This window comes from Lepus europaeus, chromosome 8 (genome assembly GCF_033115175.1).
Source record: "Lepus europaeus isolate LE1 chromosome 8, mLepTim1.pri, whole genome shotgun sequence".
In the NCBI taxonomy this organism is placed as follows: Eukaryota; Metazoa; Chordata; class Mammalia; order Lagomorpha; family Leporidae; genus Lepus; species Lepus europaeus.
In genome coordinates, this window is record NC_084834.1 from 16,712,556 (window position 1) to 16,783,485 (window position 70,930).

At 49.6% G+C, this 70,930-nt stretch overlaps 1 protein-coding gene across 1 annotated transcript; it reads left to right on the forward strand.

Annotated features, from left to right (window-relative positions):
* The first annotated feature begins 3,653 nt into the window (after positions 1-3,653).
* Positions 3,654-26,588, forward strand: SLC18A1 (solute carrier family 18 member A1). Its single transcript, XM_062199044.1, has 15 exons — positions 3,654-3,777; positions 4,922-5,267; positions 6,241-6,299; positions 9,650-9,733; positions 10,958-11,050; positions 12,434-12,523; positions 12,820-12,863; positions 17,759-17,819; positions 17,909-18,004; positions 23,311-23,389; positions 24,284-24,335; positions 25,046-25,109; positions 25,327-25,446; positions 25,614-25,747; positions 26,475-26,588. Exons 1-15 carry the CDS (start codon positions 3,654-3,656, stop codon positions 26,586-26,588), a joined length of 1,560 nt encoding a protein of 519 aa, XP_062055028.1.
* The last annotated feature ends 44,342 nt before the right edge of the window (positions 26,589-70,930 follow it).

Genomic DNA, 70,930 nt, shown 5'->3' on the forward strand with positions numbered 1-70,930 from the left:
GTTACGGAAGTAGCTCATTACAGAGTATCTGGAAGTTATAGAAAAGGAAAAGGAAGGTATTTTAAGTCATTGGGCACACATCTTTCTGGTCTTCTACAAATGTACACAACTATTTATTTTTTATGCCATTGAGGCCAAGCTATGCATTGTAATGTCCTTTCCAGCTAACGTTATGTTAAAAATATTTTCTAAACTGCTAAAATGACTTCAAACACTTTTTTTTACATGTTCCTTTTTTGCTTATAAAATAATTCAACAACTGATGATGTTGAATGAATATAAGTCTTTGGCTGAATTTTCAATCATTTCTTTAGCATAGGCTGTTTGAAGTGGAGTTGCCAAATCAGAGAGTATGCAGTTTGGGGGGCCTGATGTGTTTCATGTTGGTAATCCATATAAATATGACAATGAGTATTGTTGGTACTGCAGCAGAAGCCACATAAAAGAAAATTAAATTCTTCCCAGAAGCTGTTATTCCCTGAAGTTCGACTTCATGCTGACTGATGAGATGGAATCCTACACAGAGAACTGACTGTGAAAGTTAGCATTTTACCGATGCAGAATAACTTGCCTTTCAGAGTAGGGCTCTTTTGCTTAAATAAGAGCAGGAGTTCTCCCAGCACCAGAGAGCCAGGGAAAGTGATGGCCACACGTTAAACTCTTGGGCTTTCATCCCAATTCACCACTGACTGTAGGATCTAAGACAAGTGTCCCAAGCTCCCGAATCTGTGATTTCCAGTCTGTGAGTGGGGAGCTTTGATTTAGGCAAATGTTTTTCTGTGGGTAGCACAAATGCCACCTGAGATTTTTTTGGGTTGTATGTAGACATAGACCATATTGGCATGGCACCTTTTTAAAGGTTTCTTTTTAACCAATTTCAGTAGTTAAGAAGATTGGGTTTAGGGGAGAAGATGAAGTAAACAAACATACAGGCAGTCCCTAGATACAACATAAAGCATCAAGGTGGTGGGCAAGTGTCTGACGATCAAGAAACATCCCTAGGTGGGCAATCTGCAGAGTCCGTTTAGTGTTCCTGGTGTAATTCCAGATGTAGACAGCTGGGCAGCAGTGCTTACCTGGAAGGCATTCTGGGAAGCAGGTAGAGTTACTGGGACGTACCACTGCACTACATGATAGGCATGGAAAATGGAATTAAAAGGCAAGCTTATCTGGGTGCAAAGCATTTTTGAAAATCATGCATATCAGGGGTCTTCAAAAAGTTTGCAGGTGGGACAAGCATTTGGCCTAATGGTTAAGGTGCCTGTAATCCCACATTGGAGTACGTGGGTTCTATCCCTGGCTTCATCTCCTGACTCTAGCTTCCTGCTAATGCAGATTCTGGGAGGCAGTGCTGATGGCTCAAGTACTTGTGTTCCTGCCACTCACATGGGGGACCTGGAATGAGTTTCCAGCACCTAGCTTCAGCCCCTCCCCATATCCACCCATTGCAGGCATTTGGAGAGTGAACCAGTGGATGGGAACTCTCTGTTTCTGAAATAAACAAATAAATATTTTTTAAAAAAGTTAAAGAGTGTGTGTGTATGTGTGTGTGTGTGTGTGTGTGTATATATATATATATATAGAGAGAGAGAGAGAGTCTTCCATCCACTCGTTTACTCCTCAAATGGTTGCAACAGCTAGGTCTGGTCCAGGCCAAAGCCAGAAGTCAGGGCACTCCATCAGGGTCTCCCACATGGGTGCAGTGGCCCAAGGACTTGAGCCATCTTCCTCTGCTTTCCTTGATGCATTAGTAAGGAGCTGGATTGGAAGTGGAACAGCCAGGACTGGAACTGGTGAAACTGGCTCCCATATGGGATGTTGGCATTGCAAGCTGTGGTTTAATCTGCTGAAATTTCATGGAAAATACATATTATATAAAAACAATGGGACATTTCAAAAATTTTTACATTGAAATAAAAATTTTTTGGTCTTTAAAATTTTTATTTTAAAATATTTCAAATCACAGAGAAAAGTAGAACGAATTCAGTGAGCTCACATAGATTTAATAATTTTTAACAATTGCCATATTATCTTCCTAAGTAAATACTATATATACTTACACTATTTTTCTTTTAGCAGGGATATTAATATTATATAATGTGGGATTCATGACAAGGATTATAAAGTGAGCAAAGGAGGATATATTATCATGTAACATGTATAATTTAATGAAGACAATATTGATAAATATCTATATAACAAATAAAATGGTATACACACATATATAAGCATTTTTTGGCCTGTAAAATTATTTTATATATATATATATATATATATATATATATATACATACACATATATACCCTTCCACATATGAGAGAAAACATGTGGAATTTGTCCTTCTTTGTTTGATTTAACTCTCTTAGCATAATGACCTCAGTTCCATCCATTTTGTTGTAAATGTCGGGATTTCATGTGTTTTTTTTTTTTTTGAGTAATATTCCACCATGTATGTTTACCATATTTTCTTCATTCAATCATCAGCTAAGTTGATTCCATATTTTTGCGAATGTGAATTGGGCTGCTATAAACAGCTCAGTACAGGTATCTCATTCACATGCTGACTTCATTTCTTTTGGGTAAATGCCCAGAAGTGGGGTAGCTGGGTCACATGGTAGGTCTATTTTTAGGTTTTTGAGGAATCTCCATACTGCCCTCCTGAATGGTTGTACCAATGTATGTCCACCAGTAGTGCAGTAGGGTTACTTTTTCTCCACATCCTCATCAGTATTTGTCATTTTTTGAATTTTGGATGATAGCTACTCTAATTGGGGTGAAGTGATAATTTGTGGTAGTTTTTATTTTTATTTGCATTTCCCTGATGGCTAGTGATCCTGACTGTGTTTTCATGCGTCTGTTGTCCATTTGTATTTCTTCTCTTGAAAAATGCCTGTTCATGACCTTTGCCCATTTCTTGACTGGATTATGTTTTGTTGTTGAATTTCTTGAGCTCCTTAAATATTCTGGATATCAGTCCCTTATTGGGTAATAGTTTGCATGGTTTGCCACTATTTTATCACATTCTGTGAGTTGTTACTTTGCCTTGTTTACTTTGCTGTGTGGAAGCTTCTTGGTTTGAAATAATTCTGTTTGTTTATGTTTTGCTTTTATTGCCTTTGCATTTGGGGTCTTAGCAGAAAAGTCACTGCCTGTGCCAATGTCTTGGAGTGTTTATCCTATGTTTTCCTTCAGTTTCAGGTCTTACATTTAGATCCTTATTCCATTTTGAGTTGATTTTCATATAGAGTGCTAGGTAGGGGTCTTGTTTCAGACGTCTGCCTATGGAAATCCAATTTTCCCAGTACCATCTATCGAAGAGACTGTCTTTTCTCCAGGGAATGATTTTAGCACATTTGTCAAAAGTCAGTGTGTGGTAGACATATGGGTTTTATTATAGGAAAACTTATCTATAAATTCTATTTTTGTGGGGGAGGGGAGCCCTCGTATAAGAAGCAAACAGATATAGGCAGGGGAATAGTTTCCTAACCCTCCCCACCAACTTGCCACCCTTTGTGCTTTTTATTTTACTAGGGAGTTTCACCCATCTGGGCAGACCTCCTGCTGCTTCGGTACAGCTGCAGAACATCTGTGCCCATCACAGTACCCTCCCTAAGAGCCTGGTGCGGAAGACATACCCCAGCCCAGCCCTCACCATGCTCCGTGCAGTCCTGGGCACACCCCAGAGGTTGCTCAGGGACGGGGTAGCGTCCAGGCGCCTGGTGCTGGTGGTGGTGTTCGTGGCCCTACTCCTGGACAACATGCTGCTTACTGTGGTGGGTACGTGCGGGGGTCTTTCTGCTGAGGGCTCATTAGCTTGGGTTCCCAGCGGGCAGTACATACCCTGCTCCATTTCAGCAGTGAGCACTGGGGAATTTCTCCTTCATGTTCAGAAACACACAGAAGTTGCTGGGGATTGGAGGAACCTGAGGGAAATGGAGTTTGCAACCAACCTGATGGCTAAATGACTCCAGGAGTTGAAAGAGAAGGCTGTCAGAGAGCATTTGGCCAGACAGGAAGGATGCCTTGGATCTGGAACTGGTGTCTCCCAACTCTGTCTTCTCAGGGTGCCAGTGACTCCAAGCGGCCTCTGTTGCCATATTCTCCCTGCCACTCTCCTTCCCAGCCACAGTTGGCTCCTTAAGCCCCGCCTCTGGGGTTCCTTCCCACAGAGTCCTCTTCCTGGTTGATGCTTTCTTCATCCGGATGCTAAGTTCTGCCAGTGCACAGACAAGTGCGTTCCCCCTCCTGGTTAAGTGCATGCTTTAACGGAAGGAACTTCCTGAGATACATTGTTAATCCAGCACAGTTTCCATCATTTATGCTTCTTTGCTTGTAGTCTGTGCTCTCTAAGAGTCACCACCAACAAACAATGAATTAGCAAGTCCTGAATTCATGCTAGAAGAAAGCCACATACCTATACCTGCACGTAGATCTCATCTGAAATCCCAAAATCAACCCATCTCAGGATGTCCCACTTACGACTTGCCCAAGGCCGCCTGCTAACAGGTGCACACAGCAGGAGCTCCTGACTCCACACCTGGCTCTATGGTCCCCAGCCTCTGGTCATCCTTGTGTGAGGGCTGAAGCAAGAAGGCAGAGCTGGGAGAGGCATCCGCTGAGACAGGCAGATTTTTTTTTTTTTCCTGCTATGTGCAAGTCTACAAAACATGTCAGCTCCCAGGGCGTTAAATCAAGGGTTAGAAAGCTGGCAAGCAGAACAGGTAACCTTACAGAATCCAGGAAGAAGAGTGACTGCTCCCTAGTTGGAGCCTAGGCCCTTTCGGTGATGGGATCTCTGGAGCAGGTGCAATCTCACAGGGGGCTTTACATTGTCTTTTAGACATTCTTGGGCATGGTGAGCCTAGCAGTGGGTAAGCACAGCTGCGCCCAGCCCTTGTCCCTTGTTCTCCTTGCCTTTCAGTGCCCATCGTGCCCACCTTCCTGTACGCCACGGAGTTCCAAGGGGTCAACACCTCCCTGCCCGCTGGCCGGGCTCTCACCTCGCCTGCCTTTTCTGCCATCTTCTCTTTCTTCGACAATGCCACCGTGGCTGTTGGAGACAGTGGGCCCAAGGCCACGGCGTGGACAAACAGCACATCTGTCACCACCCCCACTCCAGTTACTGCACCCTTCTCCGCCCGCAATGGCAACTGTTGGCAAGACGCAGAGTTCCTGGGGGAAGAGAACCTCCGAGTCGGGGTTCTCTTTGCTTCGAAGGCTCTGATGCAACTTCTGGTTAACCCCTTCGTGGGTCCACTCACTAACAGGCATGTCAGGGGTTCGGGGCCCCGCGGAGGCCTCAGCGCTCAGGAATAAGAGGCCAGGCTGCAGTATCAGGAGGGCATTGGTGGGGGCTGTCGTGGGGAGGGAACACACCCTTGTCTGGGCCCTAGGAAAGCTGGTTATCCCCAAGGGTAACATGGTACCGAGGAAATATTTTTTGATTTTCGTAGTATACAATCAATATGGAGGAGCAAGGAGAGAGTTGTAAAAAACAGCAGTGTACCTTTTTTATGTAAAGATTTATTTATTTGAAAGCCAGAGTGACACAGAGTGAGGGAAACACACACACATATACACACACAAAATCTTCCAACTGCTAGCTCATTCTCTAAATGGCTGCAACAGCCAAGTCTGGTCCAGACTGAAGCCAGGATCCCGCAACTCTGCCTGGGTCTCCCACGTGGGTGGCAGGGGCCCAAAAGTACTTGGACCCTCCTCTGCTGCCTTCCCAGGCACGTTAACAGGGAGCTGGATAGGAACCAGAGCAGCCAGGACTTGAACTGGCGCTGTGATATGGGGTGCTGGCGTCACGGGTGGTGGCTTAGCCTGCTGTGCTGTGTCGCCGGCCCTCGAGAAGTGTGCCTTTCATGTCGCATCAGTGCCCTGGAACATGGCAGGAGGGGATGAGGGTGTGAATGGGGTGGTCCTATTGCAAGCTAGCTCTCCAGCCCCCTTTGGCTACATTTGGGATTACCCTGCTGTTTTAAAGGGAGTAGGGTATCTTTTCTGGAAATGGGGATTTGGGCGTGGTCTATGGGTGAATTTGCATGTTTGTCAATGTACTAGTGCTCATTCACATGTACTCTTCCGTCTCCACCTTGCACTCTAAACAATGCTTTACCATGAACTCAAATTCACTGCTTTTTTAAAATTGCCACTTACATTGCAAAATGTAGCCCAACTATATGAGTGCCATTGTATGAGATCGTATCTTTCTGTTTTGCAATTGTCTTTTAGGATTGGATATCACATTCCCATGTTTGCTGGCTTCGTTATCATGTTTCTCTCCACAGTTAGTAAGTAATTGGCTTCCTCTTTTTCTTGTCTTGCTGTCTGCCTTTGGTTTTTTTCATGGGAGTACGTTGTAGAGAGCAGGGGAGTTTAGCCCAGAGATAATTTCTGACTCCTTGGGCTGGGATGTTGATTGGAATGTTGTACAGTCTTTGTGGGGGGCCTGCAACAGCAGAAGCAACTAAACCCATTTGGAATTCGTCTATTCTACTTTAGGAGAATGGATACAACTGAAAAGTGGCAAAGGTTGTGTATGTGTGTGTGCACCTGTGTGGGTCCATCCGTTATCCCTGAAGCAAGTTGAACACCAGCCTCACATCTTTGGGAGACGATCATATTATTTTGATCCACAAAGGTCAAGGGTATAGGTAACAAAAGAAATGAAAATTGAGGAATAGCACCTGGAAAATTCCAAAAAGTCTACTGCTTTCCACTTAAGGATCTTAAAGTTTTGGAAAGTAACATTTGCTAAGGCACTATGAAACAGGCTACCAAGTATTAGCTAAAATGCTCCTAATAAAATGGAAAGAACAGAAAGTGAGAAAAAAAAGTCTCGGAACTGACCTTGAGAAATAAAATGAAAGGGAAAAATGGGTTGGGGGGAGGGGCGTTGGCATCTGGGGGCTACAGCAGGGAAGGCTGCCTTGTGGGCCCCCAGGGGCCCCTGCCGCCTCTACTGATTCTCTGCACCAACGGTAGTTCTCCTTTTCTGTTGTGGTCTTCTTCCGGCCTTTCTGTCACTTATCTGCTCTCTCTGTTCCTCCCCTGCACTTTTTTATCTGTCCAAGCACAGGGCTGGACTCAGATCAACCCTGTATGCAATAAGAATTTGTTGCCTTCCGGGGCTGGAAGAGCCTGAGGTGTGGAATTCTATGTTTCTATGTGAGAAGTGCAGCTGCCCTGTGACAGATTGCCCCTGAATCCAAGAAAACGAGGAGATTCAAGCTAGCGATGTTTATTGAACATTCTAGAAGCTCAGCCCATGCTGGATAGTAGATTGCAAGATAAAAAGATGCCCTGTTTCCTCAAATGAGACCTAAAATCCTTCCATAAAACTGACAGGTGCGCATGTGTGGGTACCGTGCTCAGGGGACACGGTCACGGATTTAAGGTCCCAGGTCTCCAGGCATGTGCAGTGGTTAGACAGTCATTGCAATCCAAGACCAGGCAGTGTGCGCGTGGTTACCAAACGCCTTCACATAGGCCTTTGCCTGAGTCTCTGCCCAGAACTCACAGCTGAAAGCTTTCTCTTATCTATCACACTGTAGGTATTGAATAACACTTACTGTGTTCTTGATGTAACCTGTGTTGCTGTTAACAAGTTGGCTTAATTCAAGCCTAAAGAAAATACATTTAGTGTTCGGGATATCCTATATAACATCATTTAGGGTTCCCCTCCCCTCCTCTTTTCCTCCCTTCCCTCCTCCTCCCCTCCCTCCTCCTCCCCTCCTCTCTCTTTCCTCTCCTCTCCCCCCGCCTCCTCCCCTCATTTTCCCTCCCTTCCCTGTCCTCCCCTCCCCTCCCCTCTTCTCTCCCTTCCCTCCTACCTCCCTCCCCTCCCCTCCTCTCTTCCTTCCTTTCCCCCTTCCCTCCCCTCTCCTTCCTTCCCTCCCCCTCTCCCTCCCCTCCCCTCCCCCTTCCCTTCCCTTTTCCTTTTTTTCAATACAGAGAGGTTATTGACGTCTATTACAATCCTTAAAGGACCCATGCCTAATGTAATCAGGACCTAAGTGGCGACACACAGAGGAAGTTGCGTTGGTCTTTTTTTTTTTTTTTTTTTTTGGACAGGCAGAGTGGATAGTGAGAGAGAGAGACAGAGAGAAAGGTCTTCCTTTTCACTGTTGGTTCACCCTTCAAAGGCCGCTGTGGCCGGTGCATCGCACTGATCCGAAGCCAGGAGCCAGGTGCTTCTCCTGGTCTCCCATGCGGGGGCGCTGGCCTTGCTTTGGTCTTCTTAAGAGAGAAGGTGGGCTGGCACCACGGCTCAACAGGCTAATCCTCCACCTTGCGGTGCCGGCACACCGGGTTCTAGTCCCGGTTGGGGTTCCGGATTCTGTCCCGGTTGCCCCTCTTCCAGGCCAGCTCTCTGCTGTGGCCAGGGAGTGCAGTGGAGGATGGCCCAAGTGCTTGGGCCCTGCACCCCATGGGAGACCAGGAGAAGCACCTGGCTCCTGGCTTCAGATCAGCACGGTGCGCTGGCTGCAGCACGCCGGCTGCAGCGGCCATTGGAGGGTGAACCAAGGGCAAAGGAAGACCTTTCTCTCTGTCTCTCTCTCTCTCACTGTCCACTCTGCCTGTCAAAAAACAAAAATAAATAAATAAATAAAAAAGAGAGAGAAGGTGACCGGCCGGCCTGGTTTGCCTGGGATCAAGGGCTTCCAGGATGTGAGCCTTTCCGTTTTACAACAACGAAGTCCTGGGCAAATGGAGGTGAGGGGACCACGACATTCCGAAAGGACATTGAAACAGTGGAGTTTGACCCGACTGGCAGCTGAAAGCCTGAGAGAGGGCACAGACGGCAGGAAGGGGGAGACCACGGCTCTGCTTGTTTGGCTTCAGGAGCGACCTTGTGGAGAGGAGGTGCAGGAGGGGATTAGTACAGCCAGAGACACCTGGGATCATGGGTAACAGGATTCAGACACCCTGGGGGAGGTGCCTCCCTCTCTGGGAGACAGGGTTCTGGAGTCGGAGGTAAGACGTGTCTGGACCTCCCGCCCTTCCCACCACAGCCTGCAATTTAGTTTTTGATGGCGTAGCCCTGTTTGGTTCTCAGGGGCACGCGTGTTCATCTCCAGGAGATGGAACGTCTTCTAGGACGTAGACTGGATGTTGCCTTTACCTCGCACCTGCCACAGAGTCTGGCAGAGCGGGGCATTCGCTATTACTTAATAAACACAGCCTCGATTTGGTTAAAAGGGCTGAAACACGCAAGGGGAAGGAGCTGATTGGAGCAGAGGCGTGATTCTTCACCAAGGTCTTTGGCGTACACCCCGCTTTCTGCCACCCTATTCCAGACAACCCAGCAGGACTCAGCAATGGCCAAGGCCAGCTCTGGGTGTTGCACGTGGAAGATGCTAGAGCACGGTCAAAGGACCATGTCCAGCCCTGGGCTCTGGGCTTCAGGCGTCGCTCAGTTTTGCTCCTGGGGATTCTCAGTCTCCTTGCGGGTTACAAAACAGTCATGAGCAAGAGTGGGAGATGAGAAAAACAACTCCCCAAGCAAGGAGTAGTCACCAGGCCTCGTGAAAACATTTACCTAGTGACTCAGCTCTGCCTGGTCGTGGGCATGTGTTCTGGGGGCTGGGGCACCAGGGTCACGTCTCACTGGGACTTCCTTATGCTTCCCTTTGCCTAGTGTTTGCATTTTCTGGCACCTACGCCTTGCTGTTCGTGGCTCGGACTCTTCAAGGCATTGGATCTTCGTTTTCATCTGTTGCAGGTGACTCTGACATCCTCAACACACACACACACACACACACACCTCTCACCACTCTAGACACGATACGACTTACACGAAGAAATTAAGGAGAACAGTACCCTATAGGGTAGAGCTCAGGATTCAGAGGCAACATAATTATAGAGTTGCTGGTGGGGCCTGTGGATCCCTAGCCCTGACATCATTCCTCTGATACTACTCAGATGCAAATAGCTGAGGTCAGGACAAGCCCAGACTAAAAACCCTGAAGTTGGCCAAGCTTTTATTTAGTGTCACTCCGTGGCCCTTTCTCTGTACCTCTTAACATTTTATAGGAACAGTTATATTACCTTTATTTTTAAATAAGATTTATTTATTTATCTGAAAAGCAGAGAGGGAGAGAGAGAGAGAGAGAGAGAGAGAGAGAGAGAGATCTTCTATCTCCTGGGTCACTTCCCAAAAAATCCTGCAACATCCAGGGCTGGGCCAGGCCAGTGTCAGGAGCCAGGAACTCCATCCTGGTCGCCCACGTAGGTTGGAGGTTCCCAAGCACTTGGGCCATCTTCCACTGCTTTCCCAGGTGCACTAGCAGGGAGCTGGATTGGAAGTGGAGCAGCCAGGACTTGAACCAGCGCCCCTACAGGATACCGGCACTGCAGGTGGCAGCTTGACCTGCTGCACCACAATGCTGGCCCCAGCAGTTATGTTAATACTGCCAGCAATGCCCTCACAGCTCACGGCACCTTGCCAAATACAATATCTCATGCCATCCTATGAAGTGGGTATCTGATGCCATCTTACCAGCTACAGATAAAAACCACTGAGTACAGGTGCCGTGTGTTGCCAGACCACGCCCTCCCAGGTGCTCGTTTTTTTCATGCTGTTCCCTGGGCACCCCATTGAACAGAACATTCTCTGTGTTCATGGTGTTCCTCCGTGGTGCCCTCCCTCGGGCAAATGTGCTGGGAAGTGATAAAACACTGGGAAACGCGGCACAATTGGACACTGATGTTCTGTGTCGCCCTTCCCAGAAGCTGTTTGCCCTCCCGCTGCTGTTCTGAACAGCAGTGAGCAGAGTAAGGGTTTGAGGGAATTCACAGAGGCAGAGTTTGCATTATACCGTGGTCTGAGTCTTGCAAACCCTTCCTCCCCAAACTCCAGCTCTAGCCAAGATTGTCACTGAGGCTGTACCAGGGCAGGGACCATGCTCTTCTCCATGTGTAGACTCCATTCTTCCCCCTTGGTCAGGTCTGGGGATGCTGGCCAGTGTCTACACTGATGACCATGAGAGAGGCCGAGCCATGGGGATCGCCCTGGGTGGCCTGGCTTTGGGAGTTCTGGGTAAGTGGCACCTGGCTGGAGATGGGGGCAAGAAGGCAGGAGACTGCAGACCCTCTGAAGGTGGCTCCGGGAGGCAGGGCATCCCAAGGTCATGGGAGATGGGCATTTTCCCCCCTTTCCTGGTGCGATCGCACACCTTCAGAGCCACCAGGGAGGAAAGGTGACACCACTTTCTTGTTAAGACATGGAGCGGCCCACAAGGGAACCCCGCCTGCTCCCAAGTTCACAGTCACTGCCTGCCGCACCTCTGCTTGCACACACAGCCCATGCTCTTCATACCAAGGCATTTTCTTTGCTCCACTCTGCTACATCCCTTACTGGAGCTATCCTCCCTGCCTCCCCCCCATCCCCCCCTCCCCCGGAGCAGGAATGAGTGCCCCATTATAGACAAGGTGATGAGAAGGTTAGGTGGCCACCCCCGGTCACCCGGCCAGGAGATGCAAGGGGTGGAGGTGCACACTCAGATTTTCTGTACTCAGTTCTGCTTTGCTCGAGGCACATCCTCGATGTGGCTTCGCCGAATGGTCCTACAGGCCAGCGGCTTCTGCTGAGTGCTTCCTGCAGGCAGAGCACAGTGCTAGCACACAGAGGTCGGTGAGAAGCTGCAGCCAGCCAGCCCTCCGCGAGCGCTCACGAAGGGGCCACCAATCCAAAGGCTGCTCTGGCTTAGACTCCACCCACCAAAATACCCAACCTCAGTGATGTGTCCTACATCACCAAAAGAATCAGCCAGGTATACCCTCTCCCTCTCAGGCCGCTACTACAAAGTAGCTCCTTATGTCTCTGGCTGGACAATGGTGAGCCCTGGTGCTTGTCCCCCTTCCTCCACTGGAGGGAGTTCTGGAGCCGGGATCTGGTGGGGGGTTTCTCCCCTGTTATAAAGGGTGAGGCCAAGTGGACTTCTCATCTACCTCCCCCACCTGCAGCCCTGCCCTCCCAAACACTCAGCGTGTGGGGGCTCCGCCTTGCTCCCCTGACCACACTCACTGCGCTGACATCTCTGTGTGCCCACGTGCTTCATCTGCACCCGGTTAACAGGCACTTGGCAAAGCTCTTGTGGCTACCCAGACTTTCTGACTCAAGCCACGGTGCTGACACTGCACCTTGCGTTTGTGATGTTTACTGTCGAACTTTCCACTGCCTGCTAATTAACTCGGTCCCCCTGCCCTCCCCGCCCCACGTACGCATTTCCTACCTGGGGACAGGTGGGCTCCTTGGGGGACGGCCAGCAAGGGCTTCTCCACCTCTGAATCCCCAGCCCCCTATGTGGAGTTCAGCCCCTAACAGGCTCTCAGTGACTGTTCACTGGGGGACCGTGGCTGAAGCCCCACCAGGCTGCGATCGGCCGTCCCCTCTGGGGTACGGGCTGCTTTGTTCTTCCAGTGGGAGCTCCCTTTGGAAGTGTGATGTACGAGTTTGTCGGAAAGTCTGCCCCCTTCCTCATCTTGGCCTTGCTGGCGCTTCTGGATGGAGGTAAGTCACCAGCAGAATCCCCAGGCAGATGGCGGTGCAGGTGAGCTTGGGGACGCACCACGCTGTGGCATCATGTTGGCTAATGCTGGGTGGGGTGGCTGTGTCTGCGTGGATCAGTGACTTCCTTGTCCTAGAAAAGAAGGAAGCCACTCGGGGAAGCAGATTTCCTCGTGTTATGGTGGTGGCAACGTGGCTGGTATTGGAGCTTCCAGATCATCAGTGGACAAACCGAATGATCTCTCTCTCTCTCTCTCTCTCTCTCTCTCTCTCTCTCTCTCTCTCTCTCTCATCCTTAGCACTCCAGCTGTGCATCTTACATCCTTCCAAAGTCTCTCCTGAGGTGAGTAGGCTTCAAGGTCACTGCTACAAGAAGTGCAGGTGCAGAGTGGCTGTGTGTGGGGACCCAGCGTGCAGGAATCCAAGTCAGGGGAAATGAGAATGCTGCCTGGACCCCAGAGAGGCTACAGTTAGGGTGCTGTGGGGGACGGTGAGAGCACTTGGCTTGATGTTGGGGAAAAGCGGAGCAAAGGCCCTCTGAGCACTCGAAGGAGTCTTATGGAACACACCCACAGGGTACTTCACAGAGGTGGCTGCAAAAGGAATTTAAAGAAGTATATTTTGGAGCAAAACCATTTTGAAATCCATCTTCAGATTTGCACTGTGATACATTTATCTTTTTTTTTTTTTGGGGGGGGGAGGTAGAGTTACAGAGAGAGAGAGAGAGAGAGAGAGAGAGAGAGATCTTTCATCCACTGGTTCACTCCCCAGATGGCTGCAATGGTTGGAGATGTGCCAATCCGAAGCCAGGAGCCAGGAGCTTCCTCCAGGTCTTCCCACACTGGTGCAGGGGCCCAAGGACTTGGGCCATCTTCCACTGCTTTCCCAGGTCATAGCAGAGAGCTGGATCAGAAGTAGAGCAGCTGTGACTTGAACCGGCGCCCATATGGGATGCTGACACTGCAGGCGGCAGCTTTACCCACTGCACCACAGCACCAAATATGCCTTTTTTTCTTTTAAAAAAAGCACCTTTGTATTTCTCCAATCCCTCACGTCATCAGGCATTTTGCTGTAAGAAATAGCCTTTTCTCTTTCCTTGTCTACTTATACATCACACACACACACACACACACACACTAAGAGGATACTTCCAAAAGTTTGTGAAAAACAGAATTTAAAGTTTATTTTGGCACAAAAAATTTTGAAATCCATGCATGGTTTTTTATAAAATGAATTTTTGTAAACTTTCTGCATGGATTAAAAAACATCTTGCACCAAATCAACTTATCTTTCAGGTCCATTTCTCATGAACTTTTGGAAGTACTATTGTATTTTATTTATTTATTTATTTTTTTGACAGGCAGAGTTAGACAGTGAGAGGGAGAGACAGAGAGAAAGGTCTTCCTTCTGTTGGTTCACCCCCTAAATGGCTGCTACGGCCGGCGCACCGCGTTGATCCGAAGCCAGAAGCGAGGTGCTTCCTCCTGGTCTCCCATGCGGGTGCAGGGCCCAAGGACCTGGGCCATCCTCCACTGCCTTCCTGGGCCACAGCAGAGAGCTGGCTTGGAAGAGGAGCGACCGGGACAGAAACCAGTGCCCCGACCGGGACTAGAACCCAGGGTGCTGGCGCTGCAGGTGGAGGATTAGCCTAGTGAACCGCGGCACCGGCCTTTATTTATTTCTTATATATTTCTTTATTTATCATTTGCATTTTCCATGTACTTTTGAAGGGACCTTTTATTTATCCGTTTACTATCAGCTTGGTTCAGTGACAGAGTGAATATGCACATTCTCTCCCTCCCTCTCTCATGCATTCATGCCAACTCTTCCACTTTTAGCTCAGCTCTACAGAACTCCTCCTAGCTTTCCCCAGTCCATATCAGTCCATGTGTGTTCCCCGTTCCTTTTCTAGTGAAAGTCCTAACTCCCCCCGATATCAAGACCTTGATTTACTTGTGCTACCCTACGGCACTTATCACTTAGGTAGCTACAGTGCCACAAAAAACAACCTGCTAAGACGCGCTCAAGGTGTTTGCTGTTCTTTTTTCCTGAGACTTAGGGAACCCAGCCCAAGTGCTACATTCAGCAGTTATCAGCAAGGGCTCATTTTTCCACTTTTTTTTTTTTTTGACAGGCAGAGTTAGACAGTGAGAGAGAGAGACAGAGAGAAAGGTCTTCCTTTGCCGTTGGTTCACCCCCTGAAATGGCCGCCACGGCCGGTGCTGCGCTGATCTGAAGCCAGGAACCAGGTGCTTCTCCTGGTCTCCCATGCAGGTGCAGGGTCCAAGCACCTGGGCCATCCTCCACTGCACTCCCGGGCCATAGCAGAGAGCTGGCCTGGAAGAGGGGCAACCGGGACAGAATCCAGCGCCTCAACCGGGACTAGAACCCGGTGTGCCGGTGCCGCAGGTGGAGGATTAGCCTAGTGAGCCATGGCGCCGGCCTCGTTTCTCCACCTTTAGGGTCATTGCAACACATGTGATGCACTTAAAATTTGTTTGTGTCCTTTGTATTTCTTGGCCTGTCATTCACAATTTTTTCTTCTGGACTTGCTAATTCTATTAGGCTGCTGTGACAGGTGCCACGGACTGGGTGGCTTACACAACAAACACCTGGTTTTTCATAGTCTGGAGGCACTGTGAGCGGTGGCTTCTGGTGCGGGCTCTCTTTACTGGTTGCAGATGGCCGCCTTCCTAGCAGCCTTCACGGGAGCTTTCCTGTGTGTGTGCACAGAGAGCGGGCTCTGCAGTCCTACCCGGTGACGGCTCCATCTTGCTGTATGCCCTCATGTAGTCGTCATCGCCTCTTTTTTTTTTTACTTTTATTTAATGAATATAAATTTCCAATGTACAGCTTATGGATTACAATGGCTTCCCCCTCCCATAACTTCCCTCCCACCCGCAACCCTCCCCTCTCCTGCTCCCTCTCCCCTTCCATTCACATCAAGATTCATTTTCAATTCTCTTTATATACAGAAGATTGATTTAGTATATATTAAGTCAAGATTTCAACAGTTTGCACCCACATAGAAACACAAGGTGAAACATACTGTTTGAGTACTAGTTATAGCATTATATCACAATGGACAGCACATTAAGGACAGAGATCCCACATGAGGAGCAAGTGCACAGTGACTCCTGTTGTTGACCCAACAAATTGACACTCTAGTTTATGGTGCCAGTAACCACCCTAGGCTCTCGTCATGAGTTGCCAAGGCTATGGAAGCCTTCCAAGTTCGCCAACTCATCATATTTAGACAAGGTCATAAAAGACAGGGTGAGGATAGTAACCAATGATCCTAAGAGTGGCATTAACCAGGTCTGAACAATTATACAGCATTAAGTGGGGAAGAGGACCATCAGTACACCCAGGTTGGGAGTAGAGCCATTGGAGGTAGAGTAGAGGTTATGATTATGAAGGAATGAGGCCCAAGTGTCTTCATTGCCTCTTAAACACCCCATCTGCAAATACCATCCTACTAGGGGTTCGGGCTTCAGAGTGTGAATCTGGGGGCAGGGACACAGTTCCATAGCTCTGTAACAATGCTATTTTTCCAATGTGGAGACCATTATCCATTAGAACGATCCAGAAGGTCCTAGCCAGAGAATGTCCCTCCCTACACAATGCTTCTACCCTCATCTTCCTGACTCCACCACTTGCAGGCAGCCAATGTCATTGTTTTATGGTTTAACTTTCCTATGCATTTGTGTTTTCTCCCAGGATGGTTTGTGCCTGTTTTCTGATTTCCTTTTTTTTTTCTTTTATCTGTCTCCTTTGCATTCTTCTCCTTTTCTTTTTCTAAAAGATTTATTATTTATTTGACAGGCAGAATTACAGAGAGAGGTAGAGCCAGAGAGAGAGAGGTCTTCCATCCACTGGTTCACTCCCCAAATGACTGCAGTGGCTGGAGCTGAGCTGGTCCGAAGCCAGGAGCCAGGAACTTCATCCGGGTCTTCCACGTGGGTGCAGGGGCCCAAGCACTTGGGCCATCCTCTACTGCTTTCCCAGGCCATAGCAGAGAGCTGGATTGGAAAAGGAGCAGCCAGGACTCGAACCGGCACCCATATGGGATGCCGGCACTGCAGGCCAGGCCTTTAACCCTCTGTGCCACAGCACCGGCCCCTCTTGTTTTTCTCTTGGTTAATTAAACACCCTTTAGGTTACTCTCTATGACTTCCTGGAGTTCTTCCTTATGGCTTTCCCAGCACCATTGTGCGCGGGCCATATTTAACTCCATCTCCCATGTCTGGGATTTTGGGTGACTTTTAGGATTTTGCCATTACAAATAGTGCTTCAATTAACCCTCTTACATGTATGCATCTTTGCAATGTTGGCGATAATCCTTAAAGTACTACCAATGGGATTGTTGGGTCACAAGGTTTATTGGAATTCTCTATGTATGCTTTATAATTTGCATCAGTTTCTTTACTTTGAATCATATATGGGGAGAGGGTTTAGTTTCAGGATCTCTGAAAAACCAAATCCACTCCTGTGTGTGTGCAGGAAGGGTTCTTCCAAGATAGAGGGTTGTGAATTCTGTAGAGGAGCAGGCTGTGGTGCTGAGAAGTTTGAAAACAAGAACAATTCCAGCAGTCAAGTCAGGGAGTGCTTTGGACAAGAAGGCATCATTGAACTTGACCTTGAAGAACGCATAGGGCATGGAGCTGTGGAGTTGAGAAAGAAGGGATGGCTGGGGGACTGTGGGATGCGTGGAAGGGAGGGGGTGGCCGGGTTCAGCTGGATGAAGGTGTGGCCTAGGGTAGAGGCAATGAGAACTGGACGACCAGGCTGGAGTTTCAGCCCAGGGGTTCATTCCTTCGGCTGCTCTGGTGGTGTGTGCTCAGAGCTGAGAATTCAGAAGTGGGAGGGGTTTCCTGAGCTGGCACCTCCACGCTCACTTTTAGAACCTGGTGCTCCTCTTCAGGTTCTTCCAGAACAAATATCAGTGCCAGAGAGGCAGACAAGTGGGGCAGGTCCACCTGCTGTCCAATCCTAGCCTTGCTCCCAACTCTGTCCGCCCTGGTCAGCAGTCACGGAGAGGCAGGGCTCCCACCTGGGCTCTGCTCCAGCTCGCGCTGTGATGCCCAGCACGTCAGTCTCCCTGGACTTGGATTTCTGGCTGTCTCCGGGACAGGAATCCGGAGCTGTGGTCTCCAGGGTCCTGCCACACACCCTCCGACTCCGTGAGAATGGAAGGGACGTGTATTCTGGACCAACATAAAGTTTTTGTGTTCGCAGAGCACCCAGGGGACTCCGCTCTTCATGCTTCTCAGAGACCCTTACATCCTGGTGGCTGCAGGTGGGTTGGCCACAGCCTCACTCTGAGCCGGGAGAGGCGGGGCTTCAGGCAACCGCGACGCCCACACAGGCGCCTCTCCTCCTCCCCAGGCTCCATCTGCTTTGCCAACATGGGCGTGGCCATGCTGGAACCTACGCTGCCCATTTGGATGATACAGACCATGTGCTCCCCTGAGTGGCAGCTGGGTAAGTAGCCGGCCCCCCACCTGGGCTGGGGCGAGAGCTGGGAGCCATGGGCCTCCTCTCGGGTAATCGAGAAGCATCCAGTCCACGTCATCCATGGCACAAGGCGACAATGCGCTTCTTTCGTAGAGTAACTTTCCAGGTCCACACCTGTGCATCCAGACCAGGGGGAGTGGGCAGCCCCTCGGAGAGTTAGCCTGAGATGGAGCAGGTAGGTCGGTGTGCAGGGAGCTACTGAGAGGTCATGTACCCAGCCATGTGGTAGAATGATGAGAAATTTCCCATCCAAAGACTTAGGTCTGTGCTTTAGCCCTGTGGATTGGCTGTGCAAACCTGTGCAAGCCACTCAAAGTTTCTGAGTGTTGCTTTTCTCATCTCTCAAGCAGAGACCAACATGCTACCTAGTTCTGGGGTGGGCATTTGGTCTAGCAGTTGAGATACCGGTTCCATATCGAAGTGCCTGGGTCCAGTGGCTGGCTCCAGACTCCAGCTTTTTTGCTAATGTGGCCCCTAAGAAGGCAGCAGGGATCACTCAAGTACTTGGATTCCCACCACCCAGCTAGGAGACCTGGATTAAGCTTCAGCCTCCCAGCTTTGGACATTGCTGGCATCTGAGGAGTGAATCAGTGGGCGGAAAATCTGTCTGTCTGCCTTTCTCTGGCTCTCTGCCTTTCAAATAAAGAATCCAGCAGAAAAAAATTCATACTATTGAGTTCAAAGGGAAGGAACACACGACAGAAAGTATAGAAATGCTTTGTATGACCTACAAGGGACTTCAAAAAGTTTGTGGAAAAATGGAATTAAAAGACAAGGTGCAAAACCTTTTGAAACCTATGCACAGTTTTTCTTGATATGCTTTCCCATGCATCTTTTGGAGACTCCCGGTACCATAGTGATACGCACCACCATGACCACCCATGCTCTCTTCACCTGCCCAGACCCTAGAATACTCTCCTTGTCTCTTCACCTCTGGACAGAAACTTCCAGAGCATGTGTGTGGCTGTCGCCCAGGGCAGGTGCCGGGTTCTGCCCCCAGTGGAGAGCTCTGGACACCAGCTTCTTCTCCTCTTGACCCATCTGAGCTCAGAGAGGCAACTGCAGCCCTCCCCAGGGAGGCTGGGGCAAGAGGGCAGGAAGGGCTACGTGCAAACTGCTCGGTGCAGCAGGAGAGAGACACTGATAAGAACCCAAGGCAGCTCAGCAGGCAATCAGAAGTGCGAAATCTAATTTTTTTTAAGAGGATAATGCAAGCAAGCCTGGCAGCTGCACTCTTAGTTCCAAATTGAATTTTTTTCTGGCTGCACCTGCCACTGATCATGATGACTGATTGAGGTCATCCGCATTCAGGGCAATATGGCACAGCCGCTGCCCTGAGGTTCTGGCCACTTGGGCTTTGGTGTCTGAGTGCACCTGCCGTGGAGCGGTCCTTCCCCAATAGCCAGTCCCCGAGTTCCTCCATTGCCAGTCCCCCATCATCCTGGACAGCCTCCCTCAGGGCTCTCTCTCTGCAGCTGGAGACTGCAGCTGGAACTCAGAGGTTCACCGAGGTGAGCTCAGAATCACCTGGAGAGCTTTGCTAAGGCTCGGATGGCCGCAGTAAAAGCAAGCGCACAGTCACAGTAGGGTTCCGGGGCGGGGGGTGGATGTGCACCTTGAGCTGTTGCTCCCACACCAGGAACAGCTCCCCGGGGTTGTTGGGAGCTGCAGGGGAGACTGAAGTGTCTGAGACTGCTTGAGATCTGTGATGGAGCCCGGAGTCCCAGAGCTGCTGTGGGCTTGGAAGAGTTAGCCGAATGGAGCAAACAGCCTCTGGGCTGCGAAACAGGTCCGCCCAGGCTGGGTCCTGACCCCGGCCACTCCCTGGTCGCCACTTCTTTGGGTAGTGGAGAGTCCTTTCACGGTGGTTTGGATCTATGTGTTCTAAAGGGATTGACGGAGCGCCTGGAAAACGGGGCCTGCTTGGTCCTGCAGAATTGTGACCATGAACGGTTTTTGTAAGCATTTCGGCTGAAATCATCTCCACAGTCCTTTTTTTGTGACTTCCCTCCCCACCCCAGCCCTGCTCTGCCCGGATATGCTATAGACCACGTCTGGAGCAACACGCGCGATAACCAGATCTTCAGGAAAAATGGCACACATGTTGAGGAGACGTACGTGCAGGACATTCCACTCCATTTACAGTGATGGCAAGGAGATGTATCAGGGCCAGTGAGCGTGCTGGCGGTGCCCATTTCTGCAGCGTAGATGAACAGCTGAGTTCATCATAGCTTCCACACTTTTAAAGCGATTAAATATAAACAAATGAGTACGGTTTGAACCAGATTGCCGCCCTGGACAGGCAGATTAGACAAATATAATCAGGCACGGTTTGCTTGCATCCCATAGACGAGAATATGAAAAGCAAACACACCGTAAGCCAGTAGCTGGTGAATGATTGACTTGTGGTTTAATTGGAATCGTGACGTTTTTCTATTATCTGCATGGTTTGTTCTAGGTTGCAGAGATGGGTAGCTAGGGCTCGTGGGACCCGGACTCACTGCCGGCAGCTCTTCCTGTGCTGCCCCAAGGCTGGGGTGGGGTAGCAAGGACACCTGGCATTAGAGTGACCCGTCACTCATTGGCTATGGCTCTGATAAGTAAGGCCCATGTTCATAAGACATTTTACTCTGCACCAGGTGCTGGGTAAAGCCATTGGCACGCATGCTCCCGTTTGAACCTCAGACTATCAGTCTGCTAGGAGTTATCAGCGTCTCCTTGTTTGAGGGACTGCTGGGTTTGACCTGATTTTGCATGGCCCTTCCAAATCCACAAGCGACACCAGCCCCTCACCCTCTTCTGAGCCACGTCCTGGGTCTTCCTGCCCTGCCAAGGCTGGATGTCTCCCAGGGACCCCACCCGTGTCCACCCATGTCCCTCCAGGCGTGCTCACCTCTGCTGCAGTGGGGCTGTCTCTTCTCGGTTCTCCCTCTAAGACCCCAGGTGGTGACATATGACACCCCAGTGTCCTTAGATTCTGCCACCCCAGCCCTCTTCCTGGCTGTCATCTCCTGAGCTGTCGGCAGCTCAGTCATGTTCTTTTCACCTGCCCTCCTGTGACCATTACTGGTGACTTCAGCATCCTGTGGATCAACACTGCCGACATCTGGGTCCTATCCTTAACCTACTCTTTTGCAATTCTTATTGTGATTGTTGTTGCTGTTATTATGATTATTTTACAATCCTATCAATATTTGTTTCATATGCGCTTTTAAAAAATGATTGTATTCACTTATTTGAAAGGCAGAGTTAGAGAGAGAGAGGGAGAGAGAGGGAGGGAGAGAGAGGGAGGGAGAGGGAGGGAGGGAGAGAGAGGGAGGGAGAGAGATCTAACATCTGTTGGTTCATTCCTCAAATGGCTGCAACACCCAAGGCTGCGCCAGGCTGAAGCCAGTCAGGAGCTTTTTCCACTAGATTCCCAACTGGGTGCAGGGGCCCAGGCACTTGGGCCACTTTCTGCTGCCTTCCCAGGTGCATTAGCAGGGAGCTGGATGGGAAGTGGAGCAGCTGAGACTTAAACAGGCGCTCATATCGGATGCTGGCACTGTAGGCAGCAGCTTAACCCACTGCACTGCAACACTGGCTCCCTAAGTTCACCCTTGACCTTGGCATCACCAGTAATTTTATCTCCTCTGAAATCTCAACTCCGAGGCAGCCGGTCAGCACTGGCCATGTCCCTTGCTCAGGTGTCCTGGGTCCCCAGGTCACTTTCGGCCACACTGAAGCTGCGGCCCATTGGCCTCAAGTCTTCCTATTTCTATCACTGCTCATGTCCTCACGTCTTTCTTTGCTCAGCTTGAATTCCACCATCCATCATCAATGTCGCTCCTTGGAAACCCCTCTCTCCCTGAGTCTGAACCGTGGTTGAACCTGTTGGGTTGCCTGCTCCTCGTCTGTATCTGAACAGAGGAATGGGGCTGTGGAATGACCCACAGCCAGGATGCTGCCCTCACCTTGTGTTTATGGCCACAAGTCCAAAGTGGGCTCCTAGTCCACCTAACAGCCTTTCTGAAGGTCCCCTGTCACGGTCTCCTTTCCACGGCCCCAAATGACGATTGCACATTTCCCCATCCAAACCTTCCCCGTGCCCCCTCCTTTCATGTCATCACCCTCAGCTCTTGCCTTTCCCTCCTCACCAATCATTGAAAGCCAGAAGCCAGGAGGAGGGAGCTCGCCTGCCCCCATCGGCCAGTGTGTCTACTTGCTGCACTTGCACGCATTGCCTTCTCTCTATTTATGGGGAAAGCCCCCAGCTGCTCTGAATCCCAGCCCTGTCACCCACTTCCTGGGCTTCTCCTCACGGCCTGTGCTGGCGTTCCAAGGCTGGAGGTCCCCGGGGCTCAGACACTGGGTCTCTGCCCTTCCCTCTCCTATCTCTCCCCATGGATCCCACCCGTGCCCATGGCTTGAAGGGCTACATATAAACTAATGATCTCCAATTTATAACTGTGATGATGACTGCCCCTTGGAGCTCCAGATTTGTACATGCAACAGCCTGGAGCCTCCGCTTGATCTAGTAAGCATTTCGATTCTTGGATTATGCTACTCCTTGCAAAACGATACATGGTGCACGGTAAAAGTTCATGAAAAGTAATGAATGAACGACTCAGAGAGAGTGAGGGCATTACTCCATGTCACGGCCTTAAGAAGTGGCCACTCCGTGATTGGAACCCAGTTTCATATGGCTCCCAAGCTCATGTTTCCAGAACACTTAGCTCTCTTGTCACATTAAAAAGTCATGTGGCCAGGACTTTAATGCACTAACTACTTTTACACGCATGTACTTTTACATGCATGATCTAATTTGCTCCTCCCTGGAACCTAACCTAATACATGGTGCTTTTGCTTTCTCCAGATGTAGAAATCGAGGCTCAGAAAAGTTAGGTGATTTGTCCAAGGTCCCTAGCAAAGCAGTAGCAAGGCAGGAATTTTACTTTCCAGTGAATATTCATGTCTTTCTCTGTAGCTCCCGTTCTCATCCTGATCATCCCATGTATCACGTTCACGGCAGTGACTCATTAGGGCTGTCGGCCAGGAAGTCTCAGTGTGGGGTCAGAAGCCCATGAAATGTTTGGAGGTTAAACACGGCCCTGCTCCCCAGGAAGACAGAGAGCTGTGTGTAGGGGTGGGACAATCCCATGACATTGGCCCTGGGTTTGCACAAGGATTCCTAAACCACGCCACAAATTGATCTGGGGTCCTGGAAGGCAACAGGGGAGGGGACTTGGCATGCCCTGATGTGGAAGGGAGGGGTGGTCTGTATCTTTCCACAGGTCTGGCTTTCCTGCCTGCCAGTGTGTCCTACCTCATTGGCACCAACCTCTTTGGCATGTTGGCCAACAAGATGGGTCGGTACGTAGCTCCGGGGGTCTGGGAAGAGGGACAGCAGTGTCAGACGGGAGGGCCCTTTGAGGTGTGTGTGGGGGAGACCGAACGTTGAGAGGACAGTGCACACCGATCAGAACTGCTCACTGGGAGGAGGGGGGCGGCTGGGTCGTGAGCACAGTGCTTCCTGGGGGGTTGCTGTGGGGGTTGCTGTTGGAAGTGGCAGTGGGTACTTGACGGACAGCTCTGCCCTTCCAGCCACCTGCAATCCAGTGGGAGGTTTCAAGGAACCCTGCTGGAGAACAGCTATGCAGAAGGTGACGCTGGGAGGCAGGGGTTGTCAAACTAGGTGCCATGGAACACTGGGGAGTTCCCTGGGGGTACCTTGAAGACTCCCAAGGGGAAAAGGCTGGGGGTCAAGAGCTAGGAGTCCACTTTTCCTTCCTTCACTACCATGGGAACAACTTCTATTTTACCCCTGGACATCAATCTCAAGATGTAAACACTAAACTCTGCCATAGGAACCCAGAGAAGGGAAGCTGTTGGGCAGGATTTTGAGCTGGACCTCAGAGACCTGGTGGAATACAAATAGGTAGCAGGTGGTCTGAACTTAAAAAAGAGCGTGAATTGAGTTGGAGGAGGGCTACACACAAGGGTTAAGAACCTTCTGGGCCAGCGATTCCTATTCTAAAGGAAGCAAGAGCAGGTCCACTGCACCTGCCCTGGTTCTGCTGTGGGAAGAGAGATGGGGCCAGGACAGGGACCTCTTGGCTGGGTGCAAAGCCGCTGTACAGGGCTCCCATCTTCTCAGGTCCTAAGGAGTTGATGGAATTGGGGTGGACTCTGGCCTGTGTGGTGGGGAGAAGCGGCAGGTGGGGGGCGTCTCCCCCCTGAGCACTGATGGGGGTGCTTTTCTTGCAGGTGGTTGTGTTCCCTGATTGGGATGGTGGTAGTAGGAGTCAGCTTGCTCTGCGTAAGTACAATCAGGAGAGAGAGAGAGAGAGAGAGAGAGAGAGAGAGAGAGCGCAAAGTATACATCTAAAGGCCGCTTTCCTGAAAAATGAGAAGAGGGTTGACTTGGTGAGGACGGTTGTGAAGTCTGCTCCTGAATAGGGAGCAGCTGAGTGCTGGGGGAGATGCGCCAGGGGCGGTGAATCCCACTGCGGGGAGGAGAGAGGACCATAGGTCGGCTGCAGCCAGAGACCTGAGACTCCACACATGGGCGCTTGAAGCAGATGGGGCCGTTTGAGGACTCCATGATCCCTGCCACCCTGACAGGTCTCCCTAAGTTACCAGGGGACCCATGATCTGTGCCTCAGCTTGTGGCACCAGAATGTTAGGTAGAAGAAAGAGAGGGGCCCCTTCTACTTTGAGAGAGGTCCTCCCCATGGGGAGCAGAAGTGCACCTGCCCCTAGGTGTGGGAGAGACAAGGACAGGACTGGGAGCATGAGCTCCGGTCGCTTGCTGTCGGTGCGACTTTGAGCTGGGTCCTGCACCCCTCATCCCTGCAGAGAGGACTCCGACAGCCTCCAAGCCACAGCTCGGTGACAGGTGCACAGGGAGCCCCAGAGCTGTGGATAACAGCACTCAGTTCGCTCATGTGTTTCCATGGGAACCCTTGAGCCCCACCCTGCCCGCCAGCTGGGCGGGTCCTGATGACCTCTTCCTCTTTCCGCTGGCAGGTTCCTCTGGCTCCCAATATTTTCGGCCTCATTGGTCCCAACGCAGGACTTGGCTTTGCCATAGGTAGGAGGCGCTCTCCCAGGAAGCGGGAAGCCGTGATGGCTGAGTTTGGGTTCAGATCCTTCTCCCGTCTTTTCTCGCGGGGGTGAGGGATGGGGCAGGGGTGTGGAGGGGTGGTGGGCTCATGATTCTCGCTGGAGCGGGTGTGTGTGCCGAGGAGGGGTGGGGGGATGCCCCCTTGGGCAGCGCTGGCTGGCAGTGTCGTTTGCTGTACCCACAGGCATGGTGGACTCCTCCCTGATGCCCATCATGGGCCACCTGGTGGACCTGCGCCACACCTCGGTGTATGGGAGCGTGTATGCCATCGCAGACGTGGCCTTTTGCTTGGGCTTTGCAGTAGGTACGTGGTGGGGGGTGGGGCCCCTCCACCCCATCCACCACCAGGCAGCTGCAGGTGCAGCCCAAAGGCGCCAGCCTCCAGGGATAGCTGGCCTCATGACATCTTCTGAGTCACCTGCCAGGATCCAGGCTCAGTATCACCTTGTGAACCAGGTTTGTTTCTCCCAGGCCCATCCACTGGGGGTGCCATCGTGCGAGCCATCGGTTTCCCCTGGCTCATGGTCATCATCGGGGTCATCAACATTGCCTACGCGCCCCTCTGCTACTGCCTGCGGAGTCCGCCAGCCAAGGAGGAGAAGCTCGTAAGGGCCCTGGGTGCCTGTTCCTGTCCTGATCCCGTGTTCCCTTCCCCCAGCCTCTCCGCGTCACCACATGTTCAGATTCCCTTCCCATCCTTGTTTTTCCTTCGTGTCCTCCCCTAACTCCCCTTCTCCAAGTAGCCTCGTCCCCTCTGACCTGGGCTAGGCAGACGAGGGAGGGAAGGAGACAGGAGGTTCACGGAGCAGGGTTCAGGAGCTGCAGCTGCATCGTGGTTGCTGTGGTTACCAGCAAGGCGTGGCTTACTGGCTCATCCCCTTCAAGAGTGGGGGCCCAGCGCCACTGATCTCATTCATTCATTCACTTGCTCATTCATTCACTCATCCAGTCTCCCATCAGCCTACTGGGTCATCTTTCCAAGGGCGAAATCCCCAACATGTGGTTTTAGGTCACGAGGAGCTTTCTTCCTATGACAGCGTGGGCACGTGGGGTCTGGGTGGGCTAGGGGAGGACGTAGAACAGAGGATGAGACAGTCTGATGGCAGTGGTGCTAATTCCAGCCAGCCCCTGCTGCCACTGACCCTTAGCTGCATGACAGATGTCCGCCCTGGCTAGGGCTGAGACACCTGGGAACCTCGGGGGGCCTTGCCTGTGCACGAAGCTCCCGTGCCTGTGTGTCTGGAGCCTTCCCTGAGCCACGCTGGACTTGGGCGTGCGGCCAGCGTGGGGTCCGAGATGGGCAGTGACTTCTCTCTTGTGGTTTCGCCGCAGGCTATCCTGAACCAGGGATGCCCCATGGACGTTCGTGCATTTGCAACCCAGAGGACCCCCAAAGCGTTTCCCCTGGGCGAGGACAGCGATGAGGGGCCCAACGGCGAGGAGTAGATGCATAAGATGGACCCTGAGCCCTGGACGTCAGAAACCCCCTCCTCCCCTGCACCTCCCCTCCCTGCCTGTGTCACCCCTAGCTCCCCCTGCACACTTTGACACGACCCCCATAGGTGGGGGCGGGACCGAGTGGCACTTCCTCCCCAGCTGCTGTGAGTTTGATTAAACTGGAGTCCTGGCGGCTTCTACAGGGGCGGCTCATTGCATGGAGGCGGCCATAGGCAGTGCACACCAGAACCCAGTGCAGCCACGGAAGGATTTTTCTTTAGCAAGGCAGGCTTTTGTGCTCTGTCCCCAGGCGTGTTGTCCCCTGGGGTGAGAGGGGTCCTTCACACTGTCCTGTTTCCAAACAGCCAGCTTGGAGGGATATTCTGCCTTTTTTTTTTTTTAATAAGCAGAGTGGTTTTTCTGTGGCTAAGTCTACAGTTGCTCAGGTGACTTAAGCTTAGCGAGTGGGCGCTTCCTGTCTTCTTCATTCCTCCGTGGACCAGAAGGCACGTGCTTGACTGATGTTCTTGGGGCTCTGCTGTGTGTTTCTGCACTTTCCTGAGCCTCTTAGACATCAAAGTAGGAGAAAGACAGAAAGAAAAAAAGAAAAAAAAAACCACAAAAACCCGCAACAACCTTCTGAGACCCAAGGTTTCAGGGGCAGAAGTGAGCAAAGCTGCCCAAGGCCTCTCCCAGCTGTGGGTCTCCCAATACAAGGAGTGCAATGAGGCGTTGTTTGCACCTGCTCACGAGTAGGATCTTCCCCGATTCAGACACTGCAAGCTGGACACTGTTTTACAGCATAGCTGAGTGTGTGAGCAAGGGTAGAAGGTTCCAGAAATAAGAGTACCTCTCATTATCTTTTGGGAGCTGTTACTGGGGATGGGTTTCAGGGATGGAGGAGATGCAGCTCTCACCTTACGGAGACTCCTGTGTTTTTGGGCTGGCGGGAGAGACATAGGATAGAAACCATCAGTCTTGCAGGTGGGCGCTCACCAGCATGAGGAGGCAGGAGTGCTCCTGGTGTGAGGAGAGAATCATGGGCAGGGTGGGGAGAGTCAGGGAGGGGTGCCTGGGGGGGCGGGTGGGGGTGCACAGGTTTTGCCTGCAGAGACACCTGCCTCTGATGACTGCTCTCTCCTGGAGGAGCCTGCAGAGCCCAGAAAGGCACCCGGACCCCTTACCCCCTGGGCGATGGGCACCTGACCCATGGATGGCCTTCCTCAGGGCAGGCAAGAACCAGACCAATGCAAGACCGTGGTTGCCTCAGAATGATGTGCGTCTTGGATTGGGCGGGGGGGGGGGGGGGTCCCGAGGCTAAGCTTAGATGACTGTTGGGCAAAATATATAAGCTAGATGGGCACTTGGCTTGGCTGTTGAGACAGTTGGGTGGGTGCCGGTCCAAGCCCCACCTCTGATTCCAGCTAACGCACACCCTGGGAGGCAGCAGGTGATGGCTCAAATACCTGGGTCTCTGCCCGGCACATGGGATATTTGGATTGCTTTATGGAATCCCAGCTTTGGCCTGGCCCAGCCATGGTCATTGTGAGCATTTAGGGAGTGAAGTGGCAGATGGGAGATGTCTCTCTCTCTCTCTCTCTCTCTCCTGTCTCTCCAACAAATCAAGAACTGCTTTTTATCAATTGCCCCTACATCTCCTTTTGTCTCTGGGGAAGAGCGAGCACTGGGATTTCAGGGGCATGTGGGGCTTTGTCCTCCAGGTTGAGGGGCAGGTGTTGGCCCTGGCCCTGAAGTCACTGCTTGGGGCGCTCACCCCAGGTCACAATCCCTGGGTTCGTGTCCCTGCTTCTGATTCCAGCTTCCTGCTAATGCACACCCAGTGACTTAAGTACTTGGGTCCCTGCCAGCAAATAAAAATAATGAAAATAAATACAAATTTAAGGCAACAAAACACGTGGATTCCTTATGGTCCCCTGCAGTCACAGGGGAGGGGAATGTGGCTGTTGGGCAGAATCTAGCTTGTTTTGGTCACTCAGCAACTGTCCCAAAAGGGAGAACCGTGAGATCCTGAGTGTGCTAAGGGGGCAGTCAGCCAGGCAGGCAGGGGCCCAGGAGAGCCAGGTGTGCGTGTCCGGGGGCTGGGGGGGCTGCCATCCAGTGTGCGGCTGCCATCCTGGTGCGCATCCTGGGAAGGTGTCAGAGATGAGCGGGGCAGGGGCAGCAGTGTCACCCAGCAAAGCCGGCGGCAGCGCCGACCCCACCGCACAGAAGCAGGGTGATGATGGAAGCTCCTGTATGTGCAAGATGAGATGGACAACAATGCCTTTGGCTCAGGTACTCCCAAAAGAGAAATGAGACAACACAAGCAACACGAGGAAAAACGCCACACTTTATAAATGGTGTGCAATCTCCCCTTGGCTGATTTTCTCATCATTCAGGATTTCCCCCACTCATCCCCAGTTTGCAAAGTCTTTCCCTCTTCTTTTCTGCTCCCCTCCCCTTACTCTCAGGGGTCCTCTCACTTCAGCCCCTCCCTGGTGTTAGTCACCATGGTCCCCCATCCTCCAGATGGGAAAATCAGAGCCCAAGAGGTAGAGGCATCAGCCTGAGCTCCCACGGTCACTCCTATAGCAAGCAGCAGCGCGCTCGGGTTTGCGCCCAGGTTGTCTGGATGCCAAAGCGTGAGTTCTTTCCTCCATAAGCCGCCCTCTCCACACAGCTGCTCAAGACCAACACGTATAGCAGAATGGGCTGTGAACGCTTTCCGTGTAGTTTGGGAAACTTGCCGTGTCATCTTCGTTTTCTCCAACCTTGCTTCTCCTTTCCTCTTGAGCCCCCTGCTAAATTGGGTCCCAACCTCCAGCGTTGAAATTGGGGTTTTCCAATTTGTGACTCTGGTTCAGCAGCCAGTACGGTCAAGTCCCATTCTGTACAGCAGAGGGCAGCAGAGCCCACACTAGTCAGGGAGTGACCTGGTGGCTCCGCGGGACCGACTGAGCCGGCTTAAACATGGTGTTGATGACCTGTCGAGTGCTCCCTATCTCTTAATTATTCCAGGCGTTATGTGCACTGGCAAATTTCAGGTAAAGTTATTTTTCTGCATGCTGTCCCCCCTTGTCCCCTTCCCACTTTTCTACAACCTTTTTTTGTTTCCTTTCGAAAGTTTGTTCAGCATCAAGTCAGACAGGACACTGCACATTTCAGGACTTGAATTTTATTTTATTTTTTTGCCCCTGCAACTTGCTTTATTTTTTTCCCCAGAAACCTTTTATTTAAGGAATACAAACTTCGTACAGTTCATAAACACAACTTTAGGAACATAGTGATTCTTCCCACCATACCCATTCTTCCACCCACTCTCCTATCCCTCTTCCTTCTCCATCTCTTATTCCCACTCTTATTTTTTACTAAGATCTATTTTTAATTAAGTTTATACACATATGATTAACTCTACGTTAAGTAAAGAGTTCAACAAATAGTATGAAAAAAAACAAAAACAAAAACAAACAAACTGTTCCTCAACAGTCCAGACAGGGGTTGTTCAAAGTCATTGCTTCTCAAAGTGTCAATTTACCTCTATAGATTACCTTTTAGGTGCTCTATTAGTTATCACAGATCAGGGAGAACATATGATATTTGTCCCTTTGGGACTGGCTTATTTCATTAAGTATGATATTTTCCAGATTCATCCATTTTGCTGCGAATGACCAGATTCCCTTTTTTTTTTAAACTGCTGTGTAGTATTCCATGGTATATATATCCCATAATTTATTTAGTCTTCACTGACTGGCATTTGGGTTTATTCCATCTCTTAGCTATTGTGAATTGAGCTGCAATAAACATGGTGGAGCAGATAGCTCTTTCAGATGCTAATTTCATTTCCCTTGGGTAAATTCCTAGGAGTGGGATGGCTGGGTCATATGGTAGGTCTGTACTCAGAATTCTGAGGTATCTACATAACGTCTTCCATAGTGGCTGTACCAGTTTGCATTCTCACCAACAGTGGGTTAGGGTACTTTTTCCCTTACGTCCTCACCAGCATCTGTTGTTAGTTGATTTCTGTATGAGAACCAGTCTAACTGGGGTGAGGTAAAACCCGTTGTGGGTTTGATTTGCATTTCCCTGATGGCTAGTAATCCTGAGCATTTTTTCATGTGTCTGTTGGCCATTTAGATTTCCTCTTTTGAAAATGTCTGTTTAAGTCCTTTGTCCATTTCTTAACTGGGTTGTTTGTTTTGTTGTTGTTGAGTTTCTTGATTTCTTTATATATTCTGGTTTAATCTTTTATCAGTTGCACTGTCCACAAATAATTTCTCCTGCTCTGTTGGGTGCCTCTTCACTTTGCTAAGCATTTCTTATGCAGCACATAGGCTTCTCAATTTGATGTAATCCCATTTGTCAATTTTGGCTTTGATCGCCCGTGCTTCTGGGGTCTTCTCCAAGAACTCTTTGTCTATGCCAATATCTTGCAGGGTTTCCCCAATGTTCTCTAATGATTTGATGGTATTGGGTCGTAAATTTAGGTCTTTAATCCATTTTGAGTGAATTTTTGTTAAGGTGGAAAGCAGGGGTCCTGCTTCATACTTCTGCATGTGGAGATCCAGTTTACCCAGCACGATTTGTTGAAGAGATTGTTCTTGCTCCTGGAATTGGTTTTGGCTCCTTTGTCAAAGATAAGTTGTTTATAGATGCGTGGGTTGATTTCTGGGATTTCTGTTCTAGTCCATTGGTCTATACATCTGTTTTTGTGCTGGTACCAGGCTGTTTTGATTATAACTGCCCTGTAGTATGTCTTGAAATCTGATATTGTGATGCTTTGTTTTTGGTGTATAATATTGCTTTAGCTATACGGGGTTTCCTGTGTTTTCATATAAATTTCAGCATAATTCTTCCATATCTGAGAAGAATGTCCTGGGTATTTTGATTGGTATTGCATGAATCAATAAATTGCTTTTGGTAGTATGGACACTTTGATGTTATTTATTCTCCCAATCCATGAACATAGAAGATTTTCCCATTTTTTTGGTATCTTCTTCTATTTCTTTTTTTTAATGTTTTGTAATTCTCATTGTAAAGATCTTTGGCATCTTTGGTTGAATGTAGTGCAAGGTATTTGATTTTTTTGGTAGCTATTATGAATGGGATTGATCTTAGAAGTTTTTTCTCAGCTGTGGCATTGTGTGCGTATACAAGGGCTGCTGATTTTTGTGTGTTGATTTTATATTCTGCTACTTTATCAAACTCTTCTACGAGTTTCAATAGCCTTTTGGTAGAGTCTTTTGGATCCCCTATATATAGAATCATGTCATCTGCAAATAGGGATAGTTTGACTTTTTGTCAATTTGTATCCCTTTGTTTTTTTTTTTTTTTTTCTTGCCTAATGGCCCTGGCTAAAACTTCTAAGACTATATTGAATAGCAATAGTGAGAGTGGGCATCCTTGTCTGGTTCCAGATCTCAGTGGCAATGCTTCCAACTTTTCCCCATTCAGTAGGATGCTGGCTGTGGGTTTGTCATAGATTGCCTTGACTATGTTGAGGAGTATTTCTTCTATACCCAATTTGCTTAAACTTTTCATCATGAAAGGGTGTTGTATTTTATCAAATGCTTTCTCTGCATCTATTGAGATAATCATATGGTTTTTCTTCAGCAGTTTGTTAATGTGGTGTATCACATTGATTGATTTGCGAATGTTGAACCATTCCTGCAAACCAGGGATAAATCCCACTTGGTCTGGGTGGATTATCTTTCTGATGTGTTGTTGAATTCAACTGGTTAGAATTTTGTTGAGGATTTTTGCATCTATGTTCATCAGAGAAATTGGTCTGTAGTTCTCTTTCTTTGTTGCATCTTTTTCAGGTTTAGGAATTAAGGTGATGCTGGCTGCATAGAAAGAATTTGGGAGGATTCACTCCCTTTCAATTATTTTGAATAGCTTGAGAAGAATTTGAGTTAATTCTTTAACTAACTGGTAGAATTCAGTGGTGAATCCATCTGGTCCTGGGCTTTTCTTTGTTGGGAGGGTCTTTACTACTGGTTCAATTTCCATCTTGGTTATGGGTCTGTTTGGGTTCTCTGTGTCTTCATGGCTCACTTAGGCAGGTTATATGTGTCCAAGATTCTACCCATTTCTTCTAGGTTTCCAAGTTTGTTGGCATACAACTCTTTGTAGTAATTTCTGATGATTCTTTTTATTTCTGTGGTGTCTGTTGTTACATTTCCTTTTTCATTTCTAATTTTATTGATTTGGGTCTTTTCTCTCCTTTTTTTGGTTAATTGTGCCAATGGTATGTCAATTTTGTTTATATTTTTTTCAAAAAACCAGCTCTTAGTTTTGCTGATCTTTTATATAGTTTTTTGTTTCAATTTTGTTTATTTCTTCTCAAATTTTAATTATTTCTTTTCTACTACTAGCTTTGGGTTTGATTTGTTGTTGTTTTTCTAGATCCTTGAGGTGCATAGATAACTCATTTGTTTGATGCCTTTCCAATTTCTTGATGTAGGCACCTATTGTTATAAACTTTCCTCTTAACACTGCTTTTGCTGTACCCCATAATTTTTCCCCCACCACCCACCCCACCACCTGTACCCCATAATTTTTGATATGTTGTACTGCTTCCATTTGTTTCTAGAAATTTTTTGATTTCTCTTCTGATTTCTTCTATGACCCACTGTTCACTCAAGAACATGTTGTTCAGTCTCTGTGTGTTTTCATATGTTCTAGGGATTCCTGACTTGTTGATCTCCAGCTTCATTCCATTGTGGTCAGAAAAGATACATAGTATGATTTCAATTTTTTGGAATTTGATGAGTTGCTTTAAGGCCTAGCACGTGGTCAATCCTAGAGAAAGTTCCAATGCTGCTGAGAAGAATGTGTATTCTGCGACTGTAGGATGGAAAGTTCTGTAGATGTCTGTTAGGACCATGTGGTCTGTAGTGGTGATTAACTTTGGTTCCTTGCTGGTTTTCTGTCTGGTTGATCTGTCTATTGCTGAAAGTCGGGTATTGAAATCGCCCATCACTATTGTTTTGGAGTCTGTCTCCCTTTAGATTCTTTAACATATCTTTTAAATAGCCAGGTGTTCTGTAATTGGGTGCATATACATTTATAATAGTCACATATTCCTGTTGAATTGATCCCTTAATTATTACATAGTGCCCCTCTTTGTCTCTTTTAACAGTTTTTGTGTTAAAGTTTATTTTGTTTGATATTAGAATGGATACACCAGCTCTTCTTTGGTTTCTGTTAGCTTGGAATATCTTTTTCCATCATTTCATATTCAGTTTGCATGCATCTTTGTTGGTGAGATGTGTTTCATGTAGGCATCAAATAGATGGGTTTTGTTTTTTTAATCCATTCAGCCAGTCTATGTCTTTTAATGGAGAGTTGAGGCCATTTACATTCAAGGTGACTATTGACAAGTAACAATTTTGCCCTGCCATTTTCCCATAAATATTCTTATTGTTTACTTTGGATTTCCTTTGTACTTTTACTGGGAGATTTTCTGCGTTCACCCTCTCTCATAGTGGTAACCATGTTTCTGTGTGTAGCACATCCTGAAACATCTTTTGTAAGGCTGGACAAGTGGTAACAAATTCTTTAACTTTCTGTTTGTTATGGAAGGTCTTTATTTCACCTTCATTCATAAATGAGAGCTTTGCAGGGTACAGAATTCTGATATGACAGTTTTTTTCTCTTAAGACTTGGGATATATCTTGCCATTCTTTCCTAGCCTGTAGTGTTTTTGATGAGAAGTCAGCTGTGAGTCTAATTGGAGATCCTCTGAGAGTAATCTGTCATTTCTCTCATGCACATTTTAGAATTTTTAAAAATGTTTTACTGTGGAAAGTTTGACTACAATGTGTCGTGTTGAGGATCTTTTCTGGTCATGTCTATTAGGAGTTCTATGTGCTTCCTGTATGTGAATGTCCATTTCTTTCTCCAAATTAAGGAAGTTTTCTGTAATTATTTCACTAAAAAGGCCTTCTAATCCGTTCTCTCTTTCCATGCCTTCAGGAACTCCTAAGACCCATGTGTTTGGTCATTTGGTAATGTCCTGTAGACCTCCAACAGTATTTTATAGTTTTCTAATTTCTTCTTGTGTTTGGTCTGACTGTAAAATTTCCTGTGCTTTGTCTTCTAACTCAGATATTCTTTCTTCTGCTTCACGGAGTCTGTTGCTAAGGCTCCCACTGCGTTCTTTATTTGTTCTATTGAATTCTTGTTTTCCAAGATTTCATTTTGATTTCTCTTTAAGATCTCAATTTCATGGGAGGAGTTTTGTTTCATGTCATGAAGGGATTGTATTAGTTTGTGGACTTGTTTCTGTTTACTTCTAAGTAATCCTAGGATCCACTCTTTGAATTCCATTTCTGGCATTTCTTCAATCTGTTCATCTTCACAATCTAGCATTGAGGCATTGTGTTCTTCTGGGGGTGTCATGTTGTCTTCCTTATTCTTGATTCTTGAACTGCTGCGCTTATTATTCAGCATTTGTAGAGATACTTGCTGGTTTCTTTTTTATTTTGTTTGGTCATTGACTTGGAGTGTGGAGGGAGTGTCTTTGGCCAAGGGACATGGGTGGCCTCTCCAAGCTGTGCTCACCCTGGTAGCCCAGTGAGATGTTGAACGCCTGTGCTATAGGACAGGGAGATGATAAATGTGTATGAAGCCACTAGGTTTTCGGTACTTTCGAATGGTAGCGATGGAAAACTAGAGACAGAAAGAGAAAATCTTTGGGGAGTGAACCAACGGAAGGAAGACCTTTCTCTCTGTCTTTCTCTCTCACTGTCTATAACTCTACCTGTCAAGTTAAAAAAAAAAAAAAAAAAGACTAAAAATCAAAAAAAAAAAAAAAAAAAAGAAAAGAAAAACTCGGAGGGGAGAAATTAGGAGGGGCTTTGCTCGTCCCCTACAGCTCCACAAGGGGGCGCCCGTTCCACACAGTCCAAAGCCGACTCCTTTCCTTGGCCAAGTCCAGCTTTCCCAACGGTAGGGAGTTCTCCACTAGTGTAGAGGACGTTATTCTGTAAAAGGGTCCAAGGAGAGAGTGTGAAGTGGCTGCTATGGTCTCTTCTGTCCCCTTTCAGTTTACAGTGCATGAGTTTCCTAGGGGCCCGGGGTCAGCCCTGTGCCTGCTCACCTGGCCTGGGTTTTCTAAAGCAGCTCACCTTGGCAGCTCTCTGCCAAATGAAACACACCTGAGGCGGCTGTGGACCCCCCCCAGCTAGTGGGGGGGGGTCCCACAATCAGAGAGCCTGGTCCCATACACACTGCCAGCTCCTCACTGGGAGCAGTGGTGACAGCTCAAGTAATTGGGCTCCTGCGATCCGTGTGGGAGACCCGGAGGAGTTCCCAGCTCCTGGTTACAGCTCTGCCCAGCCATGGTCATTGCAGGCATTTGGGGAGTTGAACCAGCAGATGGGAGCTCTCTCTCTCTCTCTCTCTCTCGCTCTCGCTCTCGCTCTCGCTCTCTCTCTCTTGCAGTTTCTCTGACTCTCAAATCATCTTAAAATATGAAATCCCATTCACAACCAGCAAACTAATATCCAGAATCTTCAAAAAGCTCAACTAAACGAATTCAATTCCATCTTCCATGAAGTGCTCTGGTTTGTGCCACCACGGTCACTGCCTCTGCTTCCCCTTCGTCTGCCCCCTCCTCTCGCCTCCCTCTCCTTCCGGAATGTCTCTGACAGAACTCTTCAAACTCACAGTGCACTCATTCGTGTATCTTCAAGGTCGTCGTCATCATTGTGAAACCTCTATGGTGTCTCAGTTACTCTACTAGAAAAGATACACTCAGGGAACACTTGACTCTCACCTGTCCAGTAACTCGATGCTAGAGAGGAACTTGCAGGTGCTGCACACTATCCCTAAATCTCTCAGCCTTGGGAGCGGCCGTGTTCCCCCTCCTGGAACTCCAGCTGCCTGTGGCCTTCTGAACAGTCAGAAAGTCATTCCTCCACAGGCTTCTTGGAAGGCCCAGCGCTGGCTTGGCAAGGCCCAGTAGGAAATCATGGTAGCAAAACCACCCATCCTGCTTGCTCGGTCAGGGCGAACCAGGGCTTCCTCACGACATTCTCTGGAGGGCCATGGAAATGGCCTTTGCCAGCGGCCGATGGAGCAGGCGTGGTGTTAACTCAGACTGAAAGGCTATCATGATTCATTTCCAGGGCTGGGGTTTGTTTTTCTCGAAGCCTTTCTGGACTCGCTCCCTGGGTGGGGCCGCGTGTTTGGTGGCTGCATCAGGGTGGCCACCAGGAAGCTGTGTCCCACAGCCAAGTGTATCTAGTGGGCAGCGACAGCAGGTGGCAGCACCCAGGCCACACTGAGCTCCCAAGGAGCCTTGAAACTGCCACTCGCTGGCTTGTAGGCTCTCAACACCGTGAGAGGGGCTGTCAGGCTCTTTGAGCTCAAGGAATTTGTCCCCGATTTTTATTCCTCTGTAATCTTGACCGATTGAGCTTATTCAGAAGTAGCTTGGAAAACTACAGAAAGACCAGGGCTCACTCTGTCTCCCCCAAGTTGTAGGAGTGCGCCACCTCCAAGGAGGCCCCGTGGCTTTGAACTTCTCAGCTGCCAACTCCTCCTCTCGGCATTTGCATTTGCATTTCGAGGCTGGCGCTGTGGCAGTAAATTAAGCCTCTGTCTGTGGCACCGACATCCCATATGGGCAGTGGTTCAAGTCCCAGCTGCTCCTTTTCCAATCCTTCTCCTTGCTTATGTGCCTGGGAAAGCAGTAGAAGATGGCCCAAGTCCTTGGGCCCCTGCACCTGCATTGGGGACACCGAAGAAGCTCCTGGCTTCTGACTTCAGATCAGCACAGCTCTGGCTGTTGCAACCATTTGGAGAGTGAACCAGCAGATGGAAAATCTTTGTTTCTGTCTCTCCCTATATCTGTGACTCTGCTTCTCAAATAAATAAATACATCTTTAAAAAAACAAAACAACAACAACAACAAAAAAACGCATTCTTCACTTCTCCAAGTTGCTTTGAGTCTTGCCCAAAGAAGTTTGATTGGAGCCTGCAGAAGTATGCCAATAAATGCATGGAGAAATATCTTCACATCACATAGAGAAAATTCCAGGAGACCCAAGGAGTTTCACTATCAGGGCCTGTGGTGTCTTGGGGACCCTCAGCTTACTTTTCTAGAGCCATTTGTGCAGTAGAGGGAACCTCCAGGCCCGATGCTCAGTGGGCCTCAGCGAGAAAGATCAGAACTCCCCACCTTTCCAGGACCTGGCGAGAGGGGAGCAGGGGTCCACCTCACCTGAGATGTGTTGCCAGGGTTGGGGAGAGGGAACTCAACCAAGGCTCTCAAAGATATTTGCTTGATTCAAGGTGGCAAAAGAAGTGAGACTTCAAGATGTTGCCTGAACGCATGCCAAAAATGCAGTAATCAAGATAAATAATATTTTAACTACTTATTTGAGAGGGACAGAGAGAAGAAGGGGGTGAGAGATAAAGAGAGAGAGAGAGAGAGAGAGAGAGGAGCAAGCTACCCAACCAATTATTCACTCACCAAACGCGCACAGTGGCCTTGAGCTGGGCTGTGGCCAAGGCTGGGAGCCAGGAGCACAATCCAGGAACCCATGCACCCGAGCCATCACCACTGCCTCCCAGGGTGCACTTTAGCAGGGAGCTAGAACTGGGAGCTGGGAGCCGGCCATTGGACCAGGGATTCCAATGTGGGACACAGGTGTCCTACCTGGCATCTTAACCACTTGGCCAGACGCCCACCCTAAGATCGATAATATTTTAAAGAAATATTTTTTCATCAAAGTAGATGCAAAAACACCCAATGATGAGCAGAACAGTGTAATTTGCATAAAGACAGGCTCCTGGCTTTTGGTGACGCCACACTCTTGTGCACCGGGAACAGTCCTGTGTGGTCAATCCTTAGTTCCTACTCTCCCAGCTGGATGGGGGTTAGGGTGTTGATCATGATCTGTGAACACACAACAGAGAGCGTTATTCATAGCCATGCCTTTTTTTTCTTTTAAAATTGGACAGCCTCTATGGCTTTTACATTCAATGCCACATGACAGCATGTTTGTGAAGGGTAGGTGCGAGGCTGTGTGTCTTTCCTTTTCCTGAACTCCCACGTGGAGCTCAACGCAGCCAGGTGGTGACGCGGGCAGACGTGTGGAAGGAGAATAGCTTGAGCAAGGAGCCCCGGTGTTCACAGCCTTGGGGCTGTGGGTAACACACTGGGGGAGCTGTAGGAGGAGAAGGCTGAGGACTTTTTTTATTTCAAAGATTTATTTATTTATTTATTTGAAAGGCAGAGTTACAGAGAGGCAGAGATAGAGAGAGAGAGAGAGAGAGAGAGAGAGAGAGAGAGAGGGAGAGAGGTCTTCTATCCTCTGGTTCACTCCCCAGATGGCCACAACAGCTGGAGGTGAGCAGATCCGAAGCCAGGAGCCTGGAGCTTCTTCCAGGTCTCCCACACAGGTGCAGGGGCCCAAGGACTTGGGCCATCTTCCACCGCTTTTCCAGGCCACAGCAGAGAGCTGGATCGGAAGTGGAGCAGCCGGGACTCAAACCAACGCTCACATGGGATGCTGGCACTGCAGGCAGTGGTTTTACTGGCTACGCCACAGTGCCGGCCCCAGCCTGAGGACTTTTGATCACAGAGTCTTTCCATACCATTTTGAAGGTGATGGGATGACGAGCATAGATACTGCTGTTTCTGCACCAGGATTCTCTGCTTGGGGCCAGTTTGTGGGCGTAGGGAGCACGGGTCAGCAGGGAGGAGGCAGAACAGAGCCTCTGGAGGGGAGGTGGCTGCAACAGAGCAGGAGAAATGACAGGGGACATCCCTCTTCCCAGAGTCCTCTGGCTCCGTAGCTGTGCATAAGTCACAAAGCAGTTCCTCCCACGGCTTCCACGATGATCTAGGCTGGCTTTGCCCTGTGCCTCCTGCAGTCACACAGCAGCGCCCCCTGCAAGACGGGACATGCACCATGCGCCTCTCTTCCAGAGAGCACAGAGCTCTCTCACACCTGGACTCTGTAGTGGAAGTACAGTGAGTTCCTGGGAAGCCAGTGGCTATGGTGGGAACGTCCCTACCCAACTCGGGCTGAAATTTAATCCTAGGAGGTGGCACCAAGTGGGACCCTTAAAACATTCTGTCCTTGGGCCTGCACTGTGGTGCAGCGGGTAAAGCTGCTGCCTGTGATGCCATGTGGGTGCTGGTTCGAGTCCCGGCTGCTCCACTTCCCATCCAGCTCCTTGCTAATGCACCTGGGAAAGCAGTGGAGGATGGCCCAAGTGTCTGGGCCCCTGCCACCCATGTGGGAGACCCAGATGAAGCTCCTGGCTCCTGGTTTTGGCTTGGCCCAGTCCTGGCTATTGTGGCCATCTGGGGGAGTGAACCAGTGGTTGGAAGATTCTCTCTCCCTCTCTCTCTGTAACTCTGACTTTCAAATAAATAAATAAGTACATAAATGTATGTATGTATGTTCAAGAAAGAGCGACATTGTACTCTTAGTAATGCATCCTAGATGAAGGAATGAGTACGTCAACAGGTTATGGTGGGGATGGCTTTGTTAAAAAGTTGAGCTCTCTCTGGCTCCCTTGCTCTGTCTTGCCCCCTGGGGCGCCCTCTGCCATGACACAGCAGGAGGGCCCTCACCAGAGGTCAAGAAGATACAGCATCATGCTCTCAAATTTCCAGAGCCATGAGCTAACTCATTGTCTTATTTTTTTTTTTAATGGTATTCAGTTATGGCAACAGAAAAGGAACTAAAACCCCAGTTCTTCCTCTGTCTGCTATTATTGGACCTGTGTTGTCATCCATTTCAGAGAAAGTGTCAGCACCCAGCCCGAGGGAGGGGAGAGGAGAAAGCAGCCCTTTGTGGGTGTACCAAGGAAAGATGAAGCTTCTACAAACTCTGAGAGAACCAGGGAGGAGAACTGAGGGTGTCAAACGCGTGTATAATGGACCCTCACTAACTCTGGTTTAGTTTCCTGCAAAACGAGGGGGTTTGCATGAAGGATGGACTGATGCTTCCCTTCAGGATGAAATGACCAGAGGGCTGGCGCCGTGGCTCACTAAGCTAATCCTCTGCCTGCGGCGCCAGCACCCCGGGTTCTAGTCCTGGTCAGGGTGCCGGATTCTGTCTCGGTTGCTCCTCTTCCAGTCCAGCTCTCTGCTGTGGCCCGGGAGTGCAGTGGAGGATGGCTCAGGTGCTTGGGCCCTGCACCCGCATGGGAGACCAGGAGGAAGCACCTGGCTCCTGGCTTCAGATCAGCGTGGTGCACTGGCCGCAGTGGCTACTGGGAGGTGAGCCAACGGCAAAAAGGAAGACCTTTCTCTCTGTCTCTCACTATCCACTCTGCCTGTCAAAAAAAAGAAATGACCAGAGGCAGATTGGAGGTTCAACGCTTCACAAGATGAAAACCGCATTGTAAGCATTCTCAAGAGTAAAGAAAGCCCATTAAAACCCAACTCTTCAACTCCTCGGGAAGTCAACAAATAATTTTTGTTTCGACATCAAGATCTCAAAGCGAGTTGTCTTGAACAATATTTTGAAAGCATTGTTCTAATTAGAATAGCTCTTGAAGGTGTAAGACCTTTGGAATTGTCTGCAAAAGCCTTCTTTCAGAAATGCCTGCAGCTCTTCCCTGCTTTGGCCCGAGATGCTGCGTGGAATTCAAGTAAGAACAGGCGGTGAAGCCCGGTGGAGGGACCCAGTCCATCCTCATACGGGTGGACTAAGACCCTGCAGAGGGTGTCACAGCACACAAGAGTTTGTCTGGGAGAGTGAGTTAGTCTGTTAAAATAAGAGAAAAGGAAGCTGTTCCGAAAAACAAAACGACTTGAAGCATTCCCTGTCTTAGCTCAGGCTGCTGTTACAAAACTCCACAAGCTGGAAGATTTCCTCAACAGAAATTCATTTTCTCTAAGATCTGGAGGCTGGAAATCTGGGGTGAGGGTCCCAGCACGGTCGGGGGGTTGGGGGAGGGGAGAGAGCAAGCAAGACCACTCTGCTCTTTCCCTGTAAGGACACCAATCCCATCAGGCCATGGGCCCGCCCTCCTGGCCTTATCTCATCCTAATCACCCCGCAATGGCTCCATGGCCAAACCGCACTGTATTGAGGGTTAGGACTCCAACATACGCATGGGGAGGAGGTGCTGGGTCTTAGTCCACCCGTACAGGATGGACTGGGTCCGAGGAAAGGTAAGTGTGCTGCTCGCCCGTTCCCCAGCCTCCCGATCCTGGAGACAATCAGACGCAGCGGGGAGCCAAGTCTAGCAAGAACTCATTTACTTCATGCGTAACAGAACCTTTTATAGCACAAAACTGCAGAGTGATTGGGGCAGGGCTAAGGATCAACCAATCATTTAAAAAATCACCTTACGGGGGGGATTTCTATAGGAGTAGCCATATGTCTATACACTTGTTACTAGTTTTGTTACTTCCCCTGATGTTGTGCAGTCAATTAGTTTTAGTGGTAAACAACTTTGGATTCCGCCCACCTTACTTCCTTTGGGCGCCATCTTTGAATTGCTTCATGCAACTAATTTCCCCACAAGGAGGGAGTGTAGCATTCTCAAAGGTTACAACTGTAATCTGGAAACCTGAAACTGATCAAGGAAGCAGAGGTCACTCTCGGAGTGAGAAAGGGCTATGGAGCCGTAGAATCTGAGCTGCACCCCAGTGAAGGAGTTGGATTTCAGTTGGGCTCAGGAACGTCAGAAAGACAGGAGTTGACGTGTATGCAAAGCACACGTGTTCTTAGCATGTTTGGGGCATGGACAGGAGGAGTGGGGAGGGATGGAGGGTGGCTTAGGTGGTAGGGGAGGAGGGAAGTGTCCTGTTGAGCAGAAGTTGAAGCTGTGTGCTAGGCCAAGGCTGCAAGGAGTCTCAAAGACCAGGCTGGGGGCTGGTGCCATAGCACAAGTAGGTTAATCGCCACCTGCAGTGCTGGCATCCCACACGGGCACTGGTTCGAGTCCCGGCTGCCCCACTTCTGATCCAGCTCTCTGCTAAGGCCTGGGAAAGCAGTGGAAGATGGCCCAAGTGCTTGTGTCCCTGCACCCATGTGTGAGACCAGGAAGAAGCTCCTGGCTCCTGGTTTTGGATTGGCACAGCTCCGGCTGTTGCGGCCATCTGGGGAGTGAACCAGCGGATGGAAGACCTCTCTCTCTGTCCCTCCCTCTCACTGTTGGTAACTATCTAAAGAAAGAAAGACCAGGCTGGTCCATCCCACTGCTGGTAGGGAAGGGGGTGCAGTGAGACGCTCAGCCAGGAAGATGGTTCAGCCGGGCCTCAGCAGGACTGATGAGGGGCCGCAGGACACAGGCAGTGCTGGTGCAGGGGCCCCCACAGTGTCCCGATCCTGCGAGACTGGGCCATGAGCCGAGGCCTGGATCTCGCCTCCCCGTGTTTTGCCATATCACAGCTGGCATTTCCCCCCTCATGGTCACGGATGTTGCACAACCTGATGGAGGGAGCACAAGGCCAAGGGAGTCTTTCAAAACCCTTCGTCTTGCTTGGGCTAAGGAAACCGGAGAGCGGCAGGAGGAGTGCCAAGAGGAAGTGGCAAGCCTGCAGGGACCGTGAGCAAATTCCTCAAGGTGTTAGAGGCATAAACTCTGGAGACCACGGTTGACTTAGGGAGAGGACGCTCCCTGGCAAAAATCTATTTTCTCCTGACTCTTAGAGGAAAACACAGTGACACCAAGTACCTCTAGGCCTTCTCCCTCCAAACACAGGGAGGGAAGTGAATTGGAGAAAACGTAGGGAATGGCGCTGATTTTGTAAGATTCGTTTTTCCACTTCAAACAAATAAACTAAGCAAAACCAATGCTCACTTTCTATCCAAACAGGATGTCGCTGGGTAGTTCTCTGAAACTAATTTCCCAATGCACCCAGCTGGGCCAAATGCTCCTGAAATATATCACTATTCTCTCCCCTTCCCCACCGAGAGCCAGGGTCAAGGAATCTCTTTGGCTCTAGCAAGGCAAGCTGGAGATGGGTCCATCTAGGTCAAAGAGAGCCTGGTAGAACTGTAGCAGCCAGGGGCCAGAGCTGTGGCAAAGGGTAAAGCTTCCACTTGCAGTACCAGCATCCCATATGGGTGCCAGTTGAAGTCCTGGCTGCTCCACTTCTGATCCAGCTCTCTGCTATGGTCTGGGAAAGCAGGAGAAGATGGCCCAAGTTCTCAGACCCCTGCACCTGTATGGGAGACCCAGAAGAAGCTCCTGGCTCCTGGCTTTGGATTGGCAAAGCTCCGGCCATTGTGGCCATCTGGAGAGCGAACCAGTGGATGGAAGACCTCCATCTCTCTCTTCTTCTCTGCCTCTCCCTCTCTCTCTCTCTGTAACTCTGACTTTCAAATAAATAAATAAATCTTATTATTTTTTTTAAAAGAACCGTAGCAGCCATACTCCATGCAGGGTTTGTAAGCCCAAATTAAGAAAACACCCAAACCCACAACCATCAGTCTTTGCCTTGGGTCTCCCCATCAGACTCTCTCCACCCTAGTGCCCCAGATGGGGTACAGACGGCACTGCTCCCAACCCTGGAGTCCATGGGTCCGTGGTCAACTCAGCCTTTCTCTACCACACCTGAGACAGGAAGCTGGCCCCAAACTTGAACACAGCCTACAAGTGGTCTGTGGGAGAATTTGCGACAGCACTGTGACCTGTCATGTACTAAGGTGGTTGGAGAGTCTGGGACAGGGGCTTCTGGTTCTGGTTGTCGCCACAGAAGGGTCTTGAGCCTCATCTAGTCTTGGGGAGGGGAACAGTGGCATAGTTTGGCACCCCCTAGCTCCTCATGGTTCTAAGACAAGCCTTAAAGGCAGAGAGAGGGTCGTCTCTGGTCTTGAGAGACATAGAAATCTCACTTAAGAGAGGCAGGTGGCAGCCCCCATGGGGAATACCAATGATGTCATCTGCAGTTGATGTGGTACCGTGCAAGGCATGGAAGTGCCCTCGCCTGATCCGGTAGGAGCAGAGCAGGTGCTATCTGTGTAGACGGACACGACACAGATGTCTCAGGAGGGTTGGTGTCACGCTCAGGCCACGTCTCTGGTGAGTGGCGGGGTCAGAGTGATCACTGTGCCCAATCCCCTCGGAATGCCAGTGGGAGGTGTGGTCAGATGAACCTGTTGCCTTCTCTGTGCAATGGCCCAGGAGAAATGGTGGTCAGAACCATCCCAGGTAAGCTGCTTTCATTGATGCTTGCTCACTTGACAGTCATCATTGATGACACCGATTTTCTGCTACGTATGATATAGGCAGAAGGGAGAGAGATGGAGAGGAGCTCTGAACCCATCGGCAGCTGAATCATTGGATGACTTTACTGTTTTGCTTTTGAGAACAATTATCCCTTAACACTCACCTGCCTGCCCCAAGCAGGCAAAAACATGCCCAGAACTATTCTCCATAATTTCCTAAATGAAACTCATTTCTATGCCCCCTCCCCCTGCTTCAGGCCCAGACTTTGAGGAGGTTTGCAGGGTTCGCCTCTCTTGCCAGCCTGGAGCTACCCTTCCAGCAAACGACTCACAGACAGTCGGGCAATGCATTCACGGGGAGTGTGCTTTTTTTTTGCAGGGGAGGGGATTATATCTGCCCCTGGAAGAACTTCCCGAAACTTCCACGTGGCTCTCCTACCTCTGGGCCAGGTCCCATCACAAGCCATTTGACCCGCCTTTTAGAGATACGTTAGCAGGTGTACGGCCATGTGTGCATGATGCATAAGCAACATTCTAGAAAACACAGCCTAGCAAATATTTCTGACCATTGTTGAATATGGGTCCCAACAGGCTGATAAAATTCATGATGGTGACACCACGTTCATGGGATTGGAAGCAGTGATCCAATGACCCAAAGAGCTGGACACGAGCTCACGATCATCCAGTCAGGGGTTTCAATGCTCTCTGCCTGCATTCCCTTTAACACACGAAGTCTTCATAATGCTCTTCTGGACTAACTGAAAACTTAATGTTCCATTAACAAATTTCATCCATAAAATAGACGCTTTTGGGAGGCCCTGTTTTGCATGGAGGTCAAGGGCAGGGGTGGATACAGAAGCTGTGTGGGGGAGAAAAGACCCACAGGCAGGTGGCGTGAGAGACCGAATGACCACTGCTCCCGCAGAGCACTCCGTGTGGGAGGATTTCCCTCACCCCACAGTGGGTTGCTCTGTGTTCTGTGACTCCCCTAAGTCTTGCCTGTAACAGCAGCATCTCCTGAGTCCCCAGACCCCCTTCCACACACACACACACACACACACACTGTGTCTTCTCCACGCTGGAGGAAGTCACTTGATGGAATACAGAGCCCTGAAGCTGACTCCGGGCAGCGCTGCCTAAGCTGCAGTGACCGGGACCCAGACAGAGCCAGGTCATGTCCCCCTTCCTGCCCACAAGTGTGCAAGCCCAGGGGCGGGGGTCTTTACTCATGAGTGGTGGCTGTCACTGGATTAAAAACCAGGTCAAATGTTCCTTCTAAATGACAGTTCTCACCACTCCTGTGAGCCTTGTGAATGCCCAAGCTGGACACACAGAGCCACCCCCTACCCCACTTCTCCCTCTGCACAGCCTGGGCTCCCTGCTAGGGCAGCATCAGCTTCAAGAGCCCTGCCAGGCTGTGCCCACCACTTCCTCCGCCCCGCCCACACCCAGCCCTCTCTACCCCCAGCGCTCTCCCTGCCCCTCCCCACTGTTGGCACTGGGGGTGGAGCCGAGCTGCATTAGTGACCGAGGGGAGCCCACAGAGCCCTGCAGCCCCCTGCTCTACCCGAATAATCCCTCCCACACTCCCACGTGCTGATTTTTCAAATTCCTTAGCACAGGATTGAGCTTGGGTCCAGAGACAGAGGGGTGCTGGGGAAGGCAAGGGAAAAACAATGCTGACCTTAGGAGACTCGGGTTTGTCTTTGCTCCCAGCCTTGCTGTTGATCTCTTGTTCCAGAGACAGCCCTTAGCTCCTCTGGTGACAGGTTCTGGCAGCCTGAAGAGGGGGCACTAAGACGTGCTCCCAACAGCCCAACTCATGCCAAGTTGTCTTGTGCCCCAGAGGTGGCCCTGGGAGCCTGAGCAGATGGATAATCAAATGCATGCCAGCCATGGCAGGCAGGGATATGCTGAGATGTGAAATGATTGAAGTCAATCCATCTGGGGGCTGGCGCTGTGGCACAGTTGTTTAAGCTACTGTCTACAACGTGCCATCCCGTTTGGGAGTACTGGCTGAAGTCCCGGCTGCTCTACTTCTGATCTGGCTCCCTGCTAATGCACCTGGGAAAGCAGCAGAAGATGGCCCAAGTGCTTGGGCCCCTGCACTCCAGTGGAAGACCTGAATGGAGTTCCTGGCTCCTGGCTTCAGCCGGCACCAGCCCTGGCTGTTTTGGCCATTTAGGCTGTGAGCAAGTGGATGGAACATATTCTCTCTCTCTCTCTCTCTCTCTCTCTCTCTCTCTCTCTCTCTCTCTCTCTCCCCCTTCTTCCCTCCCTCTCTCCCTCCTCCTTCTCTCTTTTCCCCTCTTTCCCTCTCCCCCCCCTCTCTCTCACTCTGCCTTTCAAATTAATAAAATAATCCTTTAAACAAAATCAACTGATCTGATGGATGGAGATTTGGATGCTGGCTACCCTAGGTAGGAACGTAGCTGAAAGTTGTTAGAAACTCTGAAGTTTCTGAGATGCCCATCAGTCATGAAACACTCAATGTTTGTTCATCTCCTAGGTGTCATTTCCAGAATGTGCAGTCTGGCTGATTCCTCCTGCATCCCGTGATGCTTTGGTGGGAGAGCAAGACAATAAGAGGAGAGAGCAAGTATCCCTCACCCTCCCGGCTTCTTGAACCACTCCTTCCTGTTTAGGATGCTGGGTGATTTTCAGGTTGAATCCTGACACAGACATGCTCAGAAGGGAGCAACCAGGAGACAGAAGCCACATGGACTAAGTTGACTATGAACAGCTGTTGCTGACATCAAGGCACTGAAGTGGTGAGGGCTGGCTAGCAAAGAGGAAGGAGAGTCCTTTGCAGTTGATCTCCCCACGGCTCAGTCCAGACCCCTTGGGGGGGTGCAGTCCCAGCTCCCTGCAGGAGCACAAGTTTGCAGAAGTAGCACACTGGCAGAACATGCTAGAACTCTACCCTCTGAGGTGCCAGAGAGAGCTCTGCTCAGGGAGGTGACTGCCAGTCTCTGCACCCAACAAGCGCTGGGTGCTGAAGTGACCTGGGGGACGGTCTGTGTGCTGCAGCCCCTGGAGCAGAAGTCCCCTTGGGGGGTCCAGAAGAGAAGACCCCCTCTGGCAGCAGTGCCCCTCCACTAGCAGTGGGTGCCACTGTCCCAGCTGCCTGAGGACACAGACTCATAGCACCCAACACTGCCGACATAGGGCAACCAAGATTGGATTTGGAGTGGAGGGACAGTGAGCTGAGAACTGGGCCAGATGGTGATGTACACAGGGAGCAGGGGCCCTGGGCCTGGCAGACACTGGCCAGTCAGAGCTTGGCCACCACAGCTACAAAACGGGATCTCACCTGGCTTTTCCCTGAAGGCCATGGCAGGGATTAAAAGCAATAGCAGGTGAGATGGCATGCCTAGTTAGCAGTAGGAGCAGCTTCAACACTGCATGGGTGTTGTTAACGATGGGACAGGTGACAGATGGCCTGATCCCTGCCCTCTGCCCAGGATCTGTGTGACCAGGGACAGCCGCTTCTCTCCCAGGTTTATTTCCTTAGGTGCTGTCAGGGCACCTGACGCAGCCTCTCACTGCTGTGAAGAATCCGAAAGAAAATCCATTCATTAATCCATTCATTAATGCTAAATTACTTCATCAGGGTAGGTATTCAGCCTAGTAGCTAAGAAGCAAGTTGAGGGCCGGCACTGTGGTGTAGTGGGTTAAGCGTCCACCTGCAGCGCTGGTGCCCCAGATGGGCTCTGGTTCATGCCTTGGCTGCTCTGCTTCTGATCCAGCTCCCTGCTAATGCACCTGGGAAAATCAGTGGAAGATAGCCCAATGCACCCATGTGAGAGGGTGCAGAAGAAGCTCCTGGCGTCTGGCTTTGACCTGGCTCAGCCCTGGCTGTTGCAGCCACTTGGGGAGTGAACCAGTGGATGGAAGACCTCCCTTTTTCTCCTTGTCTCTCCCCTTCTCTCTGTAACTTTGACTCTCAAATAAATAAATAAATCTTTAAAAAAAGAGGCATCCCATATCCGAGTACCTGGATTTAGTCCCTGGCTCCAGCTTCCGGCAACGCACACCCTGGTTTGTTCAGGTAGTTTGCTCCCTGGATTGAGTGGAGCTTTGGCTCCACTGGGGGCTGTGGCAAACATCTGGGAAGTCAGCCAGCACATGAGAGCTCTCTCTTTGCTTCTCAAGTTAAAAAACAAAAATTACTTTATCCGTAGCAAAGCAGAGATATGCCCACTTTTCCCATACCATGTGTTCGCTCATCTTTGTTTCTGCAGAGCCTGCTCTTTGCAGGCTTGAAGCCCTGCGATGTGTTAGAGGCCAGGGACAGAGGCCACTTCGAGGAGAGGGATGGAGAACGCTTTTAGGAATGTGATGCCTTGGAAGGAAATGCTGCTCATTTTTCTCCAGGCCACAACAGCTGCCCATGATCCCTTGCATGAGGACCATTCCCTCCTGTTCCCACCACCCCTCCTTTTCCTGCCTTCGAATTCTGAGCACTTACAGCCCCCCAAGGAAAGCTTATGTTTTTGAAGAAAGTTTTGCAACCTGAATTTCTCAAGAGGTTGTTCTGGAGGGAGGATTGACCCTTTTCTATGTGTTTGTTTTAATGCGGCTAAGTGAGACGTTTGCAAGCCGCTAAATAACAATTCTGTTGCCGGGATGGGGTGGTCTGGGTGGGCTGTGCTGGCTCCATTCTGCTTCTGGTTGCAGGTATGGTTGGCGTGGAGGAGGGATGCCAGTGGGCTCGTTAGGGCACGGTCAGAGCCCAGGGGGCATGCGCTGGCTTTCTAACGCTGTTCTCTTAATTGTAGGCTCTCTGCTCGTCCATCCTTCCAGTGCAGAAGTTAAACCCGTGTGTGTTGTTGACACTGGGGATGGGCCATTCTTCATGGTGGGGGCAGAGCTGTGCCCAGTAGGGTGTTAAGCCATGTCCCCGCCCATGTCCGCTGGCTGCCAGTGTCATCTCCCTGCCTGTTGACAGAAGTGTCTCCAGAGGTCGTCCCTCCTCAGGGACAAAATTGCCTCTTGCTTGACAACTAAATTTGTGTTTAGGAAGCTTCCAGAGCAGGGCTTTTGCTGGCTTGGGGAAGTCCATAGCTCTTCCCCAACCCTGGTCTTCTGTACGACTCAGCACGGTCCCTGCAACAGGCTGGGAAGAGAAGTGCAGGAACCAAGGTACAAGTCTGAGCATGCTCAGAGAGTCACAAGGGAGCAAGGCTCTGTTTTTATCCACCAGGATGTCAGAGATCAAAGGTTGCCAGGAAATTGCTTGCATGCATATGGGGAAGCAGTACAGCCTTACAATAACCTTACAGCTGAACGGGGAGCAACTTGGCAGTGCTCAAGAATATGCCCCACATATACAAGATGGAATATTACTCAGCCACGAAAAAGAATGAAGTCCTGACATTTACAAGAACACGATGGGAACTGGAGATCATTACGCAGTCAGGGAAAGACTCACCCAGCCCCTTAGTAGCAGGGCTAAGACCAGAGCCTAGGTCTCCAGTGCGGCAAGAAAGCCTCCCTACTCCTGCACCCAGGAGACAGACCCACGACGTACATGTAGAAGCATCTGACGAGGACTTGTTCCAGCACTTGTGCAATGCCGTCAGAGAAGTGAGCATCTTCTAGTCTGTAATCTTCTCCAGCTCCTTGCAGTGCATCTTCTCGGGTTATCTCCTGCTTTGCAAGCTCGTCTGATGATAAGAATTACCCAGATGCCAGAAGCACAGGAACCTGAGTCATTTGCATCTTGTAAATACCAGACAGCTCAAGTAAATCTTACAGCGAAGCAACCTTACACAAACACTGCTTGTTCGCATTTCATTCTTGAAGTCAGTGAGCTCAGCTACATAAAATGTGTGTGTGTGTGTATGCTTTATGTTCATTTTACAGGTGCACAAATGAGGCTCACTCACTAAGCATTCATGATTTATTAATTATAGAGTTACATCCTTGAGCTTTGAAATTCCTTGTATTAATGTATGTCCCCCCCCACCTTTTTTTTTTGCCATCTAACTTAAAATAATTATTCACTTCAGTTAGAAAGCAAAATTCTTTTATGGGTGCCAGAATACCTATACGGTAATGAAAGTTCCCACAGACACATGTGTGCCCCTGGTGAGGGTACATGTGAACAAGAGTGGAAGTGTTGGCATGGATCCGGCCCAACTCTTCCTGCCGTAGGACAAAACGGCATGGGAAGGAGAAGGGGGGATTTTGCAAGTGAATGAGCTCAGAGCCGGTCTGTGCGACACATCACCTTCCTCCTCCTCTCCCAGGCCTTTCCTAAGACAGCGAGGGAGGTGCAGGTCATTGCATGAATCATGCAGCCATTTGTCTTAAAAAAATTAGGGAAAAAGTGAAAAGTAGTTATTTAAGGAGAAAAGAGGAAACAGTGCCTTGAGCCCACGCATGTGCACCAGAAATCGGGCAGAGGTTACTGGCTCAACTGGGCCAGGAGCACCCAGCCCCCGGGGTGGGGGAATCACCCTCCTGTCTTCAAAGTGCACGTTCAGCATCCTTGGGGATTCAGCTGTTTCCGCGAGCTCATTTTTCTTTTCAAAGCCTTGAAGCACCAACATATGAACTCATGGCAGCTGTTTTAGACAGAAGTCAGCTCAGGGTCCATCTTTGCCTCCTTTTGTATGGGCTTGCAGGGAACAGAGCCCAACTTTTTCACAATGATTTAGGGTTGTCACTCCAAGTACCAGTCCTGCTATCATGGTGAGTCCAGCCAGGGCCCGGAGTACACTGGGAATGATAAAGAAGAGCTTGTCCCCTGACTAACTGAACTGTCTTAAGTTAATGTGCCTTGTTTGTTGGTTGCTTGTTGTAAGCTTTTTTTTCTTTTTGTAATATATATATTTATTTATTTGAGAGGGAGAGAAAGACACACACATACACTCAGAGTTTCTATCCACTGTTTGGTTCCTGCAAATATAGCCGCAATGGCCAACGCTGGGTCCTGCTGCTACCAGGTCTTCCATGTGGGTGGCAAGAACCCAATCACTTGAGCCATCGCTACTGCTCCTCATTTCCGCATTAGCAAAAGCCAAACTCAGGAATCAGAAGTGGGTATCCAATTCTGGCACTCGGATGTGGGATGCTGGTGTCTGAACCAAGAGTCTGAAACCTTCACCTATATTTAATTTGTGATTGACTCGTGTATGCATTTATGGGGTTACAGTATGGGTATTTCAATACATGTATACAGCGTGGAGCAATCAGATCAGGGCAATTGCTTTTTTTGAGCTAGTATTTTGTAAGTATTGAATTGTAATCGTTCTGTGTGACTCTTCTCTGGAGTGAGATAAAAAGTTCCTGGAAAGCAGGAACTCTGCACTGGGCTCTGGGTGTCGCCCACTGTCGGTGCTTGTCGCACATTTGCTCATGAACAGGATGCTGGTGAGAGTGAGAAGTCTAGGCCATCTAGAGAGAATGCTGGCCCCTGTGCTGAGAGGGAGGGAGAAGGGACTGACCCCAGCTGCAGGGACTTCTCATCCTGCCACCATACCGGGTCTGCTGGAGATGCAGGTGGCTGTATGGCAGGGAACAGAAACAACTCACCAGAGATCTGTGCCACGCAGAGATAGGGATACGAGGACACTTCAAAAAGTTCATGGAAAATGGAACTTTTTCAAAGAGAAGTCTTTTTTGGGAGCTGGCATCATGGCATTGTGGGTTAAGCTGACATCCCATATGGGCGCTGGTTCAAGTCCCAACTGCTTCACTTTTGATCCAACTCTCTGCTGATGGCCTGGGAAAGCATCAGAAGATGGTTTAAGGGCTGGGGCCCCTGCCACCCACATGGGAGACCCGGAAGCAGCTCCTGGCTTCAGCTTGGCCCAACCCTGGCTATTGTGGCCATTTAGAGGAGTGAGCCAGTGGATGGAAGATCTCTTTCTCTGTAACTGCCATTTGAATAAATAAATGGGCCTTAAAATTAAGTGTATTTTGATGCAAAAAAAATTAGAATCGGGGAGTGAATGATGTAACGTTGATGATGCCAGTTGGCACACCCTCATCCTAGAGTGGAATGCCTAGATCTGAGTCCTGGCTCTGCTTCTGATTCCGGTTTCCTGTTAATGAGCACCCTGAGAAGGTGCAGGTGGTGGTCCAAGTACTCGAGTCCTTGCTACCCCTGTGAGAGACCTGCTTGGAGTTCTGGGCCCTTGACTTTGGCCTGGCTCAGCCCCAGCTCTTGTAGGCATTTGGGGAGTGACCCAGTGGATGGGAGACCTCTCTCTTTCTCTCTCTCTGCCTTTCTTTCTTTCTTTTTTTAAAGATTTATTTACTTTATTTGAAAGACAGAGTGACACAGAGAGAAGCAGACACACACACACACACAGAGATCTTACATCTACTGGTTCACTCCCCAAATGGCCACAATGGCCAGGGCTGGGGCCAGGCTGAAGCTAGGAGCCAGGAGATTCATCCAGGTCTCCCACGTGGGTGCAGGGATCCAAGGGCTTTGGCCATCTTCAACTGCTTTTCCCAGGCCATTAGCAGGGATCAGAAGTGGAGCAGCTGGGACTTGAACCAGGGCCCATATGGGATGCCAGAGTTGCAGGCAGAGGCCTAACCCACCACGCCATAGTGCCAGCTCCTCTGCTTTTCAAAATAAATAAAAATGCATGCTTTAAGTGAGAGGTCTTCGGAAACTTAATGGAAATGTGTATTATGAAAACACTATGCATGGATTTCAAGAGTATTTTGCCACAAACTTAACTTTGAATTTCCATTTTTCCCAACTTTCCTGAAGGCCCCTCATATGTAACATTGAAAAGATGCCCCTTCTTTCTAGAAAGACTGGAAAGATTTGCACACTGTAGGTTGGATGCAACTGCAATCAAAATCCCAATGAGATTTCGTGAGCCTGGGCACATCGATTTGGTAGTTAAAACAGGGAGACATGGCCGAGAACATCAAGACACATCTGAATGAGAAGGGACTTGTGCCACAGGCAGCAGATCCTAGCGTGGCCCTGAGATGGAGACAGATTGACTGCCGACAGGGAGCCATGGACTAGGCCCACTGTGGAAAGTGGAACCGTGGCTGGTGGGATGGAAGAAAGACCAATAATTGGGGATGAAATTAATGGTCCAGCCAGGTGTGGCAGCGTGAAGTCAGATCTCTACCTCACACCACACACACCAAGAGCAGTTTAAAACCTTGAGTGTCGAAAGGACATGTTAAGTGTTTAGTGCTAAGAGCTGGCACTGTGGCTCAGTGGGTTAAACCACTGCCTGTAATACCAGGATCCCACATGAGTGCTGTTTGGCGTCTCCAGCTGCTCCACTTCCAATCCAGCTCCCTGCTAATGCACTTGGGAAAGCAGAGGACAGCCCAAGTGCTTGGGCCCCTGCCATCCGTGTGGGAGACCCGGATGGAGTTCAGGCTCCTGGCTTCGGTCTGGTCCAGCCCTGGATGTTGCAGTCATTTGGGGAGTGAACCAATGGATGGAAGATTTCTCTGTCTTGCTCTCTCTCTCTCCCTCTCTTCTTGTAACTCTGCCTTTCACATAAATAAATAAATCTTTGGAAAATTTAAAAAATCCAAAGCATTTAGTAATGAATGCAGGTTGCTATCTGTCCCTAGAGAAGAAGGCTTTTCTGAAGATATTCATCAGCAGATGCTTTAAAGCAGGAAGATGTTAAGAGAGCAAACATTTTAAACTTTGCTGGCCACATGGCCTCTCCCATTGTCTTCCCTGCTGTGGTAGTTTTGTGTTTGCAATGTTTAAAAAATGTCAAAACCATTCCTAGGTTCAAGGTCATAGAAAAACAGGCCATGGCTGAACCATATTCCACTGTGTCTATGTAGCCCTCTTTGCCTATTTGTCATCAACAGCTACTTGTGTGGCGTCACCGTTGGGAGCGTAGGTGTACAAACCTCTGTTGGAGTCCTTGCTTTCACTTCTGGGCGTCCACCCCGAAGGACTAATTGAGTCACGTGTCCATTCCATACTCAGCGCCTGGAGGGACAGCCATGTCATTGCCGCACTTTGCTCCGGCCTTTCAGTGGCTGCACAGATGGGTGGTTTCGGTGACACTGCGTCTGTCTGCTCTGTTTCGGTCTTCATGGACGATCGGGTTGTGTGCGTCTTCTGGCCTCTGTGAAGAGTGCTGCTGTGAACATTCAGCATAACTTTGTGCTTGAGCCTTTGCTTCCAATTCTTTGTGGTATGCACCCAGGAATGGGACTGAGTTATTTGGTAATTCTGCTTTAGCATTTTTGAAAAAATGCCAGACCCTGCTACATACAGGCTGTATAATTTTATATTTCCAAAAACAATGGTTAAGGATTCCCATTGCTCCACATCCTTGCTAGCACTTGTTATGAAAATATTTTTACCACAGCCTTTCTATTGTGTGTGACTGGGGTATCTTACTGTGGCTGTAATTTGCATGTCCATAACCATAATGAGACTGAGAATCTTTTCATGTGCTTCTTGGTCATTTGCATATCTTTTTTGTATAGTATTTATTCAAGATCTTTGTCTATTTTGTAATTGGGTTATTTGCTATTGAGCTGTAAAAATTCTTTATATGTTCTGGATAACAGATTCTTATCAAACAGATAATACATAAATATTTTCTTCTATTCTGTAGGTTGTCTTTTACACTTTCTTAATTGTGTCTTTTGATGCACAAAAAGCATTTCATTTTTTTAAAAGACATTTTATTTATTTGAGAGAGTTGAGATAGTATGAGAGAGAGAGAGAGAGAGAGAGATCTTCCATCTGCTGGTTCACTCCCCAAATGGCCACAATGGCTGGAGCTGGGCCAATCTGAAGCCAAGAGCCAGGAGCTTCTTCCAGGTCTCCCTTGTTAGTGCAGGGACCTAAGCACTTGGGTTATTTTCTGCTGCTTTCCCAGGCACATTAGCAGGGAGCTGGGTTGAAAGTGGAGCAGCTGGGACTCAAACCAACACCCATATGGGAAGCTAGTGCTGCAAGTAGCCGCTTAACTCTATGCCACAATGCTCGCCCCAAGCATTTAATGTTGAGGACATTTTTTCTTTAGTGGTTTGTGCGTTTGGTATCAGATCCAAGAAATCATTGCCAAATTTAAGAGCATGTAGATTTATCCCATTATTTTCTTTCAGAATTTTTTCTCTGATATTTGGATCTTTGTGTCACTGAGAGTTAACTCTTCTATTTGTGGTAAGGGTACAACTTCATTCTCTGCATGTGAATAGGCAGTTTTCTGATGCCATATGCTAAATTTAATGGACCTAGCCCGCTTGTCTAAAAGCAACTGACCCCAGAGGTATGGGTTTATTTCTAGAGCTCACCTCAATTCCATTGTTCCACAAGTGTACCTTTTTGTCACATTGTTTTGAACATTGTTACTTTGTATGAAGATTTAAAACTAGGAACTAGGAGCCTGCACAGCCAGCACATTTATTTTTCTTTGTCAAGATTATCTTGGTCAGGGGCCTGCACTGTGGCACAGTGAGTTAAGTTGCTGACAGCAGCGTTGACTCCATGTGGGTACTGGTTCATGTCCCAGTTTCTCCACTTCCAATCCAGCATCCTATAATGTGCCTGGGAAAACAGCAGAGGATGGCCCAAGTGCGTGGGCCCCTGCATCCACATGGGAGACTCTGATGAAGTTCCTGGCTCCTGGATTCAGCCTGGCCCAGCCCTGGCTGCTGTGGCCATTTGAGGAGTGAACCAGCGATGGAAGATCTCTCTTCTCACCCCTGCACCCCCTGCAACTCTGCCTTTCAAATAAATAAATAAATAAATATTATAAAAAGATTATCATGATTATTTTGAATTCCTTGACATTTCTTAGGAGTGTTAGGACTGGCTTGGCAATTTACGCCAAAAGGGCTATGTGGTTTTCCTCAGGAATCACACAGAATTGTGACAGCTTTGTGTAGTGCTGACATCTTAAAAAGTGGTGAGTCTCCCAATTCATGAACATGGGATACCTTTACAATTCCTGAGATTAACTTTCCTTTCTTGCAACATTGTTTTGTAACTTTCCATGCACTGGGCTTATACTTCAGTTCTTTCATCCCTGATACATTATTACTCCTGACTTTATTTAAAATGTAACTGTTTTCTTTCTTTCTTTCTTTCTTTTTATATTCTTTGACAGGCAGAGTGGACAGTGAGAGAGAGACAGAGAGATAGGTCTTCCTTTGCCGTTGGTTCACCCTCCAATGGCCGCCGCGGCTGGCGCGCTGTGGCCGGTGCACCGCGCTGATCCGATGGCAGGAGCCAGGTGCTTCTCCTGGTCTCCCATGGGGTGCAGGGCCCAAGCACTTGGGCCATCCTCCACTGCACTCCCTGGCCACAGCAGAGAGCTGGCCTGGAAGAGGGGCAACCGGGACAGAATCCAGTGCCCCGACCGGGACTAGAACCCAGTGTGCCGGCGCCGCAAGGCGGAGGATTAGCCTAGTGAGCCGCAGCGCCAGCCTAACTGGTTTCTTAAAATCGTTTCTACTTGGCTGATTGCTGGTGACATTCTGTCCTGTAATTGCTGACTGTGTTTGCTGTCTTTAATCATATCCGAGTTCCATATCAGTGTATGTGACCTGTGATCAGGTAATATTGCTTTTCCCTTTCATACACGGGTGCTGTTCACTTCCTTGTCCTGCCTGACTGTTCTTGGAAGTCCAGGAAGACTGCTGAACACAGTGATAAAAGCAAGCATGGGTGGCTCCTCACCCCTGTTCTTGGGAGTGAAGGAACCCGCAGTCCTAACACTGAGGTGGGGATGACGGTGGACAGCAGCTGTTCCTCACCTTGAGGAAATTCCCTTCCAAACCTGGCTTGCTGGGTGTTTCTACCCTGAAACAGCGCTGGTGTCCTCAAACGCACACGGCTTACAGGAATGAGCCAGGCTGCAGCCAGAAGCTGGGGACTCCATCCAGGTCTCCCACATGGGTGGCAAGACCCCAGGTACTTGAGTCATCCCTGTTGCCTCTCAGGGTGTGCATTAGCAGGAAGCTGGATTGACTATAGGGCCAAGACTTGAATCCAAGCTCTCTGATAGGATATGTGGGCAACTTAACTGGCGGCCTCCACTTCTATCTTTAACCACAGCAATGGCTGATTCCCTCTTCCCTAGACTACATGCCTCTCACATAGACATATAATTATATTGAGCTCCTGTGGAAAATCCAGGATAATCTCCCATGCCTGGGTCAGCTGATCAGCAGCTCTGATCCCCACTGCAATTTTAATTCCTCTTTGGAATGCCACCAGCATATCTCCAGGATCCACGGACAGGCCAGGGCATCATCAGAGAAACTGTTACTCTGCTTGACTTTGGCCTTTGAAAGGAGAATTTGTACATGTTTTATGGAGCACAATGGAATATTGCACAGTAATAAAAATAATGCAACAAGAATTGATTAATGTTTATAATATTGAGGAGGGAAAAACAAGCAAGTCACAAACCATGCAAACCTCTTTAATGAGTCCTGAAACAAAAAAGAGTAAATAATAATAGCTTGTTCCCAGTGGAGAGGAACACATAGCAATCATTGACCCCCACACTGCTCACCTGGTTGCTTAGGATCAAGCTCTGGGACTCAGTTTTGGTCCTTGGCTACCACAGATCACAATGTAGCAGCCAATCTGCTTCCACTGCCCACATATCTCAGCCTGAACTTGATCACTTCCCCATGTCTCCCACTGACCCCTTCCCTCCTGCTGTGCAGGAACCTGCTCCTTGACCCATTTTCCTGCCTACACTGCTGACCCTGACTACAACCACCCCCTCGGAGTGACCTTTCTAAGGCGTAAGTCACATCACAGCCCTCCACGGCTGAAGTCTTCCAACCGCCTCCCAATACAACCGGGATAAAACCCCAGCTCCTTCGCAAGCCTTAGAGGGCCCTGTGAGATCTGCCTCCCACTCACCTGGCTCAAGTTCTTCCCCCCCCCAGCCTCACCTGCTCAGTTCCTGCTCAGGCAAATGACCACAGACTGAGCGGCTTTCAACTCGTCATCCTGCTGTGCGTTCCTGTGGATCAGCCCTAACCGTGCCTTCCCTGCCACTCCGCAGACAAGCTCTGCACATCACAGGGTCTTGCACTTTTTTTTTTTTTTTATTTTTGACAGGCAGAGTGGACAGTGAGAGAGAGAGAGACAGAGAGAAAGGTCTTCCTTTGCCGTTGGTTCACCCTCTAATGGCCGCTGCGGTAGCGTGCTGCGGCCGGCGCACCGCGCTCATCCGATGGCAGGAGCCAGGTGCTTATCCTGGTCTCCCATGGGGTGCAGAGCCCAAACACTTGGGCCATCCTCCACTGCACTCCCTGGCCACAGCAGAGAGCTGGCCTGGAAGAGGGGCAACCGGGACAGGATCGGTGCCCCGACCGGGACTAGAACCCAGTGTGCCGGCGCCGCAAGGCGGAGGATTAGCCTGTTGAGCCACGGCGCCGGCCAAGGTCTTGCACTTTCTACTTACAACACCTGCTCCAGATGGCCAGGTGGCTCCTGTCCCAATTCAGCCTCTACCTTTTCAGGGAGCTGCCTCTGAGGTCAGTTAGAGCAGCGATTCCAGTTCCTCACCCCTACAATACCATATGCTTCTGTTCATATGTATCTAGTAGGAGCAAAAGAATGGACACAGGGATAAGTCGAGCTGTATGACATCGGATAAATTAGCATGGACTTGGCCTTGCTGGCACGGTATCCCTGCAGCCTGCCATGGTGCTTGCTGTCTGCTGGCCCATCCGATGTGGTTCCCTGGCTGCTTCAAGAACGGGGCTTGCTCTTACCTGCACCAGCTCCTCTGGCCTCCTTTTTGCTCCTGGGACACCCTGGGCAAGCTCCACCTTGGGGTCTTGATTCCAGCTGCCCCTTCTCTGGGAACTTAGTCTATCAACTCCCTAGCTTCTTCCAATACTCTGCACGCCGCCTCCCTTCCCCCTGGCCCCCACTTGCCTGCTCAGTAAAGCCCCCAACCACTATTTAACCCTGTGCTCTGCTCCCAGCCCCACTTGGAAGCTTGGTTTTCTTTACCCTGCCCTAAGATTTCCCTCTTTCCACAACCCTCACCACTGCCTAGTGTACCACGTGTAGTACACTAAATACAGAGCTAACAGACCCTAAGGCGGCCCTCCGTGGTCTTGCTGCTGGCATTCACATCTATTACAGATCTCCCCCTGGATGTTGGCGGGATCCAGGACTCACTTGCAATCCATGGAATATGGCAAAGTGGGGCCTCATGTTTGATGGAGCCAGTAAGCTGCAACCTGGGATCCCCCTTCCCGTATCAGCAGAGTTCTGGAATCGAGTTTGAGTTTCACTCCCAATTCTAGCTTCCTGCCAATACACACCCTGAGAGGCAACAGGTGATGGTTCAAGTAGCTGGGTTCCTGCTGACTGGGAGGCTTGAATTGAGTTCCTGGCTCTTGGCTTTGGCCTGGCTCAGACCCAGCTGTTATGGGTGTTTGAGGAGTGAGCCAGTGAGATCTCTGTCTTTACGTCTGTCTTCTCCCCTCTGCCTTTCAAACAAATACATTAAATAAATCAATTCTGGGACTAGTGTTGTGGCACAGCCACGTAAGACTTCATGGCTTGTGACACCAACATTTCATATCAGAGTGCAGGTTCGAATCCTGGCTGCTCCACTTCTTCTTCTTCTTTTATTTATTTTTTAAAGATTTATTTATTTATTTGAAAACCAGAGTTACACAGAGAGAGAAGGAGAGGAAGAGAGAGAGAGGTATTCCTTCCACTGGTTCACTCCCTAATTGGCTGCAATGGCCGGAGCTGTGCCAATCTGAAGCCGGGAGCCAGGAGCTTCTTCTGGGTCTCCCATGCGGGTGCAGGGGCCCAAAGACTTGGGCCATCTTTTACTGCTTTCTCAGGCCATAGCAGAGAGCTGGATGGGAAGTGAAGCAGCTGGGACTCGAACTGGTGCCCATATGGGATGCCGGCACTGCACTGCTGGCAGCAGCTTTACCCACCACACTACAGCGTCGGCTCCTGCTCCACTTCTAATAAGATTTCTGCTAACATGGCTGGGAAAGCAATGGAGGATGGCCCAAGTGTGTGGGCACCTGACACTCACGTGGGAGACCAGGATGGAGTTCCTTGCTCCTGACTGTGGCCTGGCCTAGCCCTGGCTGTAGTGAACCAGTGAATAAATGGAAGATATTCTTTCTCTCTCTCTCACTCACTCTCTTTCTCTACTCTCTACTCTTCTCTTTCTCTCCCTCTATTCCTCCCCTCCTCTCTCTTGCTTTCAAATAAATGAATGAATTTTTAAATCATTTTTTTTTAAAAGAATGTGTAAGAGGACTGGGTCTATAGCAGGCTGTGTCAATCCTGTCTGGCTGACAGATTCACCTTGGAGTCTGGCTCGCTGAGACTGTTGGCTGTGATGGAGGAGGTTGCCACGGATACCAACAAACGCAGGAGGCTGTACCCCAGCTGAGCCCCCAGATGAGACACATCCCTGAATGGCACCTAGTTGTAGCATTTCAAGGACACTGCTGAGCCTCCTTGGACTCCTGGCCCACAGGAATGGTGACACACGGAGTTGTAAGCCACCAAGTTTGTGGTCATTTGCTATTTATCAACAGAAAACTCATATGCATATAATTTTTAAAAAAATGTATTGGAGATGCACAGAGAGATACACAGGAATAGATCTGCCATCAGCTGTTTCACCTCCTCAATGCCAACAATGGCTGTGACTTGGCCAATCCGAACTCGGGACCAAGACCTCCATCCAGGTGTCCTGTGTGGGGGGTTGGGACCCCACTACTCGAGCCACCGCTGCTGCCTCCCAGGGTCTGGAATCAGGAGCAGAGCTGGGAGGCAAGCCCAGACTCTCTGGCATGGGGCGTGGGTGTCTCCACTGGCATCCTGACTGCTAGGCTAAATGCCCACCCCCAAACACGGCACCTTTACACGCTGTGTCTCCAGCTAAAGCAAGCTTCTTGGAGGCATAGATCTTTTCTCACCCATCTTCACTCACATACCCCCACCCCCTACACACAGGTCCATAGTCAGTCTTCAGTAAGTACTTGTTGAGTGCACAAAGGAAGAAAGTAGGCTTTTACCATGTGGCCAGCGTCTTATGGACTCTTGAACAATGCAGCAAGAGGGAAAAATCAGAAATAAGAAAAGTGCCAGTGTTCAGCCTCATCTTCTTACATCCTCCTTCCTCCAAAACACAGAACTACAGACACAGCTGGGTGATGTTCGTGGATTAACTCCTTGAGTGATGGAGTCCCAGGATAAGCTACAGTTACAAACGATGGCTCTGTAGAGAAAGGTATCAAGATGGTGCATCAGCTGAGTTATGGGCTTGTCGCCTAGACAGCAAGCATATTTTTGGGGGTAGGTAATTTTTTTTAAATCATGTATCTACTAAAATTGCTATGATGTCATTGTAGAACTTGAAAAATTGGAAAAAGGCAGTGCAATCAAAATTTTATGAAGCGATCTCCCGAAAGTACATATTTGCATGTAATGTGAGTTCACGCATCTTTGGTTCTGTTCCATGTTTTGTGTTTAGTGCTTTCTGAATTGCGGATGACCTAGTTTTAAAAGTTGAACCAGCCAGCTCGTGTCTGTAAGGATCCCCACGGAACTGGAGTGCTTTGGGTTTGTGTTTGAAACGTTTTTAGAAGCCAGAAGACATGCTCCAGAGGATGAATAGGGTCCATTTTTTGGAGACAAAATGTAATGTTTACCGAAATGATTATGCTGCTTCCGTTCGGGGGTTTGCGGCTTAGTATGTGTGTTGGCGAGTGTGTGGGAATATTCTCGCAGGCGTGTGTGTGTGTGTGTGTGTGTGACCCTTCCGTCCCATGGGCCCCACACACTCATTTATGCTTAACTTCCACTCACATGACACTTTCAGATAGGATTCTCCTTTGTGGTGATGGATCCAGAGCAGGGGCAGCCTCCGGGGGGTGCTGGGTTTCAGTGTTATCTCCAGGAAGTGTATTTAGCAAACAAACAAAAAATACCCCGTATTCTATGGGGGCCCTCTAGGAGTTGGTATCCAGAGGACTGTCAGCTCAGAGGAAATTTTCAGAAGCCTGAGAATGAAAATGTGTTGCAAGATGTCACGCGGGGAAAGATTCATTCATTTATGTAGTCAACAAACGCTGAACTCCTACAACGCGTTGGGCACTGCTCTGGGCACATGAGACTCAAGCAGGCACAACCTAAAACAATCCCGCGCAGGCTCTGCCTCGTGGGGCTTGCAGCCAAGTGGGAAGTGGGTGAGTCAGCTCTGTAGGAGGTGGCGATCTGGGTGAAGAGTGACGGGGGCGAGGTGTTTATTTTAGGAAGTGTGCCCAGGGAAGTCCCTCTGCGAGGGCAGAGCTGAGGCCTGAGTAGGGAGAAGGAAAGGTCAAGGTGACCCCCAGGGAGGGGACATCTGAGGAGAGGGCGGGGCAAGCGCGGGGCTCCAAGGGGGAGACTTGCTGGGAACAGCCAACCATGACATTGCATCGTATTGTTGCATCCTTGCTGTGCTAAACCAGACCCACTGAGAACCCAGCTCCAGTTGCTTGTGTTGAATGCTACCAGTCATAGGCATGGCTCACGGTGGGGGACCGAGGTACAGGGATGTGCGGGAACAGGTGGCAGGGGTGGAGTGAGGTTAGCAAGGCAGCTGGGGCAAGATCATGGCTCCCTGGCCTTCGGATTTTATCCGGAGTGAGAAGGGACATGGTTGGAGCATCTTAAGTGATGTCTTTGGACTCTGGTTTTTGCTAAAGTTCAAAAGGTTCATAATGTTTATTCTCCAGGGCAGGTGGGAGCCGAGAGAAACTTCAGAAGGGCATTGAATAATTCAGTGAGAGCCGACGGCAGCTCTTGTTAGAACGTTCCAGGGGAAACAAGGGGGAATTGCTTGCTGAGGACCAAGCCAATAAGATGAACTAGTCCAATGCATGAGAGAGAGAGAGAGAGAGAGAGAGAGAGAGAGAGAGAGAGAGAGAGAGAGAGAGAATGATGCCAGGGATTCTAGCTGGAGGTGATGGAAGAGCGAAGTTAGCGTTTCCTGAGATGGGGAAGATGGGATGGGAAATGGGTACCTGGAACACTGCTCAGGACCTGCGCTATGCATGGGGTGAGTTTGGGTGCCTGCTAGACCTTCAGACACAGACACCACACCCACCATTTGTGGAAAGAGGCTAGACTGCCGTGCAGTGGAGAAGCCTGGACTAGAGACGCAACTCACCCATCTGTTGGGACTTTTGAGGCATGGGGAGGAATCAGACCACCTGGAAGGTGAGCAGAGAGAGAGAGAGAGTGAGAGCAAGAGGGGTCTGAGCCTGGGGCCAGAGGCCAGACAAGCTAACAGGAAGCCAGCAAAGAGGCCAGGCAGAGCAGCGGCACAGGACTCAGGGTCACCCTGACCACAGTTCCAATGTTTCCAATGATTTGCCATTCTAGCTGCATATAAAAGTCACATGGGAACATTAAAACCAACACCAGTGAGAAATGCCAACTAAAGCCATAACCAATGAATACGGCTAAAATGAAAAATATTGACAGCACCAAGCTCTGTCAAGGACACAGAGCACCTGACACCAGCACACACTGCTGCAGGGATTGCAAAAGGGTGCAGGCATTTGGGGAAACAGGTAAGAGACTTCTCACCACGTGACCCACTCCAAACTACTGACCTGAGAGAAATGAGGACTCTGAAGCCTAAACACACACGCTTACGGCAGCTCTGTGAATAATACCGAACGGCCGGAAGCAATGTGGGTGTCCTCCCCAGATGAATGGGTAAAAAAGTAGACCAGCAGAACTCTGCTCGGCACAGAAACGACCAGCTGTCAGTGCACGAGGCATCCTGGTGGGGTCTCAGACCCGCGGCACCTAAGGCACCCAGGCTCTTGAGGTTACACAGTGGATGAGACCATTGACAGCATACAGCCAAACAACAACATCACCGAGATGGAGAACAGATCTGTGGTTGCTCGGGTAACAGTAGGGGGACCTGCCGATGAAGAGGTAGCTCGAGAGAGTTGTTTGGGGCCGATGGGGTGGTTCTAGGTGCCTGTGTTAGGACTCAGACAATTGTATGTCAAGGGCCAGGACTATGCCAGCCACTGAGAGAGGGAGTGCAGTTATGGGAAGGTTACACACATGTGGTCAGAACAGCCGTGACTAAATTTGTGTGATAAATAGGTCCATAGATGTAAAGCCCTTAAAACAGTTCCTAGCATGGAGTAAGAGCTTCATAAAGATTAGCAGGGAAATAAAAGCAATGTCTCTGAAATTTCTACCCCCCCCCCCATTAGTGCTAGCAATTGTCTCCCCACTCCCCGCCAAGGGCTATACATATTTTATTTTAACATTTTTATTTATATAAAGGAAACAAATTTCATGCATTTTATAGAGACAGTTCTAAGTGCATAAGGATACTTCCCACCTTACCCTCCCCTCCTTCCCTCCCCCTCCCTCCTTCCTTTCTTATTTTTCTTTTACTGTTTTGCAATAACATACTTTCAACTTGCTTAATAATCACAAGCTGAACCCGCCACTAAATGAAGAATTCAACAAGTAGAAAAACCACTGTGCCTCAGGATATAGACAAGGGCTAGGAACAAGAAGCAAGTCTCAAACTGTCCTTTTCACTCACCGTGGATGGGAGTGTAAACTAGTATGACCACTATAGAAGACAGTAGGGAGATTCCTCAGCCATCTGAAAACAGGTCTATGATTCGACCCCATCATCCCACTCCTGGGAATTTACCCACAGCGATGGTTTTATCTTCGGAGATCTGGTACAGCTGACCAACTCTCCTTTAATTGCTCATTGGATCTATTTTCCTGGACCTGCTGGGACTTGAGGTATAGTCTTTGTTCTCCTATCTGCCTGCTCCGAGTTAGGTAACAAAGATTTTTAGGGATAAGCAAGCTAAGGCTCAGAACGTGATGGAAGTGGGCATTTGGCATAGCGCCCAAGCCACCATTTGGGACTCCTGCATCCAATATCGAAGTCCCCGGGTTCAAGTCTTGGCTCTGCTCCTGATTCCAGTCTCCTGCTAATGTGTACTCTAGGAAGCAGCAGGCGATGGCTCACATACTTGAGTCTCTGTCACCCATGTGGGAGGTCTGAGTTGAGTTTGTGGCTCCTGGCTTGGACCTGACCTAGCCCCAGCTGTTGTAGAAATGGGGGAATGAACCAGCAGATGAGAGTGCTCTCTCTCTTCAATAAATAGCATTTTAAAAATGATGAATCTATTTTTTTAAAAGAGAGAAAGCACAGTGATGTATGGAAGGTTCTGGAATAAGTTGGTAGCAGAATTGGGGTCTATGCTCACAAATTCCCCAGTCGAGTTTCCCTCTCCCGTAAGTGCCAGCACACAGAAAATGTCCCCAGTACCCTCTTAAGTGCCTGCTTCCTCTGGCCCAGGCAGTCTGGTGGGAAGTGAACTTCAGTGAAATATGAGCTATGCCGTTCACATCAGCTGCCTCGTGTGTTTCCAACACTTCAAGTGTCCCCAGGGTCCAGCAAGCCAAAGTGATGCCTCAGAACACCCATGAGCTTACTCCTAGATTGACTTCTGTCTGGAGTGAGGGTCCCGAGCCCCTCCGTTCTATTTCACCGCTCCCTATGCCTGTCACCAGGGCCGGAAGTGGGCAAATCACGAACTTTGACTTCGAGGTAATGCCGGAAGCGTAACAACAAGCAGATGCAAGCTGGCCATTCATCAGCCCATCATGGCATCTTCCGATGCCTCCTCTGCCCTGGGCTGTAGCAGTGGAGCAGGCTGGCTCTTCTTTGGGGGAGGGGGGGCTCTGTGCATGTGACAAGGCAAAGGGTATTAATGATAAGAGAGGTCATACTACATGACCCATTCAGAAAGCCCCAGAGGGAGCAGTACAGCGGGGAAGATCAAGTTCAACACCAGAACTGGGTCTCTCGTCTCTTTATTCGATGCTGTCCCTGGTAACAGCACAAAAGGCCATTTCTAGAGGTTTCTCCCTGGAGAGCAAAAGCTTTCTCAATAACAGGTGGAGATACCGCCTGACTGGGAGGTTCTCCAAACCAGGTCACATTTGACGATCTAAGTTCTTATACAAACGCACAGAAATGGAAACTGTTTTCAGAGCTCTAATTCCTCTTGCTCACCCCTCCCCCCCATCCTTATTAACGTCTTCCTATGTGCTGGGTACGGCTTCAGTCCTTAAAACATGCTTGAATCATCATGTAAACGTATTTATTTTAAACCTTATTTGCATAAATTTCTTTGAAAGGCCAAGAGAGGGAGAGACAAGAGGTCTTATCTGCTAGTTCACTCCCCGGACGCCTACAATAGTTGGGGCATGCTGAGGGCAGGAGCCAGGAACTCAGTCCGGGTCTTCTACGTGGGTGGCAGGGACCCAATGACTTGAGCCATCACCTGTTGCTTCCCAGGGTGCACATTAGCCGGGAGCTGGAATTGGGAGCAGAGCCTGGATTTGAGCTCAGTTGCACTGATACAGGATGGAGATACCTTAACCCTGAGGCCTAACATCCACCCCTAACCAATAAATTTAGTCACAACGGCATTCGAGATGCTGTTGGAAAATACTAGCACCGGCTTGCACTGGTGCCCAGATCCTCAGCTGGGTAATTTGCATGGGTTATCTTGTTTAGTACAAACTCCTCCTCTGGGCTTGTGCTGGTTAATTTCAGATGTCAACTTGACTGGATTTAGGGCTCCCTGGAAACCTGGAATAGCACTGCTTTGGGTGTGTCTGTAAGGGTGTGAGGGTGGAGTAGGGAGGGAAGACCTGGCCTGGATGTGGGCAGGTATCCTCAGGGGGCTGGCAGGGGGTTTGGAGAGAAGAATCTAGAAGGCAAATTGATCTTTGCTCCGCGTGCTGGGTCACATTCAACTCCTGCCTTGCCCATCAATCACCAACCTTTGAACTCTGGGACTCACACAGCAGCCCCCGTGTGCCTACGCAGGCTTCTGGCCTCAAGCTGAGGGTCACAGCCTTAGCTTCTCTGGTTCTGAGGCCCCTGGACTTGGCTGAACCACGCCGGCCACATCCCAGAGTCTCCAGCTTGGGGACGACCTGATCTGCTGTGGTACTTCTCAGCTGCCGTAATCCCATGAGCCAATTCCCCTAATGAATGCCTCTTCGTTTATCTATAAACATATCGTATAGATTCCGCCTCTCTCCAGAACCCCCACCTGGTGTCCCAGGTGGCTTTACCCTGGCTTTTACAGCGCCAGCCCCAAGCACATTCTCTTTCTAAATGCACATTGGTGGCTTCCGTTGCTCTTAGGAGAAACGACAAAACCCCTTAGTATGGCCCAGAGACTTTTTAAGGTCTGGCTGCTGTCTCCCTCTGGTTTCCATGACCTTGAACTTCCATTTCAGCCATGTTGTTCTTTTAGTTTGTCTCTCCAGCTGTGGCATCTAGGTGAGTCCTCACCCTTCAATCACTACCTCCCCTGGCTTTTAAGATTGGTAAAATCATTCCTTTTCTAGCTTCTCATAACACTATGAATCTCTTGTTTCTAAGATTTTTCATAGGGCGGGCACTGTGGCACAGCAGGTTAAGCTGCACTGGTAACACCAGCATCACCTGTTTGAGTCCTGGCTACTCTGTTTTTCATCCAGCTTCATGCTAATGAACCTGAGAAGGCAGCTTTTGGTGGCCCAAGTAATTGGACCCCTGCCAATCCCATGAGAGCTCCTGGATTCAACCTGGTTGTTGAGGCCATTCCCATCTGGGGAGTGAGCCAGCAGATAGATAGAAGATCTCTCTTTCCTGTCTCTCTCCACCTTCTCTCTCTCTCTCATAAATAATCTTTAGAAATTATTATTTTTTCATTTACTTGTGTGATTCATATATTTCTTTCCCACTAGATAGTTCACTTCCTGTGGGCAATTGTATCAACAGTCGCTCAAAGTTGTATTCTCAGTGCAAAAATAGTGACTTAACCTGTACTGCCATTCACTGTGTACCCATGATCTGACTGATGAACAACTCAACAGAGTTGCCCCCAGGAAGTCTTGATGTGTTGTCATCTCCATGTCAGTGAATTTTATGCTGATTGTGGAAAGTCTTCTCCGTGTGCTGGGGTCACAGACGCCGGAGCTCCTCAGATGGAGCAGGTGTTGGAAACTAGAGGGGAGCCACCATCTAAAGGGGCAACCCTGGGAAGTGTGTACTCAGTGATGTTTCCAGAGAGGCTCTGGGTGTTCTCTCACGTAGAGAAAACAGTGGCCAGAAAGGCGAGGGGAAGGATTTGGGGAGAAGTTTGTTAGATGACGCTCGGAAGGTGGTGTAAGTTGTGGAGCGTCCCTCCAAAAAAATCCACGTCCCTCGGAACCTCAGAATGTGACCTTGTTTGGAATTTAGCTCGTCGTGGTGTGAGAAGAAATGAGACAGTACCATGCTGGGTTCCAGAGGGCTCTAATGCCAATGCCTGCTCTGCCAGTAACACAAGGAGCGGATGCTCAGAAGCTCACAGGGCACTCTGGGTGCAGACAGAGGCACAGCCTGGAGAGGCAGGTGGTGCCGTGAGCTGGGCAATGCCCAGGACTGCAGTGCGCACCAGGAGCTGGGGGATGGTCATAGAGCAGGTTCTCTTTCCAAGCCCTCAGTGGGAACCAGCTGGCCTGCTGACTGTGGCCTTCTGGTCTCATGAGTGGTGGAACAATAAATTCCTATTGCTTTGAACATCCCCTACTCCCGCCCTGTCTCCCACCCAACATTGTCATGGCAACCAGAGAAAATGAATTCAGCGGATACATGAAACCAAGACGGAACATTAATGGATCTGCATTGGGCACGTGGAGGTCCTCAGCAGTGTTAGACCGTAGCCCTCCTGGGGAGAACTTTGAGGAGCGGACGGGAAGTGAGACGAAGGTGGATACCATCTACCTGTCCCTGCCCTGCCTGGCCAGGCCACCCCCAGTCGCCCCATGCCTCGCTGTGAGAGGGAAGGAGGAGACCCCGGGGCATCCGCCTGCAGCTCTGTCTGTGGGACACGGAGAGGAGGGACTTCAAGTCCTCAGCCCTCTCCCAGGGCACTTGGGAGACTGGCTGGGTGCCCAGCCAAGAGGTGCTTGGCTCTGCCCAGGGCCAGCAACGTGACACAGGTGAGGCACATGCAGCGACCCGGGAGAAGCAGGACAGAAGCAGATGGAGGCAAAGCCCTCCGTGTAGGGAGCAGGGGGCAGTGAACAGTTGGGGGGTAAGGGATGTGGCCACAGAGGCCACTCCCAGCATAGACCCAGCAGGACCCGGGCTGTCCAGATAGACGTCAAGGTTAGGGCCAAGTCAGGAGGCCAGTGTAGCCCGTGGGGGAAGCTGGCAGTGACTCTGAGCAGTGGGTGGTGACAGGGAGTCATGTGAAAACACGTTGCTGTTCTAAGAACTGTGACTATTCTAGGATGGACCCTGGAAGCCCAGGAATGAGACCAGGATGTGGTGTGCCTGAGAGAGAGGAGGGTGGTGAGGAGGGGCCTGGCCGTAAGGAGGCTGCTGGGTGCTTTCTTCCATAGCAACAAACACTCCTCACTGGGCTCCCTGGGTAGCTCGTCCTGGGTCACTTCCCTCGGTCCTGCTGCCTCTACTACCCCTTCTCTTGTGTTTTCATTTCTGTATTTACAAAGCTTTTTTTTAAAAAATAAGATTTATTGATTTGTTTGAGAGACAGATTTATAGACAGAGAGAGGGAGAGAGAGAGAGAGAGAGAGAGAGAGAGAGAGAGAGAGAGAGAGAGAAAGGTCTTCCATCTGCTGGTTCATTCTCCAAATGGCCGAATGGCCAGAGCTGGGCCCATCCGAAGCCAGGAGCCAAGAGCTTCTGGATCTCCCATGCAAGTGCAGGAGCCTATGCACTTGAGTCATCTTCTACTGCTTTCCCAAGTCATAGCAGAGAGTTGGGAAGTGGAGCAGACAGGACTAGAACTGGCATCCGTATAGGATGCTGGCACTACAGGCGGAGGCTTTAACCTACTAGATAGCGCTGGCCCCTACAAAGCTATTTCTATGTGAACATCTTGTATGTTCCTTTAGGATGGACAGTTATTTTTCTTTCCCACCATAATATGTACAAAGTCGATAGATACTTAGTAAGTTGTGAATCGTTTAGCCAATGTGGGGAGCTCACCATGTGTTTTGCACATCCCCGGAGAGCAAACCTAAAGGAAGGATCCTTGTGATTACTTCTTCCTTGGCTGTGTGGGAATAATGACACCTTCCTAAGCAATGAACGGTGGGATTCCCACAGCAGAGTTCCTTTGATGTAAGCCCAATGCC

Excerpts from the sequence above, each read along its gene's own strand:
- SLC18A1 (XM_062199044.1), top strand. The coding sequence starts at position 3,654 with ATGCTCCGTGCAGTCCTGGGCACACCCCAGAGGTTGCTCAGGGACGGG. Across the intron at positions 3,778-4,921 it reads CATGCTGCTTACTGTGGTGG|TGCCCATCGTGCCCACCTTC; the intron begins GTACGTGCGGGG and ends CTTGCCTTTCAG. Across the intron at positions 11,051-12,433 it reads CCTGGCTTTGGGAGTTCTGG|TGGGAGCTCCCTTTGGAAGT; the intron begins GTAAGTGGCACC and ends TTGTTCTTCCAG.